At 39.3% G+C, this 72,089-nt stretch overlaps 1 protein-coding gene across 2 annotated transcripts; it reads left to right on the top strand.

Moving 5' to 3' along the window:
* The first annotated feature begins 12,635 nt into the window (after positions 1 to 12,635).
* On the top strand, positions 12,636 to 30,300 carry LOC147338788 (AN1-type zinc finger protein 3-like). Of its 2 annotated transcripts, none has more exons than XM_086278793.1 (6): positions 12,636 to 13,006; positions 17,647 to 17,687; positions 17,781 to 17,954; positions 23,417 to 23,482; positions 25,559 to 25,756; positions 28,274 to 30,300. In XM_086278793.1, exons 1-6 carry the CDS (start codon positions 12,924 to 12,926, stop codon positions 28,426 to 28,428), a joined length of 717 nt encoding a protein of 238 aa, XP_086134919.1. In that variant the 5' UTR covers positions 12,636 to 12,923; the 3' UTR covers positions 28,429 to 30,300. The 2 variants fall into 2 exon arrangements, with proteins under 2 accessions (XP_086134919.1, XP_086135010.1); XM_086278884.1 differs by lacking the exon at positions 12,636 to 13,006 and adding an exon at positions 13,078 to 13,220.
* Positions 30,301 to 72,089: the final 41,789 nt, after the last annotated feature.

Below are 72,089 nucleotides of genomic sequence, written 5' to 3'. Positions count from 1 at the left end.
GATCTGCAAAACGTTCAGCAATAATAACTAGGTAACTGGTACCCAGGTGGTGTTTAAATGATGCTTCGTGGGTATGAAGGGATCCAAAGTGTGCCAAGAAAATATCTCCACAGCATGTGGGCTTTATGTCAGAAGCATGTATTCTGTATAGAGAAATGGCAGAAAGTTGTAATTTAACCACAAACAATGATCTTTTCTCAAAAGCCAAGTCCTTTAATAGCTTTAATGCATAACATTAACAACATTTTAATGTCTAAACCAAATGATTCCCTCCTCCAAAGTCCAAATGTCTCTCAAAAGAGGTATTTTATTTTGTGTACGCAGACACTGATCAGTACATAGATCAGTATCTATGCAGAGCCAACTGATAAGGAATTGTTTTCCAGGACGTGAAAGTAATGTTGAGGAAAGCCAAAAATAACAAAACTTTGATTCCAGGAATTGATAGATGAAAGGTTATGGCTATTTCAAGGGAAAGCAGTCAAACAAGCACCTTGTGAATTATTACATGGATAGAATGCCAGTAACAACACTAAGAACTATCACTTTATGCCAATGAATTACAAAATCAAGTATCCTAACATTCATTGTCAATCATTAGCAGACTGCAGAGTGACTGGCCTGTCTCCACTTAATTGTCCACCAGATGTCAGTACAGCACCAATATGTTTATATAACTAAAACTATAGAGAGGGTCTGTGTCATCACACTAATACGCCTCATATGCATTATGTATACTGAATAATTCCACTAATTTTGTGTGTTTGAAATATTGGGAGTAGAATCAGCTGCACAGTTGGATTAATAGTGAAAAGAGTGAGGAATGGTACATGTCCTTGTTAATGATATTTTAATAATTGATAAAAAAAAAAAGTAGTGATTAGAGATAAAAGGAAGTGGACATCTAAGTTAAAGGCGTTTCTTACTAATGAGGTATGAATTACTTGAAAGAACAGCCGCATGCAGAAACTTAGTTTGGTCTTTGTTGCCCTCTACTGGCCAACATTGTCCTGTTTTTTGGTGTAAATTTTTTTATTTTTTTTCTTCCAGAAGGGCCGGTAAATCTGAATTGGCTCTGGACGGTAGACATTTGCAGGGAAGCTGATAACTAACTTCTGCCAAAACGGGTTGGAACTGACTGTAGGATCAGCATGCTGGTTGTGTAGCCCGCTGTATTTGGCTCTGTTTAAATGCACATGTTACAGCAGGATGTTATCCTGCAGAATCAACTCAACAGGTTCCACATAAAGAGAAATAAATGTCGACAAAACACATGGCTCTACTGGAAATAGATAAGATTATGATTCAGTGCACATCGCCATTAAATAGAACTTAACAGGCTTATTCCATCATATATTTTCTTCCTCAATTTAGGGGATGAAAATTTGAACTAAGCAGAGACGAGCAGTTACGTTGTGTTTCATCACTCTTTAATGGGCATGGGGTCCCAGAGTGAAAGAAACAACATTTTTCATTTGGGTAATGGGCAGAGAAAGTAAAGCTGACCAATCTGAATTCAGAATAAGTTCTGCCTTTATGTAGTGTTAGTGAGCTTGAAATGGTGCTGACGTTTGAGCGGTGTTTAGGGATTCGACGCCATTAAAGAATGGGTCAAGTGACATCAAGAGTCATCCATACTACACTCCCTCAAATAACACAAAGATTTGATTTGTGGTTCTGTTGTATATGTGCAAATGACAAAACAAAGCATCATTTATCATGATGGCAAGGTGGCTAGACACATTAAGCAGTTTACTTCTCAGTGTAAAGTCATGAATACAAGTCTTCTAAAAAGATCAAATGCATACAAATTGTGTTTTACTGCTTTGACATTGTCGTATGTCCAGCAGACAAAAGCACAATTAATTGACATTTTGTATTTTTAGAATAATTGGCACGTCATGAAATGGAAAAATATGACAAAGAAGACCCAAGACTGTTGATCAGCTAAAAGACAAGATACAGATGAGAATGGGACAACAGTCCTCTCCCAAAGTCCAGTTCTCCTCATTTACAGACTGTTTTTAAAAGATGAAGGGCTACCATGCAATGGTATATCTCTCCCAGCTTTTTTGAGATGTGTTGCCAGGAAATTCAAAATTAGCCATTTTTGTCTTGAAATCTAACTTTTTTCAGAGTTGGGATTGTAGGGGAGAAAAACCCCAACAAAAACAAAAAAGCAAAATGTACCCTTTTCTTCTATTATAAAAGGACTACAAAGATATACACTGCTGGTTAAAAGTTTTAGAACTCCCCAATTTTTTCAGTTATTTATTGTAATTCAAGTCATTTAAGTCCAATGAAAAGCCTGAAATGGTACAAAGGTAAGTGGTGAGCTGCCAGAGGTTAAAAAAAAGGTTAAGGCTACCCAAAACTGAATAATAATGTACATTTCAGAATTATACAAAAAGGCCTTTTTCAGGGAACACAAAATGGGTTAACAATTTAAAGCTGTTCTCCAGCAGTGGAGGTTGATCAAGCCTTGAAAGCTGGTGCTACTAATTTCTACAGATGTTCCAACTTTTCTAGTTTACCTACAACCCCCTCTGTCTGCATAAAAGCAGTGAACACACTGTGGTACCATACCCTCGTGAGCATCAGTTGAACAGTATTGTACTGCAGTGCAGGTAGTGAGTAGCTACAAAAATGGCAAAAAAAAGGGCAATTAACAATGGAAAGAGACATTGTCTCTCTTCCATAACATGTAAAAATGAACATCTTTCCTTCAGACACATTGCAAAGAAAGTCAAAGTGTCAGTGAGTACAGTTTCCTTCACCATCAAAAGGCACTCAGAATCTGGGGTACACTCTCACAGGAAGACATCCGACAGACCCAAAGAAATAACTGAATCAAAGGACAAGTTTCTGTGAGTTAACAGCTTGCGTGATAGGCGGCTCACAGGACAACAGCTTCAAGTACAGCTTAATAGTGGTCATAGGAAGCAAGTCTTAGTTTCAACTGTGAAGAGAAGACTTCAAGCTACAGGTTTGACAGGACAAATTGCAGCAAGAAAGCCATTGCTAAGACGACAGAATAAGACAAAGAGGCTTGCCTCGGTCATGAAACGCTGCCATCGGACTACTGAAGACTGGAAGAAGGTATTATGGACTGATGAGTCAAAACTTGAAATCTTTGGTTCATCACTCAGGATCTTTATATGCTGTCGAGTAGGCGAAAAGATGGTTACATAGTGTGTGGTCAACTGTCAAACACAGAGAAGGAAGTGTGATGGTTTGTGGCTGTTTTGCTGGATCCAGAGTGAGAGGCACCCTGAACCAAACGGCTACTACAGCATTCTGCAGGGCCATGGAGTACTCTCTGATATGCGCCTAGTTGGTCAGGGGTTCATCCTGCAGTAAGATAATGACCCAAAACACAAGTCGCAGCTATGCCAGAACTATATCAGGAAATAAGAACAAGATGGTAAACTTGAAAACATGGAGTGGCCAAAAACAGTCTCCAGACATAAACCCCATCGAGCTGGTTTGGGATGAACCGGACAGAAGAGTGAAAGCTAGCTATTTTGATGAGTCCAAAATTTCGAATACATTTTGGTCTATAAATTGATTTCATGTTTTCTTTTTTAACTCCAATTGCTTATTTGTAGTATGCTTTCATTTCAGAGTGCAATGAGACATTAAACTGCATAACCGTCAATAAAAACCTGTAACAAATTGGAGTGTTGATATTTATCAAAAACCAATTTTAGTCTCTTTGAAGGAAGTGCCAATATATTAGACATTTAAAACATAGTAGAGAGACCCAAGATTGTATTCATAAGGGGAGATAAGTAAAATAGCTGAAAACCTTAAATTCTATCGGTGTATTGACTTTTAGATTATTTTTTTTTAAATTAAGTAAAAAAAATAATCCTGCATTAAAATGTTGGGGAGTAGAAGGGTTATAAGACACAAAACAGGTACAACATTTTTTAAATTTTTACTTTTCACCCACTACATATAGCAGGCAAACAAATTAAAACTTCAGCACACTGGAATGTGGTGTTTTGGTTCCATTGTGGGGATAAAAAAAAGCTGTAGTTCCACCTAAAGTAGGGCACCTGATCACTGTACAACTCTTTGTACCTTTTGAACAATCACATTGAGCGACATATTTTTTCTTGTACTCATGGAAAAAATGGGATAGCTCAAACTCTGTGCAGATAAAAAAAAAAAGGGTTTCTCTGGTCCTGCAAACTTGTAGTGATATATTCAAGTGCAGTTTCTTCAGTCTGTTAATTGCCGACTATGGCATGTCTTAATCAAACTTTGCATTAGTCCTGTGATAGATTGATTGAACATTAATATGCCAAAAAGTCTGATGAAATTGAATGTGCACCCTTATATACACAAGTCTGGTGCATAGACATTCAACTGCCAGCACACACACACACACACACACACATTGCACTCAAATATCATCTCATTAATGGATAGACAGCTCTGATGAGAACTCATCTGCATATCATTATCATCACATTACTGTGCTTTTCCAATCAGTTACTGAATTAGCATTTGGATTAGAACCTCGCAATCATCCAGCGACCTTTCGAAAAACTACATTATAATGTGTTGCTAATGAACATATGCTACAAATGAAGTCTGTGCTTGTTCTGAAGGCTTTTGGATTATCAGAAATAATACTTTATGAATTTGGGGAGAAAAGTATTTGGTTGCTTATTTTAATATTAAAAAGTTTTGAGTTTAAATTTCCTAGCCCACCGTTTATCTGACATTCATAATATCTGGCTTGACTTATTCACTATGTTCACAGAGTATTTTGTGATGTTCAATGTGGCTTAATGGTTAGATCCGAGGTAATGTCCAAGTTTAACTCTGAAGCGCCTCTAGAACATGCACTCAGCTCACTTATTTGGGCACCTAAGGGCAGAGAAAAGTCATGGTGAAATTTAACTTTGCTGAAGAGTCCAAACACAGAAGCCAGAGAAGCACTGAAATAGAACCAAGTATCACTTAAACTGCCAGCATAGGAGTCTATTATGTCAACATGACCTGTTTTCCTCCATTGGAGGGCACACTTGAATAAACAGAAGCAGTGAAGGGAACCCAAACCACAACATGCACATGCCGACCTTTTTACATATGTCTATTTACATTTGAACACATCCCTGTAGATTTGTGACTTATCCCCACCTGGCACTGCTCCCAGAAATTTTCTGGGACTGTGTTTTAATGTTAAGAACATAGTTTTAAGAACAAGATATTCATTTTAATTATTAGGTTTCAAATGATTATTCTCTTACAAATGTCCCTTTAATAGCTTTGCTTAATAGCCTTTCACTTGTCATCATGGATGTCTTTCTTTTTTTCCCATCCTGCTGCCGATTTCTTACAAGTGTCATTTCTTAATTTTGCAGTTTAACAGCACAAGTACCTAAGATTATTACATCCAGTGAATCAACTCAGTCATGTCAGATACAGTAATATCAGTAATTAGGTTTGATCATTTTAGCAGCCATACATTATGTTACCAATCACGTGAGACTCTTACAGTCTACTGAAATGATCAAGTGTTTGTTTTATATCTTTTACATTGAGGCTGTAGTTTGAATGTCAGGTACTGTAACAAGGGTCCAAAAGTAAAATATATTTCACATTGCTAATGAGCCTTACAAAAAAGATGCCCCCAGAACAGCTTTAATATATCTTGGCATGATTGTCAGGAGCACAGATCTTCTATAGGGTTTTCCCACATTTGTTGTTTTAATGATGCTGTTAGACAGTGCTGTCAGTCCAAAATCTCCCATAAGTGCTTAGCATATGATTCATTTTCATACCTCTTCTGACCTATAGATGGGAACCTTGCATTCCCATCAGGCTATAAATCTTTAACCCCATGATAAAGGTGATCAGCAACTTTATATTGATTTTAAGTGACCCTTTCCGTAAGGAGCAAGCAGACCCAAACATAAGCAGCAAAATACCCCTGAAAGCACAACAGGGTGTGGTTTGACTAATTTTTTAGTCCAACTGTATGTAAGTAGTCCTAAAAAAAAGTCAGAACTAAATTGAAATTGAAATATCTGTTTTGTAATTATTTAAACTCTCTGGCACTCAGCATTGTTTTCACTCTGCACCACTTGGCATTTTGAGTTGCTTTTCGCATGTTCATCATTCTTATCTCATAAATGCATGTTTTTTATTTGCTTCGTGCTTCATACGGTTTCTGCTGTAGATGGGAGTGCTGCTGTTAATCAGCTGTTAATGACACGAACTGACCTCTGCTTTCTCTGACAGCTCAACAGGGTCAAACGATTAAAAAAACAATCACTAAGTGGAGAAACGATTGTGAGTTTGGGGATAGAAATGTGGTGCCAGCAGAGAGACAATTGCCTCTCAACTTATTTTTTTCATACTGCTATGTCTTATCTGTTTTTGCATGCAAGCTATTGTTCTTCCATCAATATAAGAAGACGACAGTGGATAAGATGGGTAAGATGGATAGCCTAACTGTTTTTTCCACTGTGCTCTCCTCTTCTGAGATTTCTTAGCTCCTATTCCTATCATGATCTCTCTCTGTGCACTTTCTCACACGTCCCTTTTCTCTCCCTGTTTTTCTAGCAATGATTTTTTTATTATATTTCCTTTGATCTTCCTCTTCCTCTCCAGTTGTTGCTCTGCTGAGGCTCTTCACTCACTTTAATTGAGCAACTTAAAGATCAGTGGCTGATGCTATCATGAGCAGTCACTCAAAGGTGAAACCACAGTTGATTATACTTTGAATATATATGCGTTAAAAATATTTGGAATAAACAGACATGTTTGCATGTTTATATTTTCCACATTTGTATGCACATAGCTGCGTTTGCTTCTGAAAGTGTCTGGGGTAGGGAGTGGAATTCAACATGTAAAAAGAAAAAAAAAGTGGAAAGCTGCTTGCTAATTGTATTGCTGTGCATGCTCTCCTTTTGCACCCACTGTAGTTTCTGTCTGTTTAGCAGCTCTTTGATCAACAGATGAGATAGTAGGAAGGCTGCCTATGCTGGATTCCCCGCCTGATACACGGGTGGCTTCACTACACATTCTGCACACAGTGGGAGGCTGGACTTTTAGTGTGTGTGTGTGTGTGTGTGTGTGTGCGTGTGTGTGTGTGTGTGTGTGTGTGTGTGTGTGTGTGTGTGTGTGTGTGTGTATGCGAGTGTGTGCAGGCATAATAAATGTGTGTCAGAGACAGAAAAGGAAAGAGGAAGAGATATTTAACTAAAGAAAGACAGTAAGTGAAAGAGAGGAAAAGACACATAATAAGAAAAACAATTGTGGGGTGGGGGACCCGGATAGGTAGTGCGCATTGTTTTTACTGGCTGCCTGGCAGGGTCCTCTCTGATGTTTATCCTCGCTGTGTATACTTCTAAACACTGCCTACAGTCACCGCTGCTTCACAGCCAAGTTCTGATCTCTCAGCTTGTTGTCAAAGGTGTTTTTCCTCGTCTGTCAATGAGCGTTTGTGCAGCTGAAAACTGCACATTGCTAAAAAGGCATTTGCACTCAGTGTCATTTGACCGACTTCAATCAGCACACAGCAAGTGCAATATATTACACTGCATTACCAAGTGTTTTGCAGAAAGTTCACCGCAAGGAATGATGTGACAGACTCACATTGAAATAATAGGAAGAGTGCGCCAGCTTTTTTTCACTACAGATCTTTAGTTAGTAGTGTTTATGTCATTGCGCAATTATAAAACTTCCCCAAAACTTTGCAACTGTAAATATCACAGACAGACATCCCATAAAAGAACCAGTGTTCAAACTCAAGATGGTGCACAGTGCTTACGCAAATCAATAATGCTGTTGACTAAACTGTAATTGTGTTTTTTGATACACCCCTCACACTACAAGCTTAACAGGCTGCTTGTCTCCAGTCAGTAATAGCCAGCCTGCCTATCTGGGGATGTCATTAAAAGATAACAAAGACTCATTTATGTACAAATGTATTCACATAGATTTCCCATACAATCCATCTTGTAGAGGGCCTGTCTCTCATAATAGAAGTCATGAATCAACTCCCTTTATCGACACATGGGCTAATGCAAGTCCAGCTGGTTAATCAGCATATTGTTTAGGCAGTGATTTGTTACTATACCTATAAACAAAGATATTACATTGGTTACACAAGGGGTATGAAATTTGAGATATTAGATTATACTGGTTTACCCCCAACACATCTGTTTTCTTAACTACTTATCCAGTTCAGGGTCATGAGGGTGCTGGAGCCTGTCCCAGCTGTCATTGGTGAGATGCAGGGTATATCCTGGACAGGTTGCCCATCTGTCACAGGGCTAACACAGAGAGTGACAGACAATCATTCACACTCACATTCCAAAAATTAGATGTACTGTAAAATTAATGAACCTTCACCTCTGATCGAACTCTGTGAAGATTCACAGATTATCTTCTGCTTCTTTGAAGTGAAAATACATTTTAAAACTTCCTTTGTGACTAGAACTTTCTTTAATGAACAGCCCTTCAAGGAGCCAAGCTGTATCAAGGATGTTCCTCATTGCATTTTTACAGGGCGATCATGTTATGTGAGGAGTAAAGCCTGCAAAATACACAATCCATATCCCTCAGTGAATTAAAGAGGGGTCAAGAGACTGCAAATGCATGTTATCTTACTGGATCTACATGCATATCAAAGATAATCCATAACAAGGGGTACAAGGGTTTGCATGTGACATCACTGTTATGGATATTTTAAGTGAGCTGAATTTTCTAACCCATGCTTGATTTAGTGTCTAATTAATTCCTTAAGTTCTTGTGTTTATTGCAGGGGAGGGGAGAGAGGATGTATGGCATGTGAGGAGAGGTGGTGGTTCTTTGAAGTGGTGTACACCAAATCTCTAGAGGACAGCCAAGCCTGAGGCTGGACTGAGGCTTTGGAGAGAAGCAACAACTGCATTTTCACTGTGAGGCCAAAACTGGGGCTTGTCATGGCCATGTTTGCAGCACTGAACTATTACCTGTTTATTTGAAATAAAGCATCCCATCAGAAATACAGTATCTTAAGATAGTAAACTGTCAGTCAAAACTATTTAGCTTTGGGTGAGACAAAACTACAAAAAACAACTAATCTGTGCTAGCTATTGTTACATTCTCTACTCGAATAAATGCTCTAAGCAACAGTGAAAAACGAGATTCTGCAATTCTCTGCGGCATCAACCTCCCTGTGCCTACCAAGCTAATGAACTATCATCTATCTATCTTCATTCCACCCAAGGCCTACTTGTCCTTCCCTGCAGAGAGTAGCTACTTCTTGGCAGGTCTTGCTGAGGGGAATTCAAGCCTCCTGGCTCTAACGTAAAGTGTTGTGTTTTTCTGAAAGTCACTTTAAGGTGAGAAACAGAATTCAGTAATGCTACTTCTTGGCACCATCAAGTCACAAGAACATAAAACAACTCAATTCCCAGCAAAGTCTGTAATGATACTTCAAGTCAGCAAAAAAAAAGAAAAGAAAAAAAAGAAAGAAAGAAAGCTTAGTTAAGATTAACTTGAAAGGAAAAAATAAAGTGCACATGCTAATGAGCTAACATCAGCATAAAAAACAACAACAGGTGCCGTGTCTTGCCAAAAAGAGATAAAACACAGGTGTGATTAATAAAAAAAAGGTTTCAGCCAGGGAAAATATTTTTTGATGAATGTGGTTCTGAAATGTGTTATACAAGGAAGTCTGTTCATGAGGATGGTCAAACTAATCACCACCATTTATTTGTATTAAGCCACTGAATTGCAAGATTGATTTAACAAAAGATGGCTAAGAAGTAAGCTTTTTTTTTTTTTTTTTTTTTTAAATGACATCAGAAACAGCAGTATGCGACATTACGTGATGGCAGAGCTTCAGTTCATCCTTTGTCATTTTTTTTTTTTTTTTTTTTAATAAATAGGACAGGGGGAATGAATGAGAGAGAGAGGGGGAGAGAAAGAAAGAAAACCAAAGGGGAGAAGAGACGGTGAGAAGGGGGGGGAAGAGAGAGAAAAAAAAAAAGAACTCCTGGGTCACCTGTATGGAGAAAAAAAAACAAAAAAACAAAAAAAAAAAACAGAGGAGACAGCAAACAACAAAGAGCAACATAATAATAGAGAAAACAAAGCACCATCACAATAAACTAGCTAGTCATAGATATCAATATTTACTAAATAATAAACGATATTGTGCAGCACGCAAGATAGACAGCGCACAGTGTGCTTTGAGGCAGCAGCCAAGAAAGCTTTAGTCCGCGTCTGTGAATACCCATGTGTGCATACCTGTGTGGATCAGCATGCTTGCATTCCAAAGGTTTCTCCATGTAATGATCTGCTAGGGAGTGTGGGGGGGCCACAGCCCCGTCCTCCAGGGTGTGAAGTGGGTATGGAGGAGATCAAAACTCCAGACATCCAGAGGCCCCCAGAATACAAGAGACCATGGAAGACCAACAGAGGGGCAGCCGCGCCACTGTTCCAGTAAGAGCTGAGGAGAGTCCCAGATGAGGGCTCGCCCAGCAGCCGCGGAGCAGAAGTCAGGGGGAGTTGCAGTGACGCGCCCGTGAGCTCTTCCGGCCCCCAGCTGTGCCTGAGTGACCGAGCCCCAGGCCGGTCACTCAGAAGTAAGCTTAATGTTCAGGTAATGCTACAAAGAATGAAAAACATTAAATACATAATTTGTAATATTAATCCTGCAGGGAGACATGCATTTTTGTCCACCATTTGAAATTATAAACCTTGAATTTGACTCACTGCATACTTTTGATTTATGATGAAAACATATCATGTTAAATGACAATAATTAGGTGTAGTAGCCATTTATTGCATTTTTCGAGCAATATGTCCCAAAACTTGTTGTAATAGTAACAGTGGTTACTATTAATACTAACAGTTCCTGCCTTGTACTCAATATGAGTATAAGAATGACTTTAAGCCAGCATGTACATTACCATGGCCCTAAAAACCAACTTTTAAGGAATTCAGCATCATCTTCTATTTTCATGCTTTACAAAATGGAGCCAATGACTCAACATTTTTGATCGGGAACTGACTTTTTTTCTCACATGTTTCAAGTACACATGAAGCACTGACTTACTTTTAGCCTATATGAAGCGATAATACTTCTGACAGAAATCACGCAAATCAACTATTCTTGAAATGAAAAAGATTAAAGTTTACTAATCTGATGAACTTTTTGTACTTTTGTGCATGGAGTGAAGCTGTGGAAGCAATGTGTACATATATATGTAAATCTGTTAATATAACTATATCCCTTGATGTGTTACAGGGTTACAAAACCAAACCCAGATAGCAAGGAAACATTGAAACAATGTTGAGTCAATATCAGGCTGTGTCATTGAATCAACGTTGAAGTGTGACGTTGACCTGACGTCACTCTTGCACCCTTTTTTAACGTTGAAACAACGTCGGGTTTTGATGTTGAATCAATGTTGAAACCTGACGTTGATTCAACGTTATATTTTCTAATACTGCTGACATTGAAACAATGTCAGATTCTGATATTGAAACACTGTTGAGCTATGGTGTTGATTTTCCACCTCTTTCGCATATTTGCTTTTTATTAAAACAACAGTTAAATCATGACTGTCTTTATAGGTATTTTAACCAATACTAAACTACTGCATGTTTCCATCAATACTTCAACCACCTAAACACATAATTGTACTTATTCCTTAAATTGGACACCCTTTATAAAAAAAACCCAAATGTCTCACAATGTATCATGTCAATATTATTATCCTAAAATAAGAAAGCATTGCATGTGATGTAACAGAGAAAAAAAATAAACAAAAAAAGGCCAATAGGCATGTTTCGTTTGCTAAATACTTTATTAAAAGACAGTTTCCTATTTACGTTTATATGATTCACATATTAATATATGTAGCAAAATGTAAATAAGGATTGATGATAGGACAGGACACAAACCGGAAGTTAAAGAGATAATTATTATTTACTAAATAAGGAAGATTAATTAATAATAGAGATTATTATTTGCTAAAAGTGGCGAAGGGTGGGATTAAATAACCGCATGCTTCTTTTTACCTCTTATGGGAAGTTAAGTTATTTATTATTATTATCGTTTTCCTTACATTTTGTGCTATTCTAACATCTTAAAAATAAAGCCTTATCTATCTTTTTATCTATCTAGATTTTTAAATTCAGATGTTTTTGTTTGTGTTTTAAATATTCCTTTATAATAACTATGCATACTACAGTTTTAATTTTGTTACATGTTTTTGGGGGCTTTGTTTTGTTTCGTTTTGTTTTTTTAACTGCTACCGAGACGCGTCAAAATATGTCCAGTGAAAAGGGTCTGTCACAGCCTATCACATCATTTTACATTTCTAAGATACATCCTGGGAGGATAACTTTGTTTTTAAGTGAACAAAACACTCTCAGAGACACTTTCAGAGCTCTGGGCTTTTTAACTGTGGTTTTGTCTGGATCATACCATGATAACGCTTCTAAAATGAATTATTTTAAATGAGTCATTTACCGAGTTCAAATGTTATTTCTGTATACACAATGCTAACAATTATTGTGTCGTTATTCCGTGTCCCTTAACAGTTTGTACAAACACGTCAATCTAACTTTTGTCTTTCGTGTTCCTCACACACCTCCCCCTCTCTGCCAGTGGTTCGTTCCTCACTCCAGCTGATCGGCCCAGGATCCCCGGTGGTTCCGTCCGTTGCTGGCTTTGACGGCCCCAGCGTCTTAACGTCGACTTCAACTACTTTAATTTGACGGACTAGGTGGCTGCTTGTGTCGTCAAATTGTCCACCCTACACTGAAACTCGGAAGAATTATCTGGGCAGAGTGACGGTTGTATGCTTATCAAAGCCAAGGGGATCTAAACGCAAATACGAGGCCCTCACTCCATCCACGGATTCACCTGCTACACCGACAGCTTGACACGGGAGACAGACATGGGCGACACGGGGAGCGAGGGCAGCAAGCCTCCGAGTAACGTTAACGTTATACCCCCTCGCTGCCCCTGTGGGTTCTGGGGGTAAGCAGAATAACCTGTCAAACGTCTCGCTTTCTTTCTCTGCCAGTAGCTAGCAGAGTCGATAGCCACTAGCATTAGCAGCTCAAACAGGGATGAGCTGCTTTTCTCCTTATTACCCCCTCCCCATTGTTTTGTAGCATTAGCTACTAGCTAACACCAGTTGGCCTCGGTAACCTTCTCCTGTAAAGGAAGGAAGCAGGGTAGGGAATCTGGGGTAAGCCTTCCAGGTTACGCGACAGGTGTGAAAGTGTTAATCAACTGGATAGTTAACGTGTTAAGTTCATGCATGAAGCAGTTAGTTAGAGACATCAAAGTGTCGCCATGAACCAGACTCTAGCAGAAAGAAACGGGCAACTGGTACTTTAAACTGAATGTGCCGGGGTGGCACAGACAAACTGGCACTGTGCAGTAATCCTGCTGTGTACAATTTGATTCATGTGTGTTGAGGCATATGTTAACTTTGCAACACATATGAGCCCAAATTAGGTTTTGTAATATGGACCGGTTGAAAAATGTATTAGTGTTATCACTCTTTGGCTAGTTCTTCAAATGTCGAATTTTAAAAAGTAGCCCACATTGTTGTATTTTAGGAAAAAATGGATACAAAATATTGTACTTTAGTGGACGTATTTATGATAGGCATTTATAAACACTTGCAGTCTTGAGTTTTCAGCTCAGTGGTAAAAAATCAGAGAAATGTAGCACTTAGCCAGACAAGAGAGGACCCCAAAATTAGTTCTCACAAAGTGAAATGAGACTATTGGAACTCACAAGTATCTCATTCCGTTTGTGTATATTTTACAAAAATGCCACTTTATTCACTAACCTTTGGATTAGTATGGAAATGATGTACAATACAAAACTTGACTTGACTTGACACTGCAATGTCAGTCACCAGCTCTCATCAGAGAATGTGTTTTCCATGACCAAAGGCATCAGTTTTTTCTACCTGACTAGAGTTTATGAAGTATTTAAATATCTGTGGAGTTGGCACGCAAATAATCATATCCATACCGCCTTGGCCTTTGGAGAAGCGTTTAAATGGGTTTGTTACAGTACCAAACTAAGCATGATGGCTCAATATTTAATTTTTTTAGTACATCAAATGTCTTTAATTTTTAAATGTTTTAAGTAGACCAAAGATTTGCTTTAAAAACAAGTTAATAAGTATAAACAATTATGAGTGTGGACTGCATAAGTTCTGTTACTTGGATAGCTAGTATTATTTATTTAGACTCATTTTTTATGCCATCCTCCAACAACTTATCTGCTACCAGTGGTGGTATCCGTTGTAATGGTACCAAGGACACAGGCACATATCTTGGCCAGAAATAACTGTTTGCTGGGCTGTGAGGATGCATAAATTGATTGAAAACGTCTTGCACTGCTTCTGAAAATATTTGGCTGTCATACATAAATATGAGTATTCCAAAAGTTCATATTGGGTAAATGAAAGTGAATACTGTCACAATTAGTATCAGACACTTGCTCTTTCTAAAAAGTTCAAAGTTTTTATTTTTATTTTTTCTCAGACAAATTTGAGAAGGTCAGGTGCGAGGTATTTAATTAAACTGACAAGGAATAAGTCAACGCTAACTTAAGCTTTTAGTACATTTATGGTAACATAGCATGTTGTCGTCAGCACTTCACCCATTTCCGTGACCTCCACTTGTAGTCCGTATGTGAGTAGGTGCGAAAAAGGGCACATTTATTTTGTGCCTTCTGATTATTTTATTATTTTACTAATGAATGATTTTCTGAATTTTGCAGTTAGGCTGTGAGAAAACATATTTTAATGTGGCTGCAATGACAGAGTGAACTTCAACCATTTCTTGGCCACATTTATTTTAACAGTTTTGGGAAAGCAGTTTTTAAGTTGCCTTGCACATAAACAATAATTCACTTATTGAATCCATATTTTATATCATCATGTACCCACATGGATATAAAACATTTTATTTGTACTGAATGGCAAAATCATGATAGCACCAGCCCATTTTAAAGATTTCATATTAGCAGAAAAGATGTATAATGCTGAAAATGGCGATCGCTGTTGACAAGGCTATGCAAAATGACTGGATTAGTCAAGTAATTACCCAGTCACTTAGTTTAATAACTTGTTCTGTATTGCTATCCACACCAAAACATTTTGGATCAATACAAGCACTAATTGTGTGCCTCGCAGTAGTTTGTAGATTGTGTCATTTTCAGAAAGAAAGCCAAAGCAGAGAACAAGCTGTTCGGTACTATAATAGGATGTTACAAAAGTCAGCAATGATGCATCCAAACTCTATAGTTTAGCATCAAATGCCCCTTCCTATTTAACTTTCTTCTATTTGTGAGATCTACTCGCAAGCAGCCACCTGATCTGCTTATCCGTCTATGTTCCAGTTGACTGCTCAGCTGTGTAAGTTGTAAGGGTAATGCTAAGTTGTCTTTTATGAAATGTCAATAAGCTAGTTTTTTTAAAACTGTTCAGGTCAGTGTTCTCTCCAGGCATTTTTCTGTGTGTGTAAGAGGATGGGGAGGGAAAAAAAGCATAATTATGGAAATTAGCATTGAGCAAAACATTAAAAATCCTTTAGGCAATCTAAGAGCTATTCTTTCCAAAGTATGACCTTCAATTTTAGTGTATTAAAGATTACCGTTTGAATTCAAAATTGGGTGTTTGTTTGATAATGTGCCACCCTTACAGTTTCTTTTGAGAAACACATCACCTAAAATAAAATAGGTATTTCTAGCACACATGAAGAACTGCATGGTATGTCTGCTTCCCCAGTAACATAAAACTAAAACAGTTCAGTCCTTTGCCGTTACTTTTTACCCCCAGTAAAGGTATACCATCATCTTAAAAGTAATTGAGCCACATGCACTGGTGATACTATGCTTTGATTGCTTTCTATCACCTGAGTTCTAGCTGTATTTATGTTGTCTTTCATTTACCTGCTCATGTCAAGAAAAATTGTTAAAAACTAATTTCTTCAAAACATTTATCACCCTTCCAATATCTCACTCCTTTGTGTCACTAAAGCTGAATCACAAAGGCAGTGGAGCCTGTCTTCCTGTCTGTTCCAATCAGATATTCTCATTAGTAACAGCAGTAGGCCAACTATGAAATAGACATGTTGTGTGCACTCTGTTCAGGCTTCAGTCAGCTTAACAGCCATGGAGCTGTTTTTTCTCCTGCATAGTTTTTCTCACCCTTCTTCACCCTTTTAATTTCCTTAATGAATCTGTAGTTTGATTACCTCTGATTGTAAGGTTGATAAGAGGATATGACTTGATGTTTACCCAGCATTGGCTTCCTCCCTGCCTGCATGTAATGATGAGGTTTCTCCTCTTTCCTAACTTCTTGCTTCATCCTTTCCCTTTTATACCTGAGACTACACACCAGGAGACTGACAGAAAGCCCTCAGGTTGACTGCAGCTGACCCCACATTTAGAAATGAGGACAAAGGTGTGCAATGGAGCGCCCAAAATAAATAGAATGTGACTGATAGCAGCGACCGTCACGCTCAGTGCACAGACAGTAAGGACGAAGGCTGCAGAGGAAATGAGAGGAGCCTTTCTCAGACTAAACCCAGAGCCATCTGTTGTGAAAGAGCTGTGCCACTGAAATCAGCAAGGCTCCATGACAATAGATAACTTATATCAAAAGTCTTTATTTCCTTCAGGAAGGAAAAGTATGTTGAGAAAACTCTAACTACCACACTGATACTTTAACCCTTACTGCTAACCACTAGCTTTGAGTCTGTATCCCCATTAACATACTATGGGGAATTTCATAACAATCAGAGGGAACTAGTTGACTTTTGTTCAGCTCATCTTAAAGTAGTTTTAAGAACCTTGTGATCAAAGTGAGACAGAATCTAAATCCAAAACACAGAAACATAATGTAAATCTGTACTTATATTGACTGTTCAGATTGTTCTGGTAAATACGTTGGAGGACTGGCATGTCCAGTGTGTGTCAAAAAGAATTATCCAATTTCTTTAGGTAATGAACATAAAAGTTTGTGGTACATTTTAAAATACATGACTGACTATAAAGTTTTACATACAAAACCTATGTTTTGTATTCACAGCTGCTCAATATGTCCCCCCCAGACGCACTTATGTCTGTACAATCAAACTGATCAAACTCAAAGATAATTCTGTTATGCTATATACTGGCAACCAGATGAAACTCAGAAAGCCCCTCTCTCTAACAGTACGTGTTTCAATCGTTACTGGTGAACGTCTGCAGAATTAAAGTACTTTGAAGTCAGAAGATTCTTTTTGATACGCCCTGTATTTGTAGCAATAATCCATACTTTAGTTTGTACTGCAACAAATCAGTTTATTTTACATTGTACAGACACTATGTGTGACAGGTTTGTTTTCTTGAGTTTTGAAAACTGGATAGTTGTATGAAATGTGTTTAAAATTGATTTAATAAAGAAAAAAATAAATAAAGATAGTCTTTGTAAGTTTTTGTAAGTGTACATGAGCAAAAATATAGCCAAAAAGATACATTTCACCGCTCACTCTCACTTTTATCTTAGCCTCTTGTCTGTTTTATCTTATACCTTTTACTGCAAAACTGTTTTTAACACCCAGACTGCTCTATTAACACAATTGCGTCGCATTCCTTTTCCTCAGGTCAAGCAAAACCATGAATCTCTGCTCAAAATGTTTTGCAGGTAAGTTATTGTTTTAGTGGGAGTTTGTTGACTGATTTTTCTGTCTTAAAACCTCCAAACAAAGAAAATGTCCTCATGTCCATGTTTCCATAGACACTCAAAAGAAACAGCCAAACGACGACTGTGCTCCAAAGGCCTCTTCAAACTCTAACACCAGTCAAGCAGACATGTTCTGTAATGAAACAAACAACAGCATTAGTCAGTCCCTCATATCAGACGACCCTTTGCCCGGAGAGATAGGAGTGACATCTCTACCTGTTCAGGACGGTAAGACAATCAGCAAGTTTTTCCTTTGGATCTGTGGGTTGTGAACATTTACACTTTAAAATATTATGAACTTAAAGGCTTGGTAATATAATGTGTGTAATTTGTAATGTGCGCCCTACACATGGAAACAATGTATGATTCATAGATTTCAAATTTAGAAGTGAGTTAATGTGTGCCTTTATAAAATTGAGTTGTCAAAACCAGAGCTTTTAGATGAGAGCATTTTTCTGTGGAACACTGTTAGTAGATTCTGCCAGCTCAAGCAGCAGCTGCAGTATCCCTGTCCTGGCTATATTTGTCCTCATGGCACAGATAGAATGATAGGAAAGGGCATCTATTCAGAAGTGAAGGTTTTAAGAGGACACCTACAATTGCCAGGGCATCAGTCATTGCTATACAGTGACAAGGTTATTTGTGGAGGCCAATTCATAACAGAAAAATAAAGTGGCTACAAAACGGATGTGCAGAAATGGTATAAAAAATGCCACACTAACCTGGTCTTTTATTATGTTATTAAAATAATAAAAGACCAAAACTGTAAGGCTAGACCCCCTATGCTAAGTGAGCCTACCGCAGACATGAGCGAGACAGATAAATATGAAGACATGCCGGCTCGGACGTCGCCCGGATCAACAATGTCCACGTCAAGTGTTGAGGAACCAGGGCACCCTGACGAGAAGTGGGCTACTTGAACAAGAAAGCATCGGTGGGCAAGAGACGAAAACAGGGCGTTGTTGGAATGCTACTACGCAAGTAACCCTGGCGGAAGGGGTTACATGAATAGGATGAGGGACCTATGGATTCTTCAATACCCAACATCCACAATGAAGGCGAAACAACTAGTAGCTCAGCGTTCCAACATTCAAAAGAAGGGACTGCTCTCACAGCTAGAGATTGATGAGGTACAACATAAATGCTACAGCAAGGGGGAGCCAGGATGCCAGGTCAGGGGGGAGATATCATCACCCCCACCCGAGATTGGGTACAAAGCCCCAAGTACGACAGGAGAAGGATCGTTGAGTGCGAGAGGAACTGACCTGAAAGATAGGATCATGGCCAAGCTTGAAACCTGGATCCCCCGTAGCTGGTTACCAAGATTACGGGAAGTACCAGAAGGTCTGCTCGATGATGTTAATGCAGCACTGCGGATGTTACCTACAGCCACGCTTACCGAGACTAACAAGCTGATCTACAATATGGCAGCAGTGATCATTGAGATGCTTGGCTACAAGTTGAACAGCCACAAGGGGCAGTACCCTCCATGGAGAAGGAGGCTAGAGGGCAAGATCAAAGTAGCACGGCGGGAGGTTAGCCAACTAACGGAGTTGCAGAAAGATGCGACAAAGAAGGTGCATAAAAAATACAGCAAGCTGTCCATCCCTGAGGCCTTGGAAACTGCCAAGCAAAGACTCACAGCCTTGGCCAGCCGCTTGAGGAGGTACACCAGAGAGATAGAAGGCAGGAGAATAAACCAGCTGTTTTCCACTGAACCAGCAAAGGTGTACTCTCAGTGGCAAGGGAACAATAAGAGAACAGCACCACCAAGGCTGGAGACGGAGCAATACTGGAAGAGCATATGGGAGACGGACACAACCCATAACGGCAATGCTCAGTGGCTAGTGGATCTGAGGGCAGACCATAGCAACCTCCCTGAACAGGGTCCAGTAACCATCACGGTGGCAGAAATCCAAGCAAGGGTTTCTAGTATAAAGAGTTGGACAGCACCAGGCCCTGACATGGTTCACGCCTACTGGCTGAAGAAGCTGACTGCACTCCACGAGGGTCTGGCAGCACAAATGAACCAGCTGCTAGTTGACGAGAGACACCTGGAATGGCTAACCGAAGGTCGGACAGTCCTGATCCCCAAGGACCCCAAGAAGGGACCGGTCCCCTCCAACTACCGACCAATAACCTGCCTCAGTACTACATGGAAACTCCTGTCAGGCATCATATCGGCTAAGATGAACAGGCACATGGGTCAATACGTGAGCGGAGCACAGAAAGGGATTGGCAAGAATACCAGAGGCGCAAAACACCAGCTACTGGTAGACAGAACAGTCAGCCGAGCCTGCAAGACCAGACTGACCAAACTGTGCACTGCCTGGATTGATTACAAGAAGGCCTATGACTCAATGCCCCACACCTGGATCCTGGAATGCCTAGAATTGTACAAGATCAACAGGACCCTGAGAGCCTTCATCGGGAACTCAATGGGTATGTGGTGTACAACACTAGAAGCCAGCTCCAAGCCCATAGCACAAGTCACCATCAAATGCGGGACCTACCAAGGAGATGCTGTCCCCACTGTTGTTCTGCATAGGCCTGAACCCCCTCAGTGAGATCATTAACAAGACTGGCTACGGATACAGACTATGGAATGGAGCAGTTGTCAGCCACCTCCTGTACATGGATGACATCAAGCTGTATGCCAAGAGTAAACGAGACAGGCAAGACCCCAGGTGCAGGCTGTGTAAAGATGCCCCTGAGACAATCCAGCACATAACAGCAGGGTGCAAGATGCTAGCAGGCAGGGCATACATGGAACGCCATAACCAAGTGGCCGGCATAGTATACAGAAACATCTGTGCCGAATATGGCCTGGAAGTTCCGAGGTCAAAATGGGAGATGCCCCAAAGGGTGGTGGAGAATGACAGAGCTAAGATCCTGTGGGACTTCCAGATACAGACGGACAAAATGGTGGTGGCTAACCAACCGGACATAGTGGTGGTAGACAAACAGAAGAAGACGGCCGTAGTGATCGATGTAGCGGTTCCGAATGACAGCAACATCAGAAAGAAGGAATACGAGAAGCTGGAGAAATACCAAGGGCTCAGAGAAGAGCTCGAGAGGATGTGGAGGATGAAGGTGACGGTGGTCCCCGTGGTAATCGGAGCACTAGGTGCGGTGACTCCCAAGCTAGGCGAGTGGCTAGCTTGCATTGGAGATCATTGGAGATCTCTGTCCAGAAGAGCGCAGTCCTGGGAACAGCTAAGATACTGCGCAGGACCCTGAAGCTCCCAGGCCTCTGGTAGAGGACCCGAGCTTGAAGGATAAACTATATATATATATATATATATATATATATATTGATTGAACAAAAATATAAACGCAACACTTTTGTTTTTGCTCCCATTCCCCATGGGATGGACGTAGAGACCTAAAATTCATTCCAGATACACAATATAACCATCCCTCCCAAACAGTGGTCACAAATCAGTCCAAATGTGTGGTAGTGGGCACATCTGCTATATTGAAATAATCCATCCCACCTCACAGGTGTGCCACATCAGGATGCTGATCTGACATCATGAGTAGTGCACAGGTGTACCTCAGACTGCCCACAACAAAAGGCCACCCTGGAATGTGCAGTTTTGTCTCACAGCAAAATGCCACAGATGCCACAAGCAATGAGGGAGCGTGCAATTGGCATGCTGACAGCAGGAATGTCAACCAGATCTGTCGCCCGTGCATTGAATGTTCATTTCTCAACCATAAGCCGTCTCCACAGGCGTTTCCGAGAATATGGCAGCGCATCCAACCGGCCTCACAACCGCAGACCTCGTGTAACCACACCAGCCCAGGACCTCCACATCCAGCAGGTTCACCTCCAAGATCGTCTGAGACCAGCCACCCAGACAGCTGCTGGAACAATTGGTTTGCACAACCAAACAATTTCTGCACAAACTGTCAGAAACCGTCTCAGGGATGCTCAACTGCATGCCCGTCGTCCTCATCGGGGTCTTGACCTGACTCCAGCTCGTCGCCGTAACAGACTTGTGTGGGCAAATGCTCACATTCGATGGCGTCTGGCACGTTGGAGAGGTGTGCGCTTCACGGATGAATCATGGTTCACATTGTTCAGGGCAGATGGCAGCTGAGAATGTCCCAGTTCTTGCATGGCCAGCATACTCACCGGACATGTCACCCATTGAGCATGTTCGGGATGTGCTTGACCGGCGTATACGACAGCGTGTACCAGTTCCCACGAATATCCAACAACCTCGCACAGCCATTGAAGTGGAGTGGACCAACATTCCACAGGCCACAATTGACAATCTGATAGACTCCATGCGACGATGTGTTGCACTGCATGAGGCAAATGGTGGTCACACCAGATACTGACTGGTTCTGGGTCCCCAGACCCCCAATAGCGCAAAAAACTGCACATTCCAGGGTGGCCTTTTGTTGTGGGCAGTCTGAGGTACACCTGTGCACTACTCATGATGTCAGATCAGCATCCTGATGTGGCACACCTGTGAGGTGGGATGGATTATCTCAATATAGCAGATGTGCCCACTACCACACATTTGGACTGATTTGTGACCACTGTTTGGGAGGGATGGTTATATTGTGTATCTGGAATGAATTTTAGGTCTCTACGTCCATCCCATGGGGAATGGGAGCAAAAACAAAAGTGTTGCGTTTATATTTTTGTTCAGTGTATATATATATATATATATATACACACACATACACACACACTTTTTTTTTTTAAAGATTTGTACATGTAGCATGTACATATAACTCTTCGATCTGGCTATTTAAAGCTTCACAAACTCCTGGTTTTGATCCTTTATCTGCCACTAACAAATTATACTTGTCTGACCAGTGACTGAAAGTACTTCAATTTAATGCCTGAAACTGATGCTCAAATATTTGGCTCCACAGCAGAAAATCATTTGGATGTAATCATAGAATCATATTGCTTAGACTGAGTAAATAATACCACATTACTAGCTAGGAAAGTGTTTAATGTCACCATTCTTGAAAAAGTCAAGATATTTGACTCTGTTGCATTCCTAGTGTTACACACTTTTTACAAACTCCTTTAAAACTATATAAGGAACAGGTGGATCATATAACACATTTGGTGCAACTCTTTATCTTTTTACCACCTTTTTACCACCCACAGCCACACTGCCTCTTGGCTGGCTCCAGCCTGTACACATGCACACTGCGGCCTTTCCTTCACAGATATCTATCATAGTTGCTGCAAGGAGGGAAAAAAACCCCTCATTGCATAATAAAGGATTTCGCACGCCTCAGTCACAGTCTTTTCATCCTGCTTCCATATTGAAGATGGTACCCGAGTATCTGGGCAACCACCAGCAGATTCCTCGACAGCTTTTGTCCTCAGCCTCTTAGGGTTTTAAACTCTGGGCCTAACAGTGTCCCTGTAACACATCACCTAGTCTGTCAATCTAATACAGTTTAAAATTTCATTTACATGTCTAAAGGGCTTGAGATATTTATACAATTAGTAATTTTGATCTTTAATTGCAGATTTTTTTTTTTTACATTTTTTTTTTAAATTGCTAAATAATTAATTTTTTCAGTTGAAAAATCACATTAAAGTAAGAAACTAATCTTCTTTTCTTTCCTCTTTGGTTCTTTTACTCATTTTGATCCCTTTCCCTTCTTTTTTTTTTCTTCTTTTTTCTAAAAACTATTTTCTGCCTCAGGAGCATCCAGCAACGACACAGTCTTGGGTTCATTCTCCACTCCGACAAAACGTACATTTGAGTCAGGTATACCTCAGTTCTATACTACTACAATATGCACTGTTGCATTTTGTTTGTATGTTTTAGTCATGTGCACTTAGAAAGTTCAAATTGGAGGACCCATTAGCGTCAATAGCATATAACTGATCCAACATGGCTGGGTTAATGGTTCTTCCAGGACAAGTAGCGGACAGCAGGATATTACTGATGCAACAGAATGTGCCAAGGCAAATGTAAAGCCAATCATGCTGTACTAGAGTAAATGAACACCATGAATATGCAGTATATCCACATGTAGTTGTTGCGCGGAATGATAACATCGACATGCAGTATGGAGATTTAAATGGCAAAAGTCACATAGAAAGAGAATTGTAGCTTCATGGTTAGCAGCATCTTCATTTGATTCTATAGATTAAAAACATAGATTTTGATTAATGAAGAGGAAATGGGTCACAGTGGCACACCACATGTGGATCTGTGAAGGACAGCATTATCAGTAGCACTAATGGGAATCTACTGAATGAGGTCTATAAAACAGCCAGACTATTTCCTATTGCAGATTGCTTTTATTGTTCTTTCACCATTAGGTGGCACAACTTGCTAAACTCATGCGGGCACACTCACACACGACAATGTCTAGTACAGAGTAGGATAGGCTCAGTAAAGGTGTGTGAACATACTGATCCCTTGTCTAAAAAAAGCAGGATCATGTCTAGTAATACACATACTCACACAGCGTCATTTAAACCTTTTACTGTTGGTTGAGTTGACATTTCACTTTTTACAATCTCTCTAAATTGGGGCCATCTGTATTTCATTTTAGACATTGGATACACTTTGACTTTACCTTTTGTACAATATTTAATCTTGAATTAAAACGACATTAAGTCAACCAACCGCTCATCAGTTTACAGTGCAAATGCCCTGCCTTCACATATTTTCCTCCTTTAACTTATAGTTGTTCACTTACATTTAAATTTGATGTTACAGCTTGCTAAATTGGGTGCCGAGATCTTCTAGGATAACAAAAAGCAGGCAAGAATGAATTTTTTTTCCACAACATGCAATTGCACATGTGCAGACACACATACACACAAAGGGATCGATGGAGCAGACTAGGAGGGGATCTAACTGTTCAGCTTGGCCTAGTTCTCAGAGATTTATTGAGCGCTGATCTGCATTTCGGCCAGGCCAGTGAAAAAGTCTGCAGGATTGATGAGAAAAGCTGAGTTGAAATTCTAGCCAACCAGTGAAACCTTGCTACATTCTCTTGCTGTCTCAGGTGCTGGGCTGCACATAATTTAATGCAGGAGTACTATCAATCTCGCTCTTCCTTTTTTTTTTTTTTTTTTTTTTAAATTTATCACAAAGAAGAGTTTAGTTCCAGTTTGCCATCGTCTGTGCAATCCCAGTTACAGAATAGACCAATTCTGACAATGGTGTATTGGAGTTTTTCTTAGGTTCCTCAGGTTTTGTATTGTTTATTCCATGGTAATAAAAAGTAAAGAAGAATTTTGGCTTCAGTTGCTTTAGATTTATTGTATCAAACCATTTTAAATTTGTTACACTTTGCATTTTTGTGTCTGCCGTACAAAACAGATTAATTTTCATTGAATGAATTTTTACATGTAATGTAATCACAGTCTAGTCTGATTTAACTCAATAGAAGCAGAAAAAAGATGCAAAATACTCTTAAGCTATTACAATATTGCTAGTCATTTTGCTGAAAGTCAGCTTAATGTAGCTCCAGACTTTCAGTGTTTCATTGCATTAAGAGAATCTCTAGGAACTATTTTTCTTAGATGTATAAATTTTATTTGTTTAGCACCATTTAAAACATGGCTACAAAATACATACTAAAGCAACAACAACAGTCTTAGTAACAAGTAAAATAAACAAATAAATTAAGAATGAAAATGTGAAAGTGGGTTTGAAAGAAAAATGAAAAGCTGAGTTTAAGTTCAGTTCCTTTGTTGCAGGGCTCTAACTGGCAATGCCTGATCTAAAAACAACAACAAAAAACAACAATTAAGCAAAACAGTTGTAGCCAAATGTTGTTGTTTTTTTTGTTTTTTTTTAACTTATTTTTCTCTCTCTTCTAAGCCTCAGATTCAGAAAGTGATGTTTCACCTGAGAAGCGAGCGAGAGTAGGTGGGATCCCAGAGGGTGAGGAGTCTTCATCATCATCATCGTCTTCATCCTCGTCTCGCAGTGGCTCTAAACAGCGGAGCCGTAAGCGTTGCCATCGCTGCCAAACCAAACTGGAGCTGGTACAGCAAGAGCTGGGTTCCTGTCGCTGTGGTATGATGACACATTTTCATATGTACAGTATTAACATACGCATCACATGAACACTTACGCAAAGGAGCATTATCATTAAGTACATGCATAATACTGTTAACTTAAAGATATCACCTTAGACCATGTTATTACCTTATGTTAATATGCAGATACATACATAAGTACACTTCGGTTAGCTTAATAATAGTTTTGTGAATTATGTGTCCAGCACAGCACCGTTACCTGGACATTTCTTTGTGTGTTGAAAAAAAAAAATATATATATTTTGCAAGCCTTGAGGGACCATTACAGGAAAGCCTCAATGTTTCACATTGCACATAAAACATAAGCCAATTACCACAAACACTAATGTAGTTCAAACCAATACTTGGCTTGCTAATCAACTTGTTTGCATACAAATTAAAGTACTTGAAAAGTCAGAGCTCTTCACTACTTAAAGACCAATCTGCTTAAACCAATGCAATAATTTCTAAATTGGAAATTGACTTGCCTTTTTTTTTCCACCAGGTGCTGCTTAATACACGGGCTATCCATCCTTAATAGTCCAGTGCTTACTATGAAAACATGCTTTTTACAGATTGAAAGGGAAAATGGTGGCAATTATAGTGATTTCTGACTGTTGCAGTAATTGCAGATTACTTTGCTAATGGTTCTGCAGAATGTTCCACAGTGTAAGCCAAGAAGGTCTGATAATGAGCTGAAAGGATGAATGCTTTTCAGATTGTATTGGGGTGAAAAAATAGCTCAAGTAGTGAATCTGATCCGATGCTGTTAGTCTCAGTAGTTTTCTGCTTTTACACAGTTGCTATTTATCGTACTAGGTATTAATATAACACAGAGTGGAGGCACTGGAATTGAACAGCTAATTATATCATATCTTTTAATGTGGAGACCTAACAGATGAAGGAACCAAAGCATTTCCTTTTAACCTAATAACAGTGGTCCTGCTAATTTCTAAACATTACTTCTGTGATTTTTCCCATAATGGGGAAAATGCGAAATCTCTCTCAATTATATGTGTGGCTAAAATGTAAAATTCTTCTAAAGTCAGAAAGACAATCAACAGACGATGAGAACAGGGAGTACTACAACCTTAAAACTTGATTTCTTGTTGGCCTTCTGACCTTACTTCAAAACATGACAGTAAGCTTTAGTTTAAGTAATTATTAATCTGGGCATACAACACGGTTTAATCACACAGTGGCTGCAGTTTGTTTGACCTTGCTAGCCGGCTGCATGTTGTAAAGCAATGGGGACAATGAAAAAACACTTTGTAAATAATTAGCCTATTAATTAATGTCTGCCATACAATAACTGGTGACTCACTCACTGGCAATTAGATTTAGAGGTTAGATTAGGACGAAGCACCCAAGACCAAGGCATAGATGTTATCCAGAGAAGAACCCCAGAGGTGAAGGTCTTCATCTGCTATGTTTCTAACCAAGGGTGGTATGCTGCAGGTGCAAGAGACAGTTTGGGCCTTGGTAAAGAGGCAGTGCAGCCAGGTCTGTTTTTGGTGTACAGAAGTAGGGATTGACAGGTCCAGACACACAAGCTGTTATTATACTTGCAGTCTGACATTTTCCAGGCATATAACTGGATATGTTTAAGGGTTTCCTTTACAGCGTGTGTGCACACATCAGCTCTTCCTCATCCTTTATTCATTTTTGCCTCTACGTAAAATAAATATTTTAGACATGTTGGATTTTAGCTGTACAATCTTTGAAACTTACAGTATACTCACAGATTGTTTTTTGCATCACAAAATACATTCTCAAGTCACAACGTCTCTTCCCAGTTCATTAATTTTACAGAAGAACTCAGTTCACCATTTTGTTAGAAAATACCAGCAGTGAGCAGAGGACAAAATTTTTGATTTGTGGTTTCTAATAGGGGGAATATTCTGTCCAACGTGACACAACTTTCCTCCCTTCTAATCCACTCGCGTGTGCTGTAATTGTATAGGTTTTAATTGCCTAGAAACCAGATGTTAAACTGGGCCTTTAATCACTACTTATTAAATGCCAGTAGCGTTATTATGTGTATTAATGAATGAATTTAAGATGATGAAAGCTAACGAGCTTCCCTGAGCTTAACGAGCCTCCACCATTGGCAGGGCTTTTTGTTGAAAGTGCTACAGTAGTTAGAGGGAGGAAACACTATCTACTGAAAAACGGAAAAGCATTGAAAGAGGAAGCGATCAAGTAGAATGTCTTCTTTGACACACAGGCACTGTGGCAAGTACTACATGTTATCTGCCCTTGACCATTTAAAAAGTATATCTAAAGACTAAATGTTTATCGACCTTTACTGGCATCTAAAAGTAATGCTACTCTTTTGATTTTATTTCTCGTTAAATTGTTTTAGGTGTGCTTTATGTAGCCATATCTTTTTTCTTTAGTTCATGTATTAACTGCGGTGTGTACAGTTACAACTGCAATATTTGTGCATTTACTTAAGGCAACAAATTAATCCCTCCTTGTCTCTTTTATCCACAACCCCAAACCCGTCCTTTAGGTTATGTCTTCTGTATGCTCCATCGGCTTCCAGAGCAGCACGAGTGTCTGTTTGACCACATGGGCCGTGGACGTCAGGACGCCGTCCTCAAAATGGTTAAGCTAGACCGCAAGGTGGGCCGCTCATGCCAGCGCATCGGGGAAGAGTGCTCTTGAATAGTCGTTCCCTCAGAAGAATCTTTAACAGGGATATTATTTTCTTGTCTTTTTTTTTTTCCTCGAGATTTTTGCTTTTTTTTTTTTTTTGTGAGAGTGGAGATACAAACCTCCACCTTTTTTCTCTTAAAACTATGCTTGCTCTTTTTGAATTCCACTATCGCCTATCTTGGTTGTTTTCTGCTTTTGTTGGCTTGATTATATCCCTGCTGCCTTTTGGAAAAAACCAAACCAAGGAAAGACAAAACAATAAAGAGCAAAGGAAATATACAGTTTGTTCCCTTTTGTTGCAAACTCTCGACTTCATAAAAATGAATCAAGTAAGATGATATGAATAAGACAAGAAATGCAATGCTTTATACAAGTGTATTTCTTGGAAGCCAGACTTTACTCTTTACCTCAGAAAAGGAAAGGAAGAAACTGAGGAGGAGGAGGAGAAAGAAAAGGTTATCTTTCATGTACTCCTTGGCTTTGGCGCTGTTTATAGACTGTGCTCTTTACCTCAAAATCAGACCAGAGCTGCTTTGTACTCTGCGCCAAGCATGGACTTTGTGAAACAAACGAGCAAGCGAGCCTCAGTTTAATTCAGTGTCTTACCCCCCCTGGCCATCGATCGCCCATAACCCTTAACCTCTAGAAACACAAACACCTGTTAAAATCATCCACCTCAGGATACTGAAGCTCAGTCTTCCCTCCTCCCATCAACTTCCATCCTTCTCTCCTACTCTACACAACACAATTTTCTCCATTCATTTAGGATTCTGTGAGGCTGTTTCTGCCACTGTGGATGATAAAACTGTTGGTGGAAGTCTAAGTCCATATATTCAGAACTTGCAGGCTGTCTTGGACTCAGACACACACAGTGGTGGTGGGAACCGTAAACCGTTTGTCCTTGAATAACTGAGACCTGTCTTCAGTGTCAGGATGTGACTGAGGAAGACTTGAAGATTTTGTCTTCCTCTTTTTGTCTCTCTTATCTCTTTATTATGTGCAAACCTTTCACATAAAGACATTTCCTCTTCACATCCATAATCTTTTTCAGGATGTGTACAAACTTCAGCACGACAAAATTTACAGGATGTGAGGGATAAAGCGTTCTTATGATTTGGACTTGGACCTGCATTGCTACACATTACTGTACTTTTGCTATCATACACAGTTTGACTCTGGTGATATTTTATGCGCTCAGCTGTTGTTCACATTGAGCACAAACAGGTAAAATCTAACGTTGCTGTATACATAATTTGATCTGAAGCTGCAGTAGCAGTTTCTGATGGCAGTCTGGGTCTCATCATGTTTTTTAGTTATCTTTGTTCCCAGCTTTGAAGCAAGATTTTGTATGGGCGTATTTGATTCCTTTTTACCAGTACTTTAATATCCCTTACTATAAGTTGCTATTTCTAGCTAGCATGATGAGATCACATGCGTTCTCCTCTTCCTGTGCTTCTCTTTGGTTTTCTCATCTTTCCCTGTATTGATTGCTCTATTTTCTCTCGTTTAATTCGTTATCCCTATTTCTTGTTGCGCTGTAGATGGAGGGCATAGGGCTGGAGTCAGTGTGCTGAAAGTTAAATTCAGTAAATAATTACCTTCCAAAGGTTTTCCAGATGGAGTGTAGAAAAAATGAAGAGAATGCGTAATGAATGAATATTTGGTATCCTAAATAAAAAACTTATTTAACCTTGTTAACATTTTGCATTTCAAACTTACATCGAAGTTTAGAGCTGAATTTTCTTTTGGTTGTTAAGATATCAAGTGAGAAGGTCACTTGTGTAAAATTCTATAATTTTTCTTTTGCTTTACCGCTTGCTTCTCCTCTTCACCCTTTTTTGTTTTATTGAAGAAGAATAAACTGGATTAGACAAAAATAAATCAATCTTTGGTGTCTTTACTGGCTTAGGAGTGTTATATATCAGGTACATCTTGCCTTTTTGCCTTCAGAACTACCTTAATGCTTTGTGCCATAAATTCAACAAGATGCTGGAAACATTCCTCAGAGACTTTATTCCATTTTGGCATGATGGCATCACGCTGTTGCTGCAGATTTGTTCACTCGGCATACAAGATGCAAATCTCTGGTTACACTGCATCCCTACAGTGCTCTATTGGATTGAGATCTGATGACTGTTGAGGCCATTCGAGTACAGTGACCTGTCATGTTAAAGAAACCAGTTTGAAATTATTTGAGCTTTGGTGTTTTTATCCTGCTGGAAACAACCAGCAGAGGAAAACAAGGAACGGACATGGTCAGCAGCACCGCTGTGGCATTTAGACAATGCTCTGTTGGTATTAAGGAGGCCAATGTGTCCCAAGAAAATATACTGCTGCTAGTTTTTATACTATAAATATCTGTTTACTGCTGACAGAGAGCTGCTATAGATCTACACACATTCGTTTGTGTGTGGCTAATGGAGAATTTTAACTAAAGAGGCCTCTGACGGCAGCGGTGAGTCTTGTGGGTTGGCTGAACTAATTAATGTAGTTTAAGAAAAAGAAAACATGCCGCTATGATCAAAGCAAATCTTCAGATGTTCAAGTTGGTCACCTGCCAGCCTGAGTGTAATCTCTTATCCTGCTCTCACTCAAAGGGAGTCAAAACTATGTGAGATAGCATCTAATGTGAAGTAGGTGTGAGGAGTTTCTTCTCTGTAAGTGAAACTTAAAAAAAAAAAAAAAAAAAACTGCTTAAAAACTTTATAAATCACTTGCAGTTTACCTCATCTTTAGCATTGCAACATGTTAATTTTACATTCAGTTCTGTATTGCAAGAGCCTTAAGTTAATAGTTATTTTGCTACTTGTCATTATTTTGGATTTGGCTCAAGTACATTGTTTTGATTTGTAATCTTTTAAGCCCCCCCAAAGCCTGGTTATATATTTATGTATTTTTATTTTTTATTAAAGTTTGGCAGGGTCTATACTTTTCTTCTTGTTTTATATTGTGCTGATTATATCCTGCACCCTAGATAGAAAAAGTTCCTGGATCGGGTGGCAACAAGGAGCATAAAATCTGTATTCGCTGCAGGCTGCCTGGTGTTAGAGAGGGATTTAGAGGATAAGATGTTGTGGCCGGTGGTAAGTAATCTCCTTACAGCTCACCAAACAAGGAAGCCTGCAGTTCTTTCCACCTTCATTGGCTTCCAACTGTTATATACACCATCCTTGTATTGACTATTGCCTTGTTAAATGCTTGCTCTCCACGCCTCTCCCTGTGTCTTTATGTTTCGACTGATATCACTTTCTCTATGTGTCTCAGAAGCACTCACAAGTTAGGAAAGCGCTGACGTGTTTCTTCCTGCTTTAAAGAGCAGGCACCAGTTTGAATAAGAGTTTAGTGAAAGAATAATCTCAGATATACAGTAAATGCAATAAAGGATAATGAATTTAATGTCCGATGAAGCTGTTTTCCAGGCAGAGCTGGTTATTCAATATAATTGTAAAGTCACTTATTAGTCTGATTACATTTGATGAGCACTCATTGGTGTGAAAGCATGTCTGTAATTACATCTGATGCATTACAGCCACTTAAAGACAGAGGATTCCTTATTTATAATTCAAATAAATGATACAAGCGGACACCTCGTGTCAGATCTTTGAGGAGGGAAATTATATACTTCATATACTTTTTAAAACAAGTTGTTGTTTTTTTTAAAATGCATATGTCCAAGATATTTTAATTTAATAATAATTTAATTTAATTTCTAAAGTGCTCCTGTGCAATAGTTGCACAGGATTTCTGAAGGCTTTTTGATGGTTTTCTTTGGATACTGGCTGCTTTTCATGACTTTCTACAGTCATTGGTCTAGCCCAAGGGTCGGCAACCTCCGGCTCCGGAGCCGCATGCGGCTCTTCAGTCCTTGTACTGCGGCTCTGCGTGGTTTGGGAAAATAAATTAGAAGTATTTAGCTGAAGTGTATTTTATTTATGTTAGTTCTTTTTTAACTTGTACTTCTAAATTGGAAGATTATTGTGATATTGAAATATAAAAATAAAATTATATTTTATAATTTTTTCATCGCTCAAAATACGTGTCACACTCACAGAAGCCTAAATGCCGTGCCTTTATCGAGACTTTCAACCCCAGGTAGGCCAATTATAGATCTTCGGATCCACATTATGTCAGCAGCTGTTCTCCACCGTGAACTATGTTAAAAACAAACACCGCTCACGCCTCACAGACGACAGCTTACAGTCCTGCGTAAAGATGAAAGTGACTTTGTACAGCCCCGATTTGCAGACGCTGTGCGCAGAGGTTCGGGACCAGAAGTCCCATTGTAAACATACCACGGCAGCAGTGGGTCATTTCGGACCACTTTTCACACACGGTTGCTGTACGCATACAGCTGGCTGTAGCTTTTCAGCTCACAGCCCGACAACACAACAGCATAGATGGCACAGACTTTAGGGCGGCGAGGCGTGATTGCGGGTGCTGCTCAGGTGCGTCCGCCTCCCATGCAGCGGCGCTGCAGACCACGCCCCGCCACACACATTAACCAGGTAAAATATATATTTAGGCAGAATTTTGCAAATATCTAATTTTTTAGCAGCATAGTGCTTTTTTCCCAATTATTTTTTAAAAGTCAGGTCAAGGCTCCAAAAGCCCAAAGGCGATATGAGGGTCGCGGCTCACAACAGTTTTTGTTTGCTACATGGATCATTTTAGTTCAGCTGGGTGTCTTCCCTTTTGTTATATTTCTTTAGGAGTTCAAATTGTGTTAGTTACATAAATAAAATGTAATTTTCTCTGTAGCACTTCATGGATTTCATAAGCAACACACCTTAGTTGCTCTGTGGATTCTTTTAAAAAGCAGTTGAAAACCTTTCTGTTCAAACAAGCCTTTTGTTGATCTACGTATTTTATATTCTTTACATTATTTCCATTTGATCTTTTAAATTGTGTATAATGTCTATTGATTGTATTGTTTATTTTAATCTTTGTGTACAGCGCTTTGTGACTGCCTGTCTGTGAAAAGCGCTTAATAAATTACTTACTTACTTTAGTTGTTCACACAAAGCATAAAAGTAAAAAACAATATATACAGTGTTATCTTCATTTTAGATGTGAAAAAGTATTTGCAGCTCCCAGTGTTTTCTTTTGCGTGGAAACCGGGTCCAAATGGCTCTTTGGGTGTTAAAGGTTGCTGACCCCTGGTCTAGCCCTTGTACCTCAATATTTTCAGAGTATTTATTTATTTTAGCCATTTTGTTTATTTGGTTAGCCTTTTTTTTTTTTTTTTTTTTAAATTTAGAGACTGCGTTGGTTTGGACATGTGCAAAGGAGGGACAGTGGAATGATGTTGAATATGGAGCTTCCAGGAGGAGAAGCGGAATACTCAGAGGATAAAGTGGTAATGAAGGACATGCAGAGGGCTGGTGTGACAGAAGAGGCAAATAATCTGCTGTGGTGACAGATAAAGGGAGCAGCTGAAGGAAGAGGTTTGTTTAGCCACTAATTACCAAACGATCAATCTAACTCAAGAGATGAACTACTGTTTTGTCTACAGATAAAAGGGAAACTTGGCAAAGAACCTGTTTCAACCTCCTAAGACCCGAACTCTTCCACGGCATGCATTTTTAATTTCTCTTTGATATTTGGGCTGATTGGGAACTGAGAAATGTAAAAACGAAGAATTACCAGATTTTTTTTTAACTTAATTTTTCTTTCCAAGAAAAATGAGAGCCACATATATATTCATTTAAAATTTCGACAGAACAGTAGCAGTATAATGTCCTCGTAAGTGGATATCAGGCCCTTGTAGAGCAAAATTTAGTATTTTGGTCTATATAACCCAAAATGTGATGTCCACATATGTGGACGAAAGGTCCTAGGAGGTTAATATAGGAGCTTTTGGCATGCTGTTATACAACAGCCTGTTGCAACAACACACAATTTGTTCCCATTTATCTAATCTACAAAAAATTGCATTTTGGGAGTATTTTAGTATTATTTAGTAATTTATCACCAAAAAGGTGATTCAGGCTGGGCAGAAGAATGAAAGTAGGTTGTTGTTTTTTTTTGCCTTATATACTTTATTTCCATGTACCTTTGCATATGTTCCAATAAATTGCTGTAGCTTTTTCCCATTTTTCTAGCAAAATATAATGAAATTAGGGCAATCTCAAGACCTCTGCACAGTAGTGCAAATCTGTGAGTGAATACTGATTGTGTGGCAATGTTATATATTCTACTGCAGGGTAAATAACAGATGTTTACTTACACATTTGCCTTGTAGAGTTAAAAAGAATATGACAAACACAAAATGTGGTTATGTGCCTCTGAGGCAGCAGTATAAAGCATATGTGTCTTTATGTTTGTGCTACTTAACTAGTTTCTTGTTGCTGTTAAAAAGGCAACATTACCAATCCCTTTTAGCACCCCCAACATATTTCTGCTGATGTTATTACAGTAAGCCATCAGCATGAATAGGCCATGTATTGAAAGCATATGTTTCCATTCTTTGATTGTTTAAGTTTATACAGTCACTATCCCTATCAAGCCATAGACTCCAGCACCGTCCAATGATTTTTAACCACCACAAAGTGACTTTATTCTGCAGAAATCTCAAACAGGCATGCTGCTGACATTTGGTCAGGTTTAAGAGGAAATTAGCAGCAACGGTGGCAGATTCAATCCTAATATACCCATAACTGTCTGTCTGACATTTTTTTTCCATGTGACCTTTAAGGAAGAAGCTGACAGCACACAAAGAAAAGTAAAGAGTAAGAGGATGGGAATTTAATGAAAAATTACCAGTGAATTTGGAGGTCTGTATTACACTGAGAGCCTGTAATAGATGGCAAGCAAGAGAGGGTTTCAAATTTTTAAACTGATCTCAAACATTAATCATAGCCATACACACTCATTAATCCATGATGTCCTCCAGTGCGCTCAGTTTCACAAACCTAAATTTATTAACATGACTACCTGAAATTATATGACGATTTTCAAACAGAGTGGTTTGCCAAAGAAATGCACCTTTGTACTGACTATGTAAAAGAGCATTTCATGGCCCCGGAGAGAGTGGTGTGTACTCTATTGAGAACTTTCAACTCACCTATGTCAGTGTCCGTTGAAGAAATAAGTTTGACTGCAAGTTTTAACTCTACATTCTGCTTGGGATCTCTTGAAAATTGATTTCGTTTTTTTTTTTCTTCAAACACTCATTCTTTTGCATCCCTGCTTTTCGTTCTACAAATAGCCCACAGCATAAGATAACATCTACTTAGTTCAAAACAGCTCTTTTGCTATTAATACATTCATCATTTGTGCTATTCCACTATTGATTTTCACTTTCTCACTTCTTTTTAAACTGCCAGTTGAGTAGCTTTTCTGCATCGCTCCACTCTGGTTCTGCCTCTTGCCCGGTCCCATAACCTATCCTTTGTCTTCCTTTAACTCTAAACAATCCCTTTCCCACTCTTTGTTGCTCAGTGTAACACAGATGGGGAATGTAGTGTTCTGCTCTACTTCTGAGTCTGTTTCCAAGACACAGAGGTCAAATATGTTTGGATTTGAGAAACTGCTTTGGCATCTACAGCATTCTGACCATTTTGTGCTTCAGTGGATTTAGGGCTGCAGTGTTTTTCTAATGGGAAATACCCCCTTTTTTTGACAAGCGTGCATGACTGGTATATTCAGTTAAGAGTAGCCACATTTCGCAGCAACCCCACAAAAGATGAGATATACCAGTCTAAACTAAAATAGGTGGCCTGCCATGGCTGCATCACCAACAAGCTGACTATAATTAAAAAAGAAATAACTAATTCAAGTGAAAATGATCCACTTAAATTTAATTAAGTGGTTTATCAGTGCACTAAACCTTGAAATGTTATTTGTTGAACATCATTTTATTGAGATCAGGAAGGTGTACCCAAACAGAGGATACCACTGATGTAGGAAGTATAAACAAAAGCAACTTTAATAGAAGCTGTAGATGAAACAAAGACTGGTAGGATCTGAGACTTTAACACACAAAAACACCCGCAGAGTCCAGGCAGACACAATCCTGCGAGCTTTGAGCTAAGTTAAGCTGTTCAATATCTAGAGAAGACACTTTGTTGTGGAGCTCTGACAGGGGCAGGATACAAACATCATGCTGTTTGTTGATTTTGACACGGGTGTCCAAATTCACAACCCTGAGAAAGCATGACAGATATTCAGAGTGGAAGCGTGGCAGTGCACACAGAGCCATAGCCTTGTTAAAAGAACATCACCAGCTGACTGGGAACACTGGCTCTATGCTTCACACAGACTCCACATTCTTGGATTTCTTAAAATAACGGAAAACACACATATATGAATGTCATGTGTGTGGTTATGATCCCATACTGCAAACTGTTTCCCCCTTTTTTTAATAGGATTACTATTTCCTAAATGCATTACAAATATGCATCTGGTCATGAGTTACATCTTTGTTACCGAGTTGTATACAAAATCAGATATATGTAACCACCATCACACTTTACGTGAGTGATTGTGACTGAATTACAATGTTCCACCTACATATTCTACCGAAACTGTTTAGATTCATTACATTCTTATTTTACTTAATTATTTGGTTTATACATTGAACTTCAATACATAATTCAAATTCAACAGCCTCCAACAAAAGCAAATAGATAAACAGTGGAGTTATTTATTAGCATTTCTTTCTTTCTTTCTTTTCATCGAAAACATGCTCCTTTTTACACTGGTGTGCAGCATTCGAGTCACACAGAGATGCCTTTTTATATTCATGCAGCTCAGGGAACATGTTCCTTTAGTAGTAGATGAAAAACAGAACAATGAGAAGTTGAAAAAGTTGTAGAGGAGAAACTATTGTTATCAGAGTCATTATATTACTTGGTAAAATATGAAAACAGTGTGTTTCTGCTATAATATTAATTTCACTTTAAATTCCATTTACCAGTTCCTCAAAACACAAATATTATTCAATATTATCTTGATTCTGGCTTAACAAAAAGTTAATGTCTTTATTTCAGGTGGAATGTGGTAGCCTTCTCTGACTTTTGTTATTCACAAAAATCTTTTTAAAAAAAATCTCATATTAATAAATAAATAACAGCTTAAAAATATTAAAACTATTTTGCATTTTACTTTGTCTGGGGAATCCTGCTGGTGATTAGCAAAATATCAGCACTTTCATGTCAAAGTCCTGCGTTTTGTGTGGGGAGCTACTGAGTGGGAAAAAAGTCCCTTTTCAAATTAACATAACTCATGTGAAGCTGTGAAATAAACAAAAGCAATTCTTACATTTACTCTTTCTTTAGACAGATGATGTTACTTTAGAGCTAAATCCAATAAGTTTGACTCAGACTACATACACTCACACACAGCTACATCAAGAGTTCTTTGCTATTACCAGCACTTTTTTTCCCCAAGATACCACAGCGATAAAAAAAAATACTTTAACAGAAATAAAAAGTTTTAGCTAAGGAAGCCACATGCAGGTATTTATTAATTATTATTGACTTACGTTGCTTTCTCTACCAAATAGGTAAACATAATCATGGTAAAGTAAACAAGTGTGATCTTACATTATCCAGAATGAACTTCACAGACTCTTTGTCCATGTATTGTATGTGCACCTCGATGTTTTGTTGTATGTAAACACATGTGCTCTTTTTGTATATATGGTCTTCAAATTTTTTTATGTCTGCAAATATCAGCTTGAGCATTTCTTTTTTTAGATGCTGCTGCTATCTTTCAAATGTAAAATTGTCCTAAAACTACACCTCACAACCTTTACTGTACTATTCTCAACCATGCACACATTTAGGTATTAGTAACACTTAATATTATAGCTCATGAGCAATGTTGTCATTTGCTAGCTTTTACTATGTCATTTTTCTGAACTGATGTTGTACTTTAGGCCAGGGCATGACTCCCACTTACATTTCAGGTTTGAAGCCTTCAGGGTCATCCCTTCTGAATGAGAAAGCTCCCCTCTTTGGAGGGGATCTGTATATGTACTGTACGATTGTACATACAATACAATGACTAACATCTATTACACCATGCTTCTTAAAAGTATTGTGTAATTACCATGAAAGGATGAACAGATTTTTTTTTTAATACATCTAAAATACTATGAAGGAAACTACATGAAAATACTTGAAGTATAATGTGTGTTTACTTTCTTTGATACATCTAATCATTATCCCATTTCTTTAATAGTAGGTATTGCCAAATACTATAAAATGACACTCTACATTCAGAAAACTGCTTTGTAAATGTTCAAGGTTCAAGGTTCTTTATTTGTCACATGCATAATTATACAAGTATAACACACAGTGAAATGTAGCCTGACACGCTCCTCGACATGTGCAAAGATTTTGGGGGGGGCTGTAGAGGAAGAACATCATATACAGTATATATATATATATAGTATATACATTGGGTGAATGTGCAGTAGTAGCAGCAAGCAGGTGAATTCTGTACATTAATAAGAATAGACATCTGACTACATCGGAAGTTTGATGGTATAAGAAATGCTATTTGACATTTTACAACACATCTAAGCTACGTACACACACACACACACACACACAGAGCGCGAGTGAGAGAGAGAGAGAGTTCCTCTCTTTTCTGTTTGCACTATTTCTGTTTCCACTCTCACCATCTCTTTGCCCTTGTTGGCATTTCCATAATCTCTCTCTCACACACTACTATCCTTATCTGGAGCTAATCTAACCACTTTAGAGGACAGAGAGGCTACCACACACACACACACACACACACACACACACACACACACACACACACACACACACACACACACACACACACAAAGTAATATATAGATCTGAAAACAAAGCTTCACACCGAGTTAGTATTTTTGATCAACAAAAACAGAGCTTTTCATAACTACTAAGCAGAGCAAATATTTGTCAAGATAAAGCAACAGTAAACATAGGTGACATGTGCCTCACCAGTGATGTTAGGGAACCATCTTTATGGACTTGCTAAATCTCTGTTTTTGTTTGTATAGTGCAGGTTTATGTCATTGACATATTGTCCTTTATCAGCTGCCTGCACAAATGTTTGAGAATAATCGAAGGTCATAAATAATAACATCCCTCTAATCACCTCAGGAATTAGTCAGTTGAGCAGGTACCATTTATGACCCCACATTATTAGCATATTAAAGTGCTTTGGCAATATGCCCATTGTTTTCACTGCAGATTACACTGCAGGATATTTTTGGGCTTTTCCTCACTTTTTCTGATGCGAGCATGGTACAAATGAAAGAACAAGCCTCACGAATGGATAGGAGAAAATGAGAAGATGAAGACATAATTTTGGAGTTGGTAAAGATCTGATTTTGTTCTTTACCAATTCCTGAGGAAAATACCTGGCATCTTAGGTGCTAAACTCTTCACTATGTTCATCATCTTTCTTGCTAACTGTAAACTGAAATGGTAAAGTTGCAGGCCACAGAACTAAGAGGAAACTAAAATTCAATCATAAAGAAGAGCAAAGAGATGCACATAGGTAAAAATTCTCTTTCTCTCCACCCTCATTAGAGCAAATGACACTCTTTCAAATTGTTGAATAGTTTTCTTAAACATTGTTAGTATATTCTATATTACAATAACAGAAGATCATTTATTGTTCTTTAAAAAAAATTTAATTTGTTGTTCATTTCCATATCTGATCATTCTCAGTGCTGTTTCTGTACATGTTTTTTTATAGACATTACAAAATTCTCTTTCCAGATAGTTAATTATGAGAGAAGTCTTCTAAGCTTGTTTGTCCCTTAGCCTTCCACCAAATTTTAGTAAGAAACTCATCAAAATTCAGTGGTATTCATCTATAAAGACAATTGAACAGACTACCAGACCAGCGAGCTAATTTAAACTGTAAAATATTAACTATGCAGACTCATTAACCACAACCTTATTACACAGTCCAATAAAAGCAAAAAAAAAAGAAAGAAGTCATTTCTGCCAATAAAATAAAATATACATTTTTTTGTTCCAAGAAAATATACAATAAAGCAAATGCAAAGAATTCGATACATCTGTTGACCAATTTATAATTCAATAGCACCTTGGAAGAAAAATGAAAATCATTTCTGTGCCCGGAAGGCAGAAAAATATATTAGCACATGCCAGAGAGCCAGAGAGAAAGCCGTTTGAGCAAAACATGACAGTTATTCTTAATAAATTGTCATTTTGCTTTATTTTTTTATTTTTCTGTTTTAAAATGTTTTTTAAACCCTGACAGAAATTCAAAAGATCTAATCATTGTCTGAATGATAGCTCTGTTGTGTGTAATTGCTTTTTCAATAATTATTTTCTTCCAACAAAGCTCATTGATCTGAAATGGAATAGGGATCAGGAGTATGGGGGATTAGATGAGAATGTGAAGGGTCTGCAAGGAAAACCGGAGCTCGTCTGTCAGGAAACTCTGACAACACAATCTCTCAGACCACTCCTACCTTGCCTCTGATTCCATTACAGAGGCAGTGATAAAATTTCCCAATGACACCCAGCACCATTGCATCTGCAAGAGGCAAACACAGAAACATAAATTCAATGTAGCAGTACCGGAATTGTTAATTGTTGTAATATTACACCGCAGCTGGTATGTTTGCACTGTCTGTTTGGTAACAGCACTGAGAGGGAAGCAAGTGTGAAAGTAAATGTATTTATCCAGGATGATCCATATAATATTAGACAGTTCAGGTTGGGTTTAAGAGAGAAAACCACCAGTTTATACAGTGACTAAAGGAGACTGACATTTCTCAGTTTTTATATCCTTGATACCTTTCTCCTCCTTCTCTCCGTGCATCCTAGTCCTTCCCAATTTAAACGCAAGTGAAAGAGGCAAGGAAGAAACAAACAGAAACAGAGCCTTGCTGCCCTGCTTCTGCCATAGTTTTTTTTTTCTTTAACTATTGCAGCTATGTGTTATATCAACACGTTCTCACTCCCAAAGCGTAACATTTTACGCTAGGTGACAAATCGTCAACATATTACGTTTTCGGCTACCCACCACTTTCCTACATGACGACCTCGGAATAAGTCATATTTAAAAAAGAATTCTCCAAAGGCTACACCTGTGCATCACCACTTAGAGTGCTCCCAGCAAGCTTCCACCTCTTTCAAAACACAGAATGATGATCTCTGGGTCACAAGTAGGAGAATGGAGGAGAGAGGAGCAATAAAATAAACAAAAAGCAAAGGGTCCCTTCATACGTATCTAGAACTTGATTTTAGTTCATCTGTGCTAAATAGACGTATGTAATTATCACAGGACAACCATAGTACAAGCATATGATTGTATAGATAGATTAGAACGAATATAAAATGTTTATAGTGAGCTCAGTCTCAAACATCTGCAGCAGTAAATAAAGCAATTTGCCAATAACACAGTTTTTTGTGTAGTAAGATGTTTCATAGTGTTTTATTGCTACTTTTGCTATAGGAATGTTCTAAACCACTAGGGGTCTGACTGTTCCCAGGACCACAGTGACCTCAGTAAAAATCACAGATATTTGAAACCACCAGGACTCCTCAAAGAGTTGTTTGTTGGTCCAAAACTGAGTAACAGTAACAATTTTGATCAGAGTGACAAGCAGGAAGACGAGATGGTACAACTCACCAGCATTTTATTATTTAGGCTTTTTTTTTTTTGGGTAAAGCAGCTAAGTGGAAGCAACTTGCAGTGAAAGACATGAGATCCCTGGGATATGGGGAAAATGATTCTCTGATTTGATGAGACAAAAGCTGACCACTCTGGGCAGAACTACAGTCACTAAATATGTTAAACAACAAGGGACTGTTCATCAGCTATTACATCAATGATGATGATAGCATTGAGCTATGTGAGTGCATTGCCAATGTCAGGGACACGGACACTTGTCAGAACTGAAGATGTAAGGAATTCAGATACCAAAAAGTTCCTTGAAGAAAGTCTGCCCCAGAGCGCACACAAACAAGTCTTTATTTGAGAAGTCCACCCCATATGACTTCTGTGGGCAGACTTGAAAATGGCAATTTACAATTGCTACTCATGCAAACTGACGCAAGTTGGGATAAACTAAAACTGGGCTTGTAAGGCCTAGAGGGACTTACTTCTACAGATTACTACATTGCAAGTCGGAATATGATGGGAAGATTTCAGTATTGTTTTCTATTTTCCATTTGCAAAAATTTGCCAATTTTTTCACTTTGTGGTCGTGGCTTGGTCAACCTGACTGGTCTCCAAATATGTTTGTAAGTAAACCTATTCTTGTAAGTTTGAAAGTTTACTTGTTTATGCTTAACAGAACTCTGGAGTTGATCTCCACGTTAGGCTTGAAATAGCTTTATAATCACCAGATGAGTCATCATCTGGTGAAAAATTAACTAGAAAGCTGAGTAACTGAGTAACTGAACAGTAACAACTTTGATCAGAGTGACAAGCAAGAAGACAAGATGGTACAACTCACCAGCATTTTATCATTTAGGCTTTTTTTTTTTTTTTTGGCAAAGCAGCTAAGTGGAAGCAACTTGCAGTGAAAGACATGAGATCCCCAGGATATGGGGGAAATCATTGAAATGAATGAATCTGATGTGATGAGAGAAAAGCTGACCACTCTGGGCAGAACTACAGTCAGCATATATGTTGAACAACCAGTCATTGTTCTTAAGCTAATACATTAATAGAGTCATGGTGATGATAGCATGGAGCTATGTTGGCAAATTCTTTTCCACAGTTTTGTTTCTTGTAGCACAATTTATAATGCTTATCTAACAGAACAACACTACATGTTGAACTAAGCATTTTATGCCCATATTTCCTACAGATTTCCGTGAACCTGTTATGAGATTGGGATAGTCTATTCATTTTTAATGCCCACTGAGACACTGTTGAGCAATTTCTACTAAATCTTTAGAGAAAGCAGGTTTAAAGTTACCTTGGAAACTAAATGACTACTCAAAAAGGAAAACAAGATTTCTACCTGCTGCTGCGACCTGCATGTCTCTGAGATGCAACTCTGTTCTCTCTCCCTTCTTTTTCTTTTGTAGGTCACACACACACACACACACACACACACACACACACACACACACACACACACACACACACACACACACACACAGTGAGAAGTGTATATACGTCATCTAAGTATAGAGTCAGCAGGGAGTGAGTGAATAGCTGTTTTGAAAATGAAGAACACCTGACAACCTTCTCTGCAGCCTCTTACACAGTGCAGTGAGCGGCTAGTCAATGCTTCGTCTGTCTTAAATAGGTCTTTCAGAGAGGAGTGAGGACAAAGACAAAGGGCAGTTGTTCTTACATTTTTAGTCTGAATGGAAAGTCCTAATGAAAAATTAAATAATTACAGAGTTGTCATTTCTTTTCTTTTTTTACCTTTGTTTTTATTGTTTATTTTATTTTATTTTGACTTGCTACACACGGGACAGATGTGACTCGGGGAAAGAAAAGGGAGAAAGAAAGAGGTAGGGGAGGAAAAACAGCGGGGAAGAGGAACGGTGATAAAGGGCAAAAAACACCAAGCAAAAAAAGAGAGCAATATAATAAACAACATCATCACGATGATCTATGGGAATATTACAGTAAATACTAAATATTGAATATTATTGTGCAGCACGTAGGATCGACAGCGCACAGTGTGCTTTGAGGTAGGAGCCAAATAAGGTGTAGTTTGTGTCTGTGAGCACCTATGTGTACACCTGTGAGCATGAGCTCGCTTGTATTTAAAAGGTTCCTTCATGTAATGATCTGCTAGAGGGTGTGGGGGGCCATAGCCCCGTCCTCCAGGGCATGAAGCAGGTATGGAGGAGATCCAAGCTCCAGACATCCAGAGGCCCTCAAAACACAAGAGACCAAGGCAACCGTGCCACTCTCCCGAAAAGAGCTGAGGAGAGCCCCAGATGAGGGGGTCACTCAGCAGCCGCGGAGAAGAAGCCAGGGGGGGTTGCAGTGACGTGCCTGTGAGCTCCGCTGGCAGCCAGCTGTGCCACAGTGACCGAGCCCCAGGTCTAGAGGCCGAGGACACCCCACCCCCCGAAGGGGCCCGAGCTTCAGGCCCCGACAAGCAGCCACCAGGAGTGAGCCTGGACGCCCATCCCCGGACACAAAGAACCACCAATGCACCGATGTCTGAGGATGTCTGCCACTGGCAGGGGGAGTGGTGGGGGGAGATGTCATTTCTATGACATAACACCAGGGAGGAGACATAAAAACAATCATACAATATGTAAGGTGGGGTAAGGTATGGTTTGCTGCTATGCTGCCAAGCATTCTACCTGGTCTGCAGAGAGGTTCCACCTTTGTAGCTGGCTTCTTGGTTGTCCTCTCAAACTTTACTGCAGTTTCCCAATTCATCACACTTTTTTAAAAAAATTCCACAATCCCAGTAGGTTCATCCTTAGTTTTGATAGATTGTAAACCTTGTTGTCAAGATCTTGTTTTATAGTGTAAGCCTGTTTTTGGATTGTGTCTTCCCATGCTCACAATGTTCATCTGCCAGCCTGATTCTACCATTCAATTTGATAACCTTTTTCCAACCTTAAATAAACTTCTGTTCAGCTTTTACCTGCTTCCATGCCTCAGGATATTTGGACTGAAACATGACATGAACACACATTTTTCCTTGCTTTACAGCGCTAACACTGTTTCCAGTTCATCTTCATTTTAAATCATCAAAATTTCCATCATGTTCTGATCAATGAAGTTATATTTTTATTACTCTATTTTTACAATGTGTTGTTTTTCCTCAGTGATTTTTCTTATTAAATGGGTGTCTTTATTTTAAGAAGCTATTTTTACTTAGCTGGTAAATTCAGTAAATTGTATTGTAGGTAATAAGTGTAATACACACTCACTGGACACTTCATTAGGTACATTTGTACAACAGCATGTTACCACAATATCTAATCAGCCTAGAACATCACAACAACTTAATGCGTTTAGGCATGTGCATATGGTCAAGCTGAGCATCAGAATGTTAAGTATTTTCAGAAACTGTCAATCTACTGGAATTTTGCCACATAACCATCTCTAGGGTTTACAAAGAATGGTCCAAAAGTGAGAAAATATCTAGTGAGCAGCAGTTCTCTGAGTGAAAATCCCTTTTTAACCCACAGTTCAGAGGACAATGATCAGACTGCTTCACGCTGATGAGAAATCATCAGTAAACCTCATAACCACTTGTTGCAGGCAAGGAATGCAGAAGAACATCTCTGAATGAACAACACACTGAACCTTGAGGAAGATAGCTGACAGCAGCAGAAGACCACACTGGATGCCACTCCTATAAGCTGACAACAGAAAAGTGAGGCTATAGTTTGCGTGGATTCAACTATAGAAGAAGTAGAAGATTTAAAATGCATCACCTGGTCTAATGAGTTTTGATTCATGCTGCAACAGATGGAAGAATTAGAATTTGGTGTAAACGAAATGAAAACATGCAGCGATCATGCCTTTTATCAATGGCTCAAGCTGATGGTGTTTGGGGGTATTGACTGGCCAGTTGGTAATAGAAGCCTCTTAATACCATCTGAGCATCATTAAATGCCACAGCCAACCTGAATATTGTTGCTGATAATGCCGATCCCTTTAGGACCACAGTTTACTCATCATCTGATGGCTGCTTTCAACAGCCAGCTCGAGATGATTTGTCACAAAATCATCTCAAAATGATAATGGCAGTGAGTTTACTGCACGTAAATGGCCTTGACAGTCACCAGATCTTATTCTAGTGAAGCACTTCTGAGATAACAGGAGACTTGCATCATGAGGTTTCAGTCTGCAGCAATCGTGTCATGTTTCCAGCACTTTGCTGAACCTGTGGCATGTGTTACAAGTAACACTTTACTGTAATCAGATTACTTTTTTCAAGTGATGAGTAAAGTAAGGGATTACTATTGCAAAAAAGTAATTAAATTACTGTTACTTTCCCATAAGCTTGCTGTGTTACTGCGTTGGAAGACAACAATTAAACTTCAAATCTGAGCAAGCACCTAATCATTAATTTAGTAACTAATTACTTTTTTCAAGTAACTTGACCAACACTAGTCTTAACCAAGAAGAGGACCCACACAAACATGCAATATAAAGGAATAATAAATCATGTCAAAGAGTGATGACAAAGGTTAATTTCACCCTTTCGGTAATATATATGGATGCTGTTGGTACCATAAAATGTTAGTTGATTGTTAAACAAAAGGAATTTCTCCCTCTGCTCTCTTCTTTCCCTGTCACTCCAAACCAGTTGAAGCAGATGGCTGCCCCTCCTTGAGCCTGGTTCTGCTAGAGGTTTCGTCTTGTTAAAAGGGCCTCCCCCCCCTGTTGCCAAGTACTCGCTCATAGGGAGTCAGTTGATGGTTGGGATTTTCCTCTCTATTATTGCAGGGACTTTACCTTATAATATAAAGCACCTTGAAGTGACTATTGTTGATTGGACTAGTGTAGTGGTGCCGTATAAATAAAACTAAATTGAATAAAAAAAATAAACCATTTGTCCTCAACATTTTGCTTTTTTTTTTTTACATTTATATAAACCCAGAAACTTCTTTCAAAGTTAGTTCTAAAAAGAAACCTGCTTCCAGTCTTCGTGGATGACATGTTCCCACCAAGAAGCCGAATTGTTTATAGTTCAAGTCAAATAAATGCAGGCGATATTTGAGAGTAGCACTGCATGTGGTATGTAATTCACGCAGCAGCAGAGAATAGTTGCTGGCAGAATGTGTGCGTGGGCTTAACGGTGTCTGGATCATTTACAGGTCACAGAAATAAAGAGAGAGACTATTAAAGTAGACAACTTATTCAAAGCTGCAACAGCTCCCAGTAGATTCATCTCTCCTTCTCTCCAGTCCTAATTGGAGAAAGAGATGTCACACTGTGATTGCTATTGGAAATTGAGACTCTCAGTCGATTCTCATCACTCTCCCGTTGCTGATAAACGCCTGAATGCGAATGTCTCATCTGACACGTGCTTATTTATTGTAGTGCTCAATTAACACATGCTAGGTACAATCTCCTGGGTGGTTTTACATGCCTTGTATTCCTATTGTCCTTACATCCCTCTCTATCTGTGTAACATCTGTCTATTTTGTTTGGTTTAAATATATATCTGTATTTCACAATTTGGTCAACATCATTTTTATCCAAAGTATTTCAGTCTTCTAAAGCTAGCTTTTAAAAAGTAAATTAAAACTGGCATTCAAAAACTAGCATGTTGAACAGAGAATAAACAAATAACAGGATTATTTGTAACATGCAATATTCTAGACATTCAGGCTTTTTTGTTTTGTTAGAGGTCCTGGAAGGTCAGGAAAAGGCAAGAAAATGCAATATATTTTGATTGTTGACTTGTTTTCATATATACACTCAAAAATGTAATAACATTAATTATTTTAGTATGGCATTTTTTGGTATAGCTAGGCTTTTCCAATAAGTAATGTATCATTTGGGGACCCAACACTGCTTGTTGCTTTAGGATTATTCAGTTATATATCATCTGTAGCAGCTGAATGCCTCTATTGTGTTTAAAAAAAAAAGGGTCCAGGGGGGAAAAAAATCTGGTACTACAGCAATCTGGTTTTTGTCTCATTCCCACCTGATAAGACTACCAGAATAATTCATGAGTCAGACTCCCAGGGCAAGATTAAAAAACTAATTTGGAGCTCCAGTCTGCAGAAGTATGACCACCCCTGGGATAGGCTATATTATCCTCTGGACATTGTGCAATGAAAGTCAGTGTTGCTAACCTGCTTCACAACTATGTGTATAGTTAACACTGATCAACCAGTACCATAGATGATGCCTCGTGGGATATTTAGCAGGAAATAATTTGAACAAAGCAGAAGCTGAAAAGCAACGGTAGGCTTGGGATCTAATCTGTTCCAAATAAAAATGGAAAACTGCTCTCCTCACTTGACCTCAGTTTCAGTGTCAACTGCAGACAGGCCCAATATTTGAATTCCTATTTTCCCAAATAAAGGAGCCGTTTCAAGAAAAACATTCATGCCTAACAGACACTCTGGGCAAATAGCCAGCTGTAGCACAGACTATCTGGAAGATAACCCTTCTTTCTGTGAGGTAATTGACTGTGTGGATGACTATTGCAAGGATGCCATTGACTTGACTACCATCAATAGAGGCATTTTGCCGAAAGTATGTCTCTACTAGTAATCACACACACACACACACGCATGCATGCACGCACAGAGGATGATGGCGACTGCACATCTAAGAGATGGGAATGTAGAAACCTAGACAGAGTCTTTGCGGCAAACGATTATTTATTAATGCCTGAGTATGATTCACACTCATTTGACATTGATGCAGTAATGGTGCTTTGGGGACATGATGGCTTTTCAGTCCATCACTGAGGTGATACAGAGAGTAGTTTATCTGTGAGGTCAAAAGACGTGGACCAACATGTCTCACTGATGATGATTTTTTGTGTAAATTCTGCTTTGTGGACACTCTGCCCTTTAGCTGGCTTATCTCTGGATCTGCTAGCTGGTCGCTCAGGCTTTGAGGGAGTTTGTGTGTGTATGTGTGAATGGCGGTGTTGAACTGGGTTAGATGGATTGAGGAATGCATAGCTAATCAGAATAATCAGTCTCTTTTCTCTCGCTTTCTCATGCTCCACTCGTTACTATTCAGGATGCAAAGAGCTGACCCTCAGTGTGCCACAGAACAAGGATTATCCCCTTAGGAGCCGCCCTCTCCAATTTACTGCCTTTCCTCCTTCTCTTCTGCTGTGCTAACAGGCCTATACAGGGATAGGAAGTGTTAGAATAGGCCCATAATTGAAAGAGAGTGAAGAGTTTTGACTGCTTGTTTGTTGTCAAGGAACAAGGGCAGAGAGGGCATCAAAGACGAGGTAGGGGTGGAAAGCACGGGCAGGAGAGAAGTAACCATTTTGTTTGTCCGGACTTCTCTGCTGTCAGCGTCAGCACAAAAGGAAAAGAAAAACAGTTTGAGGAGCTGAAGCTGCTGTGGTTTTTTTTTCTTTTTTACAATATCTCATCTCAGCTAAATGGGTATGATTCATATCAAAGCAACAATCCTCCAACCGAATAGAGGTTGAAGGTTGGGTGTTTGTTTCTGCTTTCTGAAGTGGCCCTCAGAAGCATTCCTGAAATAACACACAGGAGTCTAAAAGTTGAAAACGCTGACAGAAAGTCTACATTATGACATGGTGGTGGCACAAATGCGACTTTTATTCATTCGAACAATGGAGAGGCAGCATAGACACACTGGAGCGAAGTCCTCACAAGAAAAAAAAAACAGCTCTTCACCGGCTGTGATGACACCATGTGTAGGTTGAAATCAATCGTAGCTGAGGTCACCACAAAGAAAAAGAAGCAGGGATAAAGGTCAATGATAAAAAGCATTAAGGAGAAGAATAAGTAATGGCTGCAGTGCAACTATTTCAATTGTTTTTAACATTCAGTTTCACTTCACTAATGACTTCTCTCTTCCACATGGTAGGTAGGTTTTAAACTCACCAAGGTAACCTCAGGTCTCTCCTGCATGAACACATAAAATGGGTTGTGTTGACAACATTGGTCCAGTGACAAGAAGTATTCTGGCAACAGAGATTCGCTGATTATATAAAGTAATATGTATTCTATATCTGCTGGTGAGAGTGTGTGTGAGAAGTACTGTACCAAAATACCTTTTTTATACTGTAGTATTAAAAAGATATGAATGTGTCATGTAAAGCAATAAAGTTATGTCTAATAATGTATATTTGTTATTGATGCTCATCAGGAAAACACAAAGACGTTAGAAGTCACTGAAAAACTTAGACCCTCCAACTGCACAGAGGTTCCAGGAATCTTCCAGGAATGTTTTCCAGAGAACTAAATGCTCAGAATTCATTTTTATTCAGTTCAATTCAATTGTATTTACATAGTGCCAAATTACATTAAATCACAAGGTAAAACCCTGTAATAATACAGAGAAAACCCCAACAATCATATAACTCTCTATGAGCAAGTGCTTTTGCAACAGTGTGAAAGAAAAACACAGTTTTAACAGGAAGAATCCTCTGGCAGAACCAGACTCAGGGAGCATGGACAGAGTGGGGATGAACTACCATCACTAGCAGTTACCCATCACTGAAGGAGTTTATCAGCCTCTCAGTGGCAGGGCCCCTTGAGTGGATGAGATTCACCTTGCGTTTCTCAAAGTTCTGGATGTTCTGGGTGGGTCCGGGATGGGCGTGAGGTTCTGGGGGCGCTCCGTCTCTGGGCTGGGACCCGGACCGGGCCTCGGGGGCTTGGGTCCTGGTTGGTGTGTTGCCGGGGTTGTGGGCGGGTGGGTGCATAGGGGCCCAGCCCTGGAGCAGGGTGCCGCCGGTGCATCGAGCCACCTGGGGGGCTCTTCAACTGGTGGGGGAGATTGTCACATCTTGCAGGAGCTTTCCTCTCCTCAGGAGCTCCCTCTGCAGGAGGGGGAGATACAGGAGAGGTGGAGGAAGATCTCAGCCTGGGTGTTTATTGTCTTATGTAGTCTGGAAGATGAGTGGATGGGTGCAGTTTTCTCTGTGGTGGGGTTGGGTGGACTGTCCCGGGCTCTGTGGGGCCGGGAGGCGCTGCTGCACTGGGCCCCGGTCTGGATGGGCCTGGGCCCCCTTTCCCTGGCGGGTCGCGGAGTATGGGGGTGCCTACTGGGGTCAGCGGGGGAGCTGGCCCCAGGGAGGGGTCACTTGCCCCTCCCTTCCTTCCCTCCCCATCTCCAGCTGCCTCCCTCTTCCCGCTCCACCACAACCACCCACACATGCAGGGCCTTGGAGTGGGGGTATGTCACCAGGGTGCAGAGGAGGCTACCCCCCCCCCCCCCCCCCCCCCTCTGTCCCCTTCTGGCTGCCTCTGCCTCAATTTTATCCCACAACTTAGACATTCACATTACTCACACTCTCATTACACATACATATAGGATCTTGGGGGTGGGCACAATCACGGAGTCCAAAGTACCATCAGGGTGTACACCCCACCCCTGGCGTCGTTGCCCACCTCTCAATTTTAAATACACGTAGACATTGAGGGCTAGCAGGAGGGACTATGCGCTTACCTGCTGCTCTCTGGCAGGTAGCTCCAAGCCCTCCTGGGTTTTAAATACACCTTAGAACACACATGCATCAACACTACAATGAGCGGGTGGAGGGAGGTTTGGAGTCTTCTCTCACCCCCATTCTCTGCGACCTGCTGGAGCGGGGGGGCTAGGAGGAGGAGTTGGCCGTCCGACTGCGGTCTGGAGTGTGGGGCCTTCCTGCTGCTGCGGAGTCGGGGCGGTCTGCCTCCCCCCACCGCAGGGAAAAGGGTAACACCACCTGGGTCTGGGTGCAGTTCCCCCCTCCAGGAGCAAGGGTACCTAGACCCGGTTTGTAGAGTACGCTTGGGGAGTGTGATCGTGTGTACAGCGTCTCTTTATGTCTGTCTCCACGTTGGTTGAGTGTGGAGTAAGTGCATATGAGAGCATGAGGGTGGGAATGGATGTTTGTATCTGTGTGTGCCTGTATGTCTGTGTCTATATGTCAGGTTGGGTGTCAGGCGCCACCTCTCTGGGGACATCTCAGGCCATCCAAGGTATGGAGGCAGACGCCCTCAGATATCGGTGTGTTGGTGGTTCTTTGTGTTCGGGGATGGGGGTCCAGGTACACACCGGCTCACTCCTTGGCGGCCGCGTATCGGGGCCTGGAGCCTGGGGCTCGCTCGGGCCACTTCGGAGGTGGGGTGCCCCCGGCCTCTCGGCCTGGGGCTCGGTCACTCAGGCGCGGCTGGCTGGTTGTTGTCCTGGTCGTGGAATACTGGACCAGCTAAAACTTACAGAGGTGTATGGTAGTTACTGAAAAATTATGCTTATATTTTAAGTGTCTTATGAAATTTTATTTTTAATATTTTTATAAATTCTTCAAAATAAAACTGTTGCGCTGCCAAGTGGGTCGCATGATATAGCCAACTGTATTGTGCAGTATGCCCAGTTGGTCCTGTGCTGGGCCCAGCTGAATAAGCTGTCTTATTTTGCTCAAGCGTTTGAATTATTTGGCCGTGGCCTACTGTGATGGACCGAGTTGAAAAACAGGAGTCGTCCCAGGAATTATTAGAAAAATATGGTTTCCATTTATTTAAACCCCAAAAATTAGATTTACAAAAGTAATAAATGTTGAGCTCATGAAAGAGGTCAAAGAAACAAGACTGAACAAACTGACTGACTTAACAAACACAACTGACCTAAACATGAAATGACATACAAGGGTATATATAATGGCTGATCAGACCATTGTGACATATGAGGGGGTAACAACAATCATAAATCACAACACAATGCAGTACAATCTAGTTTTTTAATAAACTAAACACTAAAGAAGAAAATCAAAACCATTAAACCCTAAACTCAAATATTTAATTAGATACAAATACTTTGTTTTTAAATGAAAGAAAACACACATTCCCCCCTTCAGCAGGAAGTGGTGGTGTGGTCCAATTATCCCTCTTTGCATTTAATGGTTTCAAACCCTGGCTACCATCTTTTGTCCAGTAACTCCCAGGGATGATGGCAGGTAAGAAATAAAAGACAAAGGTTAGTCAAAAATCAAAGTAATGAAGTGGTATGAATACATAAGTAAACTAAATGTGCGCACTTACAAATAGAACAAATGTATCCAAACCAATCAATAAAGTGATTGGAAACCAAAGTGTGTTACTGTGTTCAAATGAAGAAATGAAAATATAAGAGTTACTGACTTTAGAGTGTGGCCACGGGTTTGGCCATCACACCTACCGATGCAATGCATGCCAGAAGACTCTAAATCTTACGTTTCGATTATGACAGGAGGCATTTATAAAGTGCTTAATTAAATCGTAGTTTTTTAAGTGAAATTTCAGCCCAATGGTAAACTCTTCTACTCTTCTTAAAGTTACAGTGTGGAAAATATTCACCACTAGATGTCAGTAGATTGCAGATTGCAGGAAACTGAGTTCTAAGTGCAGGTTACAATGCTAAATTGAGTTACATCGTGAAGGCAATGTAAGCTAACTATCAATTGTTATTTTTTGCTGTTTGTGTACAAAGGCAGATTCTGTAAACCGGCAGTCTGTGGAGTGGACAGGAGAAGAAGATGTGGCAGGCTGTCTTTGGTAAGAAGCTCATTTGTCTGATCTGAACTAGTGTCTGATAAGATAGTCAAGGTTGTTGACATCACTCTGGTTCCTGCCCTAGACCGCAAACCACAGGAAAACACCACATATCTATCTGCTGTCTGTTGTCACTGCTCAAATATTCCTAGCACAATTTTCTTTCCTTCTTTATTTTACATTTTTGTTTGATAAGTTTATGCATTTGTTTATTTACAAATCTTAATAGTGTTCACAAAGAGAACAACATTAAAGTGCTGTTTCTGGTTGGTGCTTAGATCTGTAATTATTAGTAAAATGATTGTTCACTGTTTCAATAAACACTGAACAAATGCTCTGATCAAATTCTGATTCTTATATAAAAGTAGTAATACTGCAGTAAATTCTGTAAAAACAGATTTTTACTGTAGTAAAAGTACAAATGTTTTCCATTATATACTTCAAACACATCTTTAATCATTAAATTGTACACCACAGCTGAAGCTAATTCACTGTAGCTAAATCACACTTATGAGTTGATTTATATTTTATATGAAGCTAATTCTGCTAAATAGGATTAGAGTAAAATTGAGTTCATTGTGAAATACTTGCCTTTGCATAGTTAACTTTTTAATGAATAAGCCAAAAAGCACTATAAAAGAGTGACCTGTGCTGCAGTACACATCAGTAACTTGCTGTGAGGTGTTGTCTCTTTCCTTCATATTTTTGTTCTTTTGTAAAGGAGAGCTCTTCTCCAATGATATAACACTGGCATGATCCTTCATATTAAGTCCGAATCTACAGGCATAAATTTAAATGTCCGTTCATGGAAAGTGGATGCTTACAAGTTCTCTTCCTCTCTGCCTTTAGCGTGCTATGTATGTGGCTGCTTTCTGTATATGGGGGGAAATTAGCTGCAAACCTGCTGTTTGACTGTAACTTTAACAAACTTCAAAACAATTTTTCAGCCCACAGTGAGAGCTTTTTTTAACAAGTGGTGACATAAACTGGTAGTTCTGATCATGTTTGTTGGTTGATCAGTATGTGTCTGTCCAATATGTTTACCAGTGTAGCATGCACATAGAACAACCAAGAGAGGGCAAGCTCCGTGTTCAGTCAGGTTTTCTTATTACTCATGGTTGTTGTCAGTATTCATACTGCCACACTGGAAGTTGCTTTACTTGAAAATGCAACAAGGTTATGATACCAACCTGCAGTTACCATCTACTGGATTGTTTTCCGATGAAGGAAAGTCTCTGTGTAGCAGTAGTCAATATCACGGATTGTAAAACGCACAGAGTAATGGATGTGCAAAAATAAAGGATGCTCACAGTAATCATTATTTAGGCCAATGAGTTAGTAAAATGTAAGATAAAACCTGAAAAATACTCTTGAGTATGGTACATGTTTCGGTGTATTAATGCACTAAGGATGCATTCATCTTGAAAAGTGCTGACAAATCCATGCTTACAGCCACTGAAATCATTTGACCTTCACTACAATAAATTGTGTAATTCATGACTGAATAAAAGATATAGTAACATGATTATTTTGGAGCGCATACAAGATTTATATACATATAGCATGAAATAAACAGTCATGCATTGCAATTTGTCACTTTTAATTAGTTGTCAAACTTTATATGAAGGCAGCTTCACCTAAAATTAATCTGGCAAAATCCATGTGTGTAGTGTTCAGTTGATACAAGCAACTTTCCTTTGGGACCTTCGCCTGATAACTTTCATCTCTTTATTTAGTTTTTGTCTGCATCTAATTGTTAATCCAGATGAACTGAAAGTAACAGTGCATGTTAGCAGCACAAGAGAAGGAGAAGAGCAAAATAGTAAGTTTACTGGGGTTAAAGCAGTTCTCAGACTTTTTCAGTTATGCCAAAACTTCACATTTTCTTCCAATCACAAACAATAAAAAAAGCATCAAAGTTTTGGGGTTTTTTTTAAACCAAAAAAGATCAACATGATAGCATCAGCAAACTCCTGGTTTTCTATAAATAAATCATACTCATTCAACTCAGTATCACTTTTTATTTTTCCCCTGAGGTTCCACACCCCACCTACAGTTGCTCAATGCCCAACCAACAGATGCTATCACACAGTTTCAGAACTGCTGTCTGTTTTTTATTGTAAAAAATATATTAAAAATTAAAGTTGTTGGTGGTGACTGTTTGTCAGGTGAGGATAATAAGCCTTCGACTAAATTCATATCTCTGGCAGGTCTAGTGAATAAATTCGTATAAGTCAAAATGTTCCAGTTTTGATTCTACAATAACGGCAACAACGGTGATTCAACCATGCTAATTTCAAAAGTAGATGTTACATACTATTACAAATATCCACAGTAGGTATAATATTAAGAACGTGATAGCAATTTGTCATACCCATCTCACACACAGTTGGAATCTTATGCAAGTTGCAAGTACCTAACACTTTTGCTCATGCTGTACACCTCTGCTCAGCTATTTTTAAGCTTGAGGTAAGAGGTAAAGAGGAACACACACCCACACACATACATACATACAAATATACATGTCATTACTGTATGTCCTGGTGGTGTGGATCAGTGAAACAATGTCTCATTCACTCTTGGCATACAGCTTGATGTCATCCATGTAGAGGAGGTGGCTGACAACTGCTCCGTTCCGTAGTCGGTATCCGTAGCCAATCTCGTTAATGATAAGGGTGTTCAGGCCTATGCAGAACAGCAGTGGGGACAAAGCATGGAGGAGGCAGGAGGCGTATCGAGGCCAGGTTTGAGAACAACACAAACCCAAGGCAGGTCTGGGAGGGCATCAGGGCTATCACAGACTACAAAAGAAGAACACCATCACCCTCAGCCGACAGTTCTACTCTGGCTGAGGATCTAAATCTCTTTTATGCCCGTTTTGACAGGGAGAACACCGACCCTGTCCTGTCCCCTCTCCCCTCAACCGACCCTGCTCCGGTCCTGAGCACTCATGAGCTGAGGCGTGTGTTCCGGAGCATTAACACCAGGAAGGCGGCCGGGCCGGATGGAGTGCTGGGCCGGGTGCTAAAAGACTGTGCTGCGGACCTGGCGGACGTCTTCACCTCTATATATAACACCTCGTTGTCCTGTTCACTGGTACCATCCTGTTTCAAAGCAGCAACCATCGTTCCCATCCCAAAACAGTCAAATGTCACATGTCTGAACGATTTCAGACCTGTGGCACTCACCCCCATTCCCGCCAAATGCCTGGAGAGACTGGTCATTAAACACATCAGAGCTGCTTTTCCACCATCCCTGGACTCGCACCAGTTTGCATACAGGGAGAACCGGTCAACCGAGGATGCGATCGCCACAGTGCTGCACACATTACTGAAGCACTTGGAACACAGGAACACCTATGCACGGCTCCTCTTTGTAGACTACAGCTCGGCTTTTAATACCATCCGGCCATACAAACTCCGTCCCAAACTCCACCAACTGGGACTTAACTCCTCTCTGTGCAACTGGATTGTGGACTTCCTCACTAACCGTAGACAGAGTGTCAGAGTGGGTAAGAACACCTCTTCCACCCTTGTGGTCAACACCGGTGCCCCTCAGGGGTGTGTTCTGAGCCCTCTGCTATACACTCTCTTCACCCATGACTGTATTTCCTCCTGCGCGTCCAATCTCATTGTTAAGTTTGCAGATGACACTACAGTGCTCGGACTTATATCCAACAATGATGAGACAAACTATAGGACAGAGGTGCAACAACTAGAGTCATGGTGCCACGACAATAACTTGGTCTTAAACACCAAAAAGACCAAGGAGATCATTGTAGATTTCCGGAAGAGGGGTCATAACAACCATCTGCCTCTCTTCATTGGCAGTGAGGCGGTGGAGAGGGTGAGCAGTTTTAAATTCTTGGGGGTAACTGTGACCGAGGACCTGTCCTGGGGCAACCATATCACCTCAGTTGTACGGAAGGCCCAACAGCGCCTCTACTACCTGAGGAGACTGCGGAGCGCACACATTCCCAGATCTCTGATGTTGAACTTCTACAACTGTGCCATCAGCAGCGTTCTGACGTATGGATTTCTAGTGTGGTTCCCCAGCTGCACCAAGGCCGATCAGCAAGCACTCCAGCGGGTGGTGAAAGAAGCTGGCAGAATTATTGGAACAAGTCTGCCAGAGATCAGTAATATCTTCCCCACTCGCTGTCTGAGGAGGGTGCACAGTATCCTGCGGGACCAACATCACCCTGCACGCCACCTTTTCCATCTGCTGCCCTCAGGGAGAAGGTACAGGTCTATACAGGCCAGAACATCCAGACTGGCCAACAGCCTGTATCCACAGGCTGTGAGGCTCCTGAACTCTCTGCCCCCCTCTCACGGACAATAACCATATCCAACTTCTTAATAGCAATGAACTGGTCTGCATTGGTGCATCATATCTTTATTCTCTTCCCCCTCCTGCCCCCCCCCCTCTTTCTTAAATAGATAACTATCATATCTGATATCATATCTCACAGTACAATAATATTGAATGGGTTGCATTGTTGTATTTTGTCATGTTTCTCAGGTCTTTGTCTGAATTTCTACGAACATTATTGCTAAGGATTGTCTTATTGCATGGGAGTCACACTGGGTTAAATATGTACACTTGGGTTTTAAGGGGTATTTATTATTTTCTTCTTTTTTTTTTGGGTTGTATGGAAGCCCCAAACGCAATTTCATTGTTCTTGACAATGACAATAAATAAATAAATACTAAATAAATACTAAATACTAAGCATCTCCTTGGTAGATCCCGCACATGATGGTGACGTGTGCTGTAGGCTTGAAGTTGGCCTCTAGTGTTGTTTGTCACGTCCCTCTTGAGTTTCTGATGAAAGCTCTTAGGGTCCTGCTGATCTTCTATAGTTCTAGGCATTCCAGGATCCAGGTGTGGGGCATCGAGTCATGGGCCTTCTTGTAGTCTATCCAGGCAATGCAGAGGTTGGTCAGCCTAGTCTTGCGGTCTAGGTCGACTGCTCGGTCTATCAGTAGTAGTAGTAGTAGTGTAGTAGCCCATTCTTTTCTTAGCTCCACTCATGTATTGAGCCTCGTGTGTGTTCATCTTAGCTGCTATGATGCCTGACAGGAGCTTCCATGTGGTACTGAGGCAGGTTATTGGCTTGTAGTTGGATGGGACCGGTCCCTTCTGGGGGTCGTTGAGGACTGTCCATCCTATGGTTAGCCATTCCGGGTGTCTCTCATCGACTAGCAGCTGGTTCATCTGTGCTGCCAGACGTTTGTGGAGTGCAGTCAGCTTCTTTAGCCAGTAGGCGTCTAATTCTGGAGACTCTTCCTTGGATGTCCTATGTAATTAAAGGGGACAAGGGACTTCTTCCAGGAGAATAACATCACTCTTTTGGACCATCCTGCATGTTCCCCTGATCTAAATCCAATTGAGAACCTTTTATTGATGGATGGCAAGGGAAATTTACAAAAATGGACAACTATCCGCCCTTCGTGCGGCTGTCTTCACCACTTGGAGAAATGTTCCTACTCTCATCATGAAAACTCCTGCATCAAGCATGCCGCAACAATTTTTTTGAAGTGATCAACAATAACGGTGGAGCTACTCATTACTGAGTTCATGTTCAGAACTTTGATTTCTGTTTTGGGGGGTTTTACAGGGTTTTTTTGGAGGTGTGGTCCTAAACTTTTGATCAGGTGTAAAACAGTATGTTTCAATTTAAGTGTTGTTTTCAATAGATTGCATGCTCAAATGTTTTTTGTCTCACTCCTATTTCTTCTTGTTGCATGTTGAAGCTCTACTTCAGCCATGCAAAATATAATTTTTTGCCATATATATATATCGCTCCCCTGCGACCCTGAATTATATAAGCAGAAGAGAATAAATAAATGAATAGATGTTGATTCTTGACCCAGATGGCATTTGAAAAAGAATTGAAATTTAATGACGGGTTTAACTTACCTCTGTCCCAGCAAAACACAAAACAAAACAACATTTCAGACAATTAGAACTGCCAATTGACTCGATTTATGGCCAGACTTAAAAAAAAAAAAGTTCTTCAGCAGCAAATACAGACTTGGAAAATAATAAAATATTTGATTCTCCAGTTGTTAGTTTGAAGCAATTTGATCAGGCAAATTACCTTCTTATAATAAAACCTCAAATTTGGAAAGAGTCAAGGAGAGAGTAAAGAGAGAGGGAGAAAGAAGACATTAGAGCTGGTCTTATACCACAGTTGCAGTAATGATAATGTTTGCCGGTGGCCAAACACACAGAGAGCGCTGTGTGTTAGCAGCAAATAGAGGATAATAGCACAGAGAATTATTAGACAGATCCAAGCAGTCTGCTTTGAGTCAATTCTTTAGTCTTATTACACACTACAGGGGGTGGAGGATGAGGGGAAAGGGAGATTTGAACAAGTAATAATGCATTACACGCATTAAAGGGTGACAGTAATTACTTATACCACTCAAAGTGAGGCATTAAGACAGCAAAACACAAGCTGTGCACTCACTTTCATCCTTTCTCCTGATTATTTTTTCCTTTTCCGCCTCTCTCCTTTCCTCCCTCTCCACTCTCATCTTCTCTAATGCTTTCTTTTACCCCTCCTCTCCTGCCATCCTCCTTTTCCTCTCCTCACTCTCTCCTCATCGTGTTTCACTGTGTCTTTTCTCTCTTCTTTATCAGGGCATTGGTGGCTGCCTGGGTAATGAGGATCAGTGTTGTTTTAAACATGAAATGGTGAGGGAGCCCGGTGGGGCAGAATCAATAAGAGCCATTACCTCTCCTCTCTAATGATGCAGCCACCCCCTCCTCTCTGCGCTGTGCACACCACCCCTTGTCTCAGCCCATTTCTACTAGCTATCCAATATCGGATGGGAGGAGGTTATGAATTATCGAATCCCAAGGGCAATTTGCCTCGCCGCCAATTACCCAGTGAAAAATGACCCTTTCTTGGACGTATGTGCATGTGTGTTTTGCACACAGATGTGTGGGTATTGGATGGGTGGAGAGTTTGACATGGACCGGCTAGTGTCGCACAGTTGTGGACAGATATACCCACACTCCATGTCTCTGTCCCTATACACGCACACACATTTGTAAATTGTGACTAATGACAACATTTTTTTTTCCTTTTTTTTTTTTGGTGACTATGTTAGTGAAACATGCAAGCCATCAGCTTTAGGGGACTACAGAATTTCTGTTGTTTCCACACACGAATGAAAGCCTCTTTTGCTTGGGATAATCTGCATAGAGCAGAACAGCTTTAAAAGACAATATATCAAATCAAATCAAATCACTTTTATTGTCACATCACATGTGCAGGTACATTGGTACAGTACATGTGAGTGAAATTCTTGTGTGTGAGCTTCACAAGCAACAGAGTTGTGCAAAATACAACAACGTAAACAAGCAAAATACAAGAATGGCTAAATCTGAAACTAATAAATATATGTACAATATATAATAGTATATGCATTTCTGGATGTGTATACTAAATATTTTTCTACGTGTGTGTGTGTGTGTGTATACACATATTTTACAAATTAAATAGAGTAAACAATAAAATAAAATATATAAAAATATACAGAGTTGAGACATGTGCAAAACAGTGGCATTACTGTACAGTATGGAGTGCATAATGTTGAAGTTGAAGTTCCAGTAGTGAAGGTGAGGTGTCTATGAAGTGTTCAGCAGTCTGATGGCCTGGTGGAAGAAGCTGCCTCTCAGTCTGCTGGTTCGGGACCGGATGCTGCAGAACCTCCTTCCTGATGGAAGTAGTCTGAACAGTTTATGGCTGGGGTGACTGGAGTCCTTGATGATCCTCCCCGCTTTCCTCAGGCACCGCTTCCTGTAGATGTCTTGGAGGGAGGGAAGCTCACCTCCAATTATCCGTTCAGAGCACCGCACTACTCGCTGGAGAGCTTTGCTGTTGTAGGCGGTGCTGTTGCCATACCAGGTGGTGATGCATCCAGTGAGGATGCTCTCAATGGCACAGTGATAGAAGGTCCTGAGGATGCGGGGGTTCATGCCAAATCTTTTCAGTCTCCTGAGAAAGAAGAGGTGCTGCTGCGCCTTCTTCACTGTTTTGTTTGTGTGTACTGACCACGTAAGATCCTCAGCCAGATGTACGCCAAGGAACCGGAAGCTGCTCACTCTCTCCACAGCAGCGCCGTTGATGGTGATGGGGGTGTGTACTTCTCGGCCCCTCCGAAAGTCCACTATCAACTCCTTTGTCTTTGCGACGTTGAGGGTGAGATGGTTGTCTTGACACCAGTGGGTCAGGGCACTGACCTCCTCCCTGTAGGCCGTCTCATCACCATTGGTGATAAGACCCACCACTGTAGTGTCGTCCGCAAACTTCACAATGATGTTGGAGTTGTTAGTGGCTGTGCAGTCGTAGGTGTAGAGTGAGTACAGGAGAGGGCTCAGTACACACCCCTGTATATACCAAAGAAAGAAAGCATACGTCTGCCACTGGTCCACTTTTCTATGGTGCTGTTGCCATTTTTTTTCTTTATTTCGCTACTTGGTGTGTATTTAAATGAACATTTAACGAAAAAGACTTCTGAAATTGCAAGACAGGCATGCAGCCTGAGAAAACAAAATAAGATACAAGCGACATGGACGAGGAACTGCAAAGTAATGATAAGACTAAATGGCAATCCCGAAGAAGCGAAAGTTGTGATGATAAAAGAACTCAAAGACTTAGAGCAATATAAATAATCAGGAATCTGCTATGGAATCTATTGGAAAAGTGACGATTGGATAATGAACAATGGGTATGGAAAGTGTTTCTGGCCTTACGGCTCAAAAACAATGGAAACAACAAAAACAAAAACACATAAATGACAAGTTTGGACACAGATTATAGGTTTCCATTCAGAGATATTGAAGAGGAAGACTTTGATTATGAAAAGGACTGTCAAGGTGGTTATTTTGCCACACACACTGAGAAAACGAACTTCAAAACGTTTAACTATGCAGAGCACAACATGAATGACCCTGAAAGTAACATTGACCCAGATACCCACTTCTACAATAACACCAATAATACTTGTGAGTACTATACAGATGACCAATTCAATGTGAATATTAAAATGGCAAATGCATTGTCGGTCATACATTTCAATAGTAGAAGCCTGTATAAAAATTTTTCTAAAATTACAGAATGTTTAAGTAAGTTAAAAAAGTTTAATATAATTGCAATATCAGAAACATGGCTCGATAATGAGAAAGTTAGTGCAATGGGACTGGAAGGATACGAATTATTTACAATGAACAGGGTGAATAAAAAAGGAGGCGGTGTTGCTTTATATGTAGATAAAGTTTTGAAATGTAGTCTGATTGAATGTATGTCAAGCACCATAGATAACGTATTGGAATGTGTCACTATTGAAATTCATGTTGAAAAAGCTAACAATATAATTATAAGTTGCATCTATAGGACACCAGGTTCATGCCTTGAGATATTCAATGAAAAACTTGCTGCTATGTTTAGCAACCTAAATGATAAAAAAGTGCAAATAATTTGTGGTGATTTTAATATAGATTTGCTAAACCCAAATGGACATCAGAAAACAACAGATTTCATAAATACAATGTATAGTAACTCCCTTTTCCCTGTAATTATAAAACCAAGTAGAATAACAATTGATACAGCTACATTGATAGATAATATATTCACAAATAAAATTGACCATGAAATAGTAGGTGGACTTCTTATAACTGATATAAGCGATCATCTTCCTGTTTTTGCAATTTTTCAAAATTATTTTGGGATTAAAACGAAACAAAAGAATCAAATATTTGATATGATACGACATAGAACAACAAGAGCCATTGCTGCCCTCCAGGTGGACTTAAAGGAACACAGTTGGAACGAGGTTTTTGCAAATGAAGATTCAAATAGTGCATATGATGCATTCTTATCAACTGTAATTTCACTATATGAAAAACATTGTCCTTTAATGAAGATCACTAGAAAGCATCACAGATCAAATAAGCCATGGATCACAAAGGGGATAGAAGATGCATGTAAAAAGAAAAATAATCTATATAAGAGATTCATAAAACAGAGGACAAAAGATGCTGAAATAAAGTACAAGTTATATAAAAATAGATTAGTAAATATTATAAGAACAAGTAAGAAAGAATATTACCACAAATTATTGGAGCAAAGTAGAAGTAACACACAAGAAACATGGAGGATATTAAACAGTATAATCAAAAAGGGCTCAAAAAATAAGAATTATCCAGATTATTTTAAAAAAGATAAAGATATTGTGCTTGATAAAACTAAAGACATTGCAAATGAATTTAATGATTTCTTTGTAAATGTTGGCTTTAATTTAGCAAAAGAAATTCCAGAGTCAAGAAATAATAACGACCTAAATAAACATATTACTCAGAATGTGTCCTCCATGTTTATTGGTGCTGTAACTCATAGAGAAATAATTAACATTGTGAAGACATTTAAAAATAAAAAGTCCACTGACTGTTTTGATATTGACATGATATTAGTTAAAAGTATTATAGAATATATAGTGCAACCTTTCGCATACATTTGTAATCTGTCCTTTCAAACTGGTGTGTTTCCCTCACAAATGAAAATAGCAAAAGTTATTCCAATCCATAAAAACGGAGAGAGATGTCAGTTTACCAATTATAGGCCAATATCACTACTCCCACAGTTCTCAAAAATTTTAGAAAAGTTATTTGTTAATAGACTTGATAAATATATTGAGAAGCATAATCTCCTAAGTGATAACCAATATGGCTTTAGAGTGAAAAGGTCCACTTCGATGGCAGTGATGGAACTTGTTGAAGGGATATCTAATGCTATAGATAATAAGGAATATACTGTTGGTGTTTTTATAGACTTAAAAAAAGCGTTTGATACAATTGATCATTCTATATTAATGAATAAACTAGAGAGATATGGCATAAGAGGGATAGCATACAAGTGGATGAAAAGTTACCTGGATGAAAGATATCAATATGTCGAATTCAATAATGTAAAATCTAAGCAGTTGAAGGTAACTTGTGGTGTTCCTCAGGGCTCTGTGCTGGGCCCTAAATTATTTATATTATATATAAATGACATATGTAGCATTTCCAAACTGTTAAAATGTGTATTGTTTGCTGATGATACCACTCTGTACTGCTCAGATAAAAACCTAGAACAGCTTCTGACTACAGCAGAAAAGGAGTTAAATATATTAAAAAACTGGTTTGATGTAAATAAGTTATCATTAAATGTAAAGAAAACTAAATTGATTATTTTTGGCACTAGACAAGTGAAAAATGTATCTAAAATAAGGGTTAATGGAATTGAAATTGAAAGAGTGTACGAAAATAAATTTCTTGGAGTGATAATTGATGATAAGCTGAGTTGGAAGTCTCATATAAACCATGTGAAAACAAAAATGTCAAAAACCATTGCTATTCTCTATAAAACAAAGCATGTCCTGAACAAAAAATCATTATACACACTTTATTGTACTCTGTTCCTTCCATATATGTCTTACTGTCTGGAGATATGTGTTAATGCATATAAAACGAACACTCTTTATTTTCAAGTTACAAAAAAGAGCTATAAGAATTATAAACCAATCAAACTATATAGAACCAACTAACATTTTGTTTATTAATCTGAATACCCTGAAATTTTATGATTTAGTTGACTATAAAATGGCACAGATAATGTATAAAGCACAAAATAACTTGCTTTGCCCCAGTACTCAGAAGCTGTTCAAAGTCAGAGAGAGTCAATATGACTTAAGGGGAACAGATTTCTTAAAAATAAAAAACAAGATGAGGACAAATATAAAGCAGAGATGTGTTTCTATTAGAGGAGTTAACCTGTGGAATAGTTATGACAGTGATTTAAAAAGGTGTAGGTCATTTTCCTTGTTTAAAAATATGTTTAAAAATAGAGTATTAGAAAAATATATAAATCAAGAATGAAAAGAGCAAAAAAAAACCAAAAAAAAAAAAAACCTCTTGATTCTTTTGCTTTGATGTAGTTACTTATCTAAGGTGGAAAGTTTTTTTTCTTGTTTGTTTGTTTGTTTGTTTAGTTTTTGCTTTGTTTTATTATTTTCTTCAAGCCCTGTGTACAGGAGCTGCATGCAAAAAGATATTTTGTGAAAAGGGTTGGCGTAATAAGCAAATGCTTCAGCCAATACCTTTTGATTAGCCTTGTCTCATGCTTTCTTGCTTTGTGGTAGATCTTTGTTCTGTCTTCACTGAGATATTTGAATGCTAATCAATAAAAATAAAAAATAAAAAAAAATAATAAAAAAAAATCAACTTGGAAATAGATTTTCTTAAACATTGTTGAGGAGAGATAGCCTATCTAACAAATGGCTCTCAAGGCAAGATGAAAGGATATGAACTGTTTTTCTTTTCTTTGTTCTTATGCATTCAATTTATGAGGACAATGAGCCCATTATATAAAGTTACATCCACCTCTAAATTAAATAAATGGAGAATAACAAGTATACATAATGAGCCTCTTTACAGCTAGCTGGCTTCAACCTGCTCTCAGTGGCTAAAAGAGCAACACGATAGGTAAAAGATGACGAATGGTTAAGAATGGCTTGATGCCTTTGCGACGTTTTTCCTAAATGTGTTGGAATTGAATAGATACAACATAATGAAAATTAAAAACACACATATATAAATCTGTGGAGAAACACAGTGAATTCAGGTGAATCAGCACAAGAGTGGTGCTTAATACAAGTGAGCAGTTACCAGCTATGTTACATTAATGAAACTGCTGAGCAGGTCCCGTTGTTTCTGTTGTATTAAGATCAAAAGTGAAAAATATCTAAGTGATTCTGAAAGAAGGCTTAATGTATCATTGAAGCATGGATGGTTGGAGCTTCAGTCACAAATACTGAGCAGCTGGCAAGTGTTCCAATAGGATATTTGCAACTAAATCAATAGACATAAGTAGAAAAAGAAAAGAAAAAAAGTCTTTACAGTTAGAAATTGTGGTTCTCGCTGCACATTTGATGACCTTGATGCTTGTGCATTAGTGTGATATGAAACAGAAGAATGACTCTTCCACAGGTGAATGAAAAAGTCAGTGCTCCATATATAAAGATGAAGTCCCATTTGTGACATCAGCACTGCTGGTCTACGAAGAACTGGGAGAAGGTGGCATGGAGGCATGTTTTGGATCCACTTGTCACCTTAAAGGAGAGGGTCACTGCAAATCAATACAGATTTATTCCGAGTGATCAGCTTTATTCAAGGATGAAAAATTTCCAGCCTGATGGGAGTGCTTTCTCTAGGATAAAATGCTCCCATTAACAGGACACAAAGGGTCACTAAATGCCTTGATGAGTATGAAAATGAGGTGACTCACATGCTATGACCTTCCCAGTCACTGGATCACAATAATTTGCTATGAGTGATTTTGGATGCATGTGTTAAACAGTACCCTCCAGCACCACATCTCATACAAGAATGATGTTCCCAGTACTTGCTTCACTAGACTTGCAGAGACTAGTAGAATCAGTGCCGAGAGTAACTGATGCTGTTCTACGCTAGTAACACATCGAGAGCAACACTCACGTATTCTTCTTAAACAGACACTTTTACATATACAGAATATTTTTGCTGTTGCAGAACAATCAATAGAGAAAAAGAATGAAGTGAGCAAAAAGGTAGAACATACAGGGAGTGCAGAATTATTAGGCAAATGAGTATTTTGTCCACATCATCCTCTTCATGCATGTTGTCTTACTCCAAGCTGTATAGGCTCGAAAGCCTACTACCAATTAAGCATATTAGGTGATGTGCATCTCTGTAATGCGAAGGGGTGTGGTCTAATGACATCAACACCCTATATCAGGTGTGCATAATTATTAGGCAACGTCCTTTCCTTTGGCAAAATGGGTCAAAAGAAGGACTTGACAGGCTCAGAAAAGTCAAAAATAGTGAGATATCTTGCAGAGGGATGCAGCAGTCTCAAAATTGCAAAGCTTCTGAAAGCGTGATCATCGAACAATCAAGCGTTTCATTCAAAATAGTCAACAGGGTCGCAAGAAGCATGTGGAAAAACCAAGGCGCAAAATAACTGCCCATGAACTGAGAAAAGTCAAGCGTGCAGCTGCCAAGATGCCACTTGCCACCAGTTTGGCCATATTTCAGAGCTGCAACATCACTGGAGTGCCCAAAAGCACAAGGTGTGCAATACTCGGAGACATGGCCAAGGTAAGAAAGGCTGAAAGACGACCACCACTGAACAAGACACGCAAGCTGAAACGTCAAGACTGGGCCAAGAAATATCTCAAGACTGGTTTTTCTAAGGTTTTATGGACTGATGAAATGAGAGTGAGTCTTGATGGGCCAGATGGATGGGCCCGTGGCTGGATTGGTAAAGGGCAGAGAGATCCAGTCCGACTCAGACGCCAGCAAGGTGGAGGTGGAGTACTGGTTTGGGCTGGTATCATCAAAGATGAGCTTGTGGGGCCTTTTCGGGTTGAGGATGGAGTCAAGCTCAACTCCCAGTCCTACTGCCAGTTTCTGGAAGACACCTTCTTCAAGCAGTGGTACAGGAAGAAGTCTGCATCCTTCAAGAAAAACATGATTTTCATGCAGGACAATGCTCCATCACACGCGTCCAAGTACTCCACAGCGTGGCTGGCAAGAAAGGGTATAAAAGAAGAAAAACTAATGACATGGCCTCCTTGTTCACCTGATCTGAACCCCATTGAGAACCTGTGGTCCATCATCAAATGTGAGATTTACAAGGAGGGAAAACAGTACACCTCTCTGAACAGTGTCTGGGAGGCTGTGGTTGCTGCTGCACGCAATGTTGATGGTGAACAGATCAAAACACTGACAGAATCCATGGATGGCAGGCTTTTGAGTGTCCTTGCAAAGAAAGGTGGCTATATTGGTCGCTGATTTGTTTTTGAATGTCAGAAATGTATATTTGTGAATGTGGAGATGTTATATTGGTTAGGTGCGTCCGACTCCCATGCAGCGGCGCTGCAGACCGCGCCCCGCCACACACATTAACCAGGTAAAATATATATTTAGGCAGAATTTTGCAAATATCTTTTTTTTTTTTTTTTTTTTTAGCAGCATAGTGCTTTTTTCCCAATAATTTTTTAAAAGTCAGGTCAAGGCTCCAAAAGCCCAAAGGCGATATGAGGGTGGCGGCTCACAGCAGTTTTTGTTTGCTACATGGATCATTTTAGTTCAGCTGGGTGTCTTCCCTTTTGTTATATTTCTTTTAAGAGTTCAAAATGTGTTAATTACATAAATAAAATGTAATTTTCTCTTTAGCACTTCATGGATTTCATAAGCAACACACCTTAGTTGTTCTGTGGATTCTTTTAAAAAGCAGTTAAAAACTTTTCTTTTCAAACAAGCCTTTTGTTGATCTACGTATTTTATATTCTTTACATTATTTACATTTGATCTTTTACATTGTGTATAATGTCTATTGATTGTATTGTTTATTTTAATCTTTGTGTACAGCGCTTTGTGACTGCCTGTCTGTGAAAAGCGCTTAATAAATAAACTTTATTTACTTACTTACCAAAGCATAAAAGTAAAAAAATTAATATATACAGCGTTATCTTCATTTTAGATTTCAAAAAGTATTTGTGGCTCCCAGTGTTTTCTTTTGCGTGGAAACCAGGTCCAAATGGCTCTTTGGGTGTTAAAGGTTGCTGACCCCTGCTCTACAGGATATGTTTAGTCAATTTTATCTTTTGACATTCAGCTTTTTATGAAAATGAAAATTAGTTATATAAAGAATATGAGCTTAAACTTTGATATGAGCATTTAAATAAAAATATTGCATGGTTCACCTTTTTCTATTGCTATAAAAAGGTTAATATAAGTTTATTTACTTAATTTCTTGACCTGGGAAAGCTTTCACATTATCTTTTTGCTTGTTGCCCATCTGTACTATGAACCACTGTTGAATATACGCTGCTACATCTGGCTGAATTCAAGCACAAAAAGTAGCTCTGTCCTCTTAAGAATTCATCCAGCTGCTTTTGTCTGCAGTCACATCATCAATAAACTGCAGTGACCCAGTGCCACTGGAAGCTACGCATGCCCATGCATCTACTGAGTTTTAAAGATGATGTAGTATGCTTCAGACCATGAGCCCTTCTAAGTTTTCTCCACACGTTTTTCTTCCTGTCATTCTGGTACAGCTTGACCTTAGTTTCACTGTTCTGAAGCTCTCTTCCCCCCCTTTTTTTTTGCAAAGTCTTCTCCAGCCTTTCCATTTTTGGGACTGTGGAATGTTTTTCACCGTCACCAAAAGGTTTTCTCAATATATTTTATTTTGTTTATTTGGCTCTTCCCAACTTTCCCACTTTCTCACTAATAGATTTCTTTGTTGATGTGGCTTAAGGATGACCTTTTACCGGCTATTATGGCACTTAATGTACTTATTTATTTTACTCTTTTGGTGTACAGTGCTTTGTGACCGTTTGCCTGTGCTTAATAAATAAACTTTACTTATTTACCTGCTTGCATTAAATGCTCCTTTTACCGAATATCACAGATTTACAGTAACAGGTTTCCAATGCAAATACCACAGCTGAAATTACATCAAGACCTTTTAAATGTTCCTTTGTGAAAAAATAATGAAGAAATGGTCTATGTTTATCAATTGATAATAGTGAAAGAGTTCAAAAAATGGCTGTAATTCTGTAATTATTATATGAACATTGTGATTCAAGTTGTCCAATTGAAGTTAAGACTTAAAGCCCATATTAATATATATAAACAAATATTTTTGGTGAAATTCAAAAACACAATTCTTTGCATTGACCTAAACATATACTGTTAAAAAATATACTTAGAAATATTTATATATAATGTCTGAAGTCTGAATGTCTTTCCTCTCTATACGATGTGTTGCATTGTCAAGTTGAGATGCCTGTTATCACATCTCAGTTTAACAGAGTGATATTGCTTTTCTTTTCTCTATTGTGTCTGGCACATGCACGCACACACACACACAGACTCACACACACACTGAACACACAATTAAATTATCACTGGTCTCAAGTGTATCTTTTCTGTCCATTTAGCTGTTTCTGTGTGGGGAAAGTGCTTGGCGCTGATATACAGTACTTTGAGCTCTGATTGAATTACACTGATGGGAACATCAATTACAGAGCATGATACCAGAAAAATTTTAACCAGGCACCTCAGATCACATTACAGTCTGTGGTGTTCGGATGTGGTACCAAAATAAAAGCTTTGGCAGACAGTAGGCTACATTTTAAGGCACCAATGGGGATTTTATTCACCTTGAGATGTTACCAGTTGTAGTTCTGTTCACAAAAAGAACAGTGTGTGAGCCTTTTACTTCTTTCAAAGGTCCACTGAGAGTTTTTGCAATGAATGTGTTTATTTATGCTTATTTATTTATTTTCCTTTTTTTTTTTAAACAGAAGTACAGAATTGCTATGTCTCGTTTTAAATGAAGAATTGTGACCTCAGTATTCTGCAAGGTCTGGATTTTGTGTGCTGTACCTACATATTTAAAGCATTACAGAAAGCAAGGTATTTTGTTATTAAAAAAGAAAGGCTTTGGTGCACTTAGAAAACCGTGGGAGCTGGGAAGTTGCAGCTTGCAAACAGCTTCCATTTTTCCAGAATTTTTACTCAACTGCATTTCGGTGTGCATGTTGTTCATTTAGCTTTGAAGTATTCACCCCCCATTACTGAAAAACTAGACTGGAATTTAAAGGTTGTAATATATGCTTTTGCATGATTCTTGATTAACGCCATAGAGCTCAGGTTATCACTACCTTAGTTTTTTTTTATTATATAATTTTTGATTGGAGAGTACAGCCATAATTTTGCCTTTGAATGCAAGTAACAAAACTGTAGGAATTGTACCTGTTGTGAACACGTGGTAGCATTTTGTTGTTGTCTGAGTTAATGTCTTTGTTGGTTCACTCACCACCTGCAATGATTTCATAACCCTTCCTTCTCGGACAAAAACAAGTAAATGAAAAATGTGGTGGGACAAATGTGTGCATGTGCATATGTTTATTTTGAGAGGACCTAGTTGCAAAGGACAAAAAACAAGGAGTCATAAAATCATCCGTTTTTAAGTGAATACATGTTTTAGACAAAATAAGGTTATCTTTATGTAAGAGTTATGAATGGTTAATACAAGTGGTAGCTGCGGCTGAGCATCAAGTTAATCAAGGTTAGTTAGCAGGTAGGTAAATAGTGTTTGTGCTCAACCTAATTCAGCAGAAAATGTCAATGTAAAGTCCTCTAAAATCATGGAAAACTTACACTGTGTGTGTGTGTGTGTGTGTGTGTGTGTGTGTGTGTGTGTGTGTGTGTGTGTGTGTGTGTGTGTGTGTGTGTGTGTGTGTGGCTCCCACCCAAGGTTGTTCCTACAACATGTTGTCTTTTGAGATTCATTGCCTTAAGCAGCAATGATGCGCTCTCAGCAAGACATGCCAAGACTGTTGGCTCCAACCCAACATGAGGGGCAAAAACGAAGGGAAGGAAGGAAAGAGACACATACTTGCGCCAGAACCCATGATTTTGTTTGCTCTGATTAAAGGTTTCA

This window comes from Aulonocara sp. 'chitande type north' Nkhata Bay, linkage group LG1 (assembly GCF_057382095.1).
Source record: "Aulonocara sp. 'chitande type north' Nkhata Bay isolate Kocher_YH1m ecotype deep benthic linkage group LG1, A_spYH_male_GT1.1, whole genome shotgun sequence".
Lineage (NCBI taxonomy): Eukaryota > Metazoa > Chordata > Actinopteri > Cichliformes > Cichlidae > Aulonocara > Aulonocara sp. 'chitande type north' Nkhata Bay.
This window is presented reverse-complemented; position numbering and strand designations above follow the sequence as displayed.

Coding starts and splice junctions, on each gene's coding strand:
- LOC147338788 (XM_086278793.1), top strand. CDS start 12,924: ATGGGCGACACGGGGAGCGAGGGCAGCAAGCCTCCGAGTAACGTTAAC. Junction 17,955..23,416: donor ATCTCTACCTGTTCAGGACG/GTAAGACAATCA, acceptor TTTCTGCCTCAG/GAGCATCCAGCAACGACACA. Junction 25,757..28,273: donor GCTGGGTTCCTGTCGCTGTG/GTATGATGACAC, acceptor CCCGTCCTTTAG/GTTATGTCTTCTGTATGCTC.